The following is a 69112-nucleotide window of genomic DNA, read 5'->3' as shown; positions in this document are numbered from 1 at the left end:
GAATATAAATATTAAAAATTATCATTTTCTAGCAGTCTCATATTGTAAAGAAAAATAATAATTTTACAGTTAACATGGGGTTTAAGTCTACATTTTGAGCTCATGCTAAGTGAAATTTGCCATCCTTTCAAATTATAGACATTAAAATTTAGGAATAGACAAAAAAAATCAAACTCCTTACTTATAGTGCAATCTATTAAAAAATTCCTATATGAAAGAAATTATTTTTAAATAATTTGTTATAGTCAAACAGAATCTATTTTGATATTAGAACCGACTTTTAAAAGGCGGTTCGATTTGCTTCCGTGTAGGGATGTAATGTGGGCCTTGCCGGGCTGGTACGGCCCATAATATATGGGCCGATTTGGGCCAAGAGGTGGCCCAGCCCGAGCCGGTTATTAATTCAGGCTGGGCAGTGTCGGCCCGTTTACTCAGAGTAGTAGGCCCGGCCCGGCCCCGCCCCTGGCCCGCCCAGCATGGGCCGAGCCTGGCCGGGCCAGACTTCGTGCCAGCCCAGATTCTTTCAGTTTGTTTTTCAGAAATTTATTTTTTAGCCAGAAAAAAAATAATTTCTTTTTAAATTATAAATTTAACTTATAATTTTTACTTTACACAATTATACTTAACTTTTTGAAAACTGAAGAAAGAAAAAAAAAAATGAATGAAGAATTGCTGCGATGAATTAGAGCTTTATAGATATAAAAATCCGACCCGACCCGACCCAACAAAGGAGCTGTGGCTGTGCGCTTCTTCTCTCTTCCCGTTTACCCCTTCCCTCTGTATTACCATGTCGGCTCTGCGGTGGTGGACGTGGGTTCTGCGACTGCGGCGCCTCCACGCCTCCGCATCCGACCCTCCTCCCCGCCTCACCAACTTCTCCCTCCACCCTCCCAACCTCGTAACCACCCTTTCTCCCTCTCTCTCTCTCTCTCTCTCTCTCTCTCTCTCTCTCTCTCCTCCCTCTATTTCTTTATTACACTCTTAATTTGATGGGTTGATCTTCTTCTTTTTCTATTTGGTCTTTTTTTTTTTTTTTTTTTCCTTTGTCGAAACATATTAGTTGAAAAAATTCATGAAAATATTAAGACCAATTCGAGATGTTTAAGTTATGTTCAACTTTTGAAGATAGAGGAGACAATCCCGAATTGGAACATCCTAACTTTATTTAATACCTTCATCTCCGGACATGAGAGAAAGAGTTGAATATGAAATAGTTTATCTGACGGTATTTATTATTGGAGATAAACAATCATTTCACATTTATTTAACATTGAGAACAGCCGGCATTATGCAAATCTGCTTTTCGCAGGTAGAGGTTGAATTTTCTGACGGCCGCGCATTTCGGCTGTCTGCCGAATTTCTTAGAGTCTACAGCCCTGCTGCCGACAGCAAAATAAGATCAATCGGTGGCGAGAAGGTAATTTCTCCTCCACTCTGTTGCCTAATGTTTGTTACAAAATTGCTCTAATTTATTTAGTCAAATGTTCTTTCTTCATCCGCGGTATTAATTTATCGCGCGCCGAATGCAGGGGCCACTCTTTGCTTTGTGGTAAATGCATACGGATTCTGCTAATACGGTATTATAAAAACTGTTTTCTTGTAGTCTGCTACAGCAGTAATGTTGTTGAGAAAACTGTGAGAGTTGATTCGGATTGAAACTCATGCAAAGACTGATTTCAATGAAGTGAAATGATCTATGTACTCAATGCTGAATAGTTAGAACTTGAGGATCTTTTTTCTTCTGTGTGTCGTCGGCATTATTCGGAAATGTACGGTTAATTGTAATATTCTTGTAAATATATTGTGTCCATAATGTGTGCCTATCATGTAGGGTTAATTGTAATATTCTTGTAAATATATTGTGTCCATAATGTGTGCCGATAGGCCCGACAGAGTAAAAACTTTTCCCCTTTATTTATTGGTTTCATGATCTCTGAGCACGGCTGCTATTCTCCTAGAAGATTGATTTTACTAGATAGCCGTAGTTTGAAATGGTTGTTATTCAGTAGCTATGCAAAACATAATAATGGCAAATACTCTTTCCTGAACAAGGTAATATCTGGACGACGACACGTCGGTATAATGTCCGCGGAACCTGTAGGAAATTACGGAATCAAGTAAGAGCTATGTATATAATTGTCAGATCTTATTTATATTCTATCACGCGTTTTTGGTCGTGTAAAGGAAGTTTGTCTTTTCGTTTTCAGGATTGCCTTCGACGACTTGCATAAGACCGGGATCTACACATGGGATTACTTTTACCACTTGGGTACCAACAAGTTCGGTCTCATGAGAAACTATATCAAAACCTTGAAGAGACACGGCCTTACCCGGGATCCACAACTGCGGAAGTGATCGAGAAGAACTTCAATCAGAAGTTGGCAGGATTGCTAATGTTTTTGTTTTAGTGCAAGTGCGGCCTAGCTTCTAAAAGAGCTTGTCCGTTCCACTAAACAGCAATCGAGCAATTCATCAAATGAAGATTTTGGTGTCTTCGCGGCGGAAGAAGGTTGAAATGAACTTCTAGTGTGAAAAAAGTTGCGCTCCAATTTGAAGCAGACAGACGACTGTTGGGAATTTGATGAAAAAGTAGTTAGTGGTTTTTTTAACAGCCCTATCCAAATGGCATTTCTGTATGGCTTCAACTCTGTATAATCAATGCACTTTTGGAAGGTCGCTATTGGAGAGAGGGCGATGGCCTGACACGGCTGGTTCTCTTCATGCATTGTCTTCTCTTACTGAACTAATTTTGTACATGAGTGAATGGTGTATTGTCTTCCGACGGTACAATAGTATTCATCGATAAGTTATATACCATTTTTATGCTTTTGGATCTATCTGCGATTTGATTATGAAACATGTGACTATTTTTTGCTGGTATTTGCTTAATGCAGTTCAAGTGCAAAACTGAGAATTGGAGAGGTAGAAAGTTATCAACTGAAACTGCAGTGTTAATTCCAATTTTTTTAGGTTTTTTTATGATATTCTCTATACATGGCATTTAAATTAATTTGACTGGTATTTTGAGTTGATGGCTTTTGTCAGCTTTCCTCTGGAACTGACCATTTTTTAATAAAAGTTATCGTTCGATCTGCAGTTAATCCAAACTTATAACGATATCTCGTCAACTTTTAATGACTGTTATCAACTGATAGCCAATGGAGTTGCCCATTTTTAAACAAATTCTTAAATTAATTGCAAAAATTAATCCAAATCAGAATAATTAAAAGTCGAACAGAGGATGTCCACGAGAGAAAATAACGTCAGTAAACTAGAAAGTTATGAAATTTAGCAATAACCAAAGAAATAGCTTTGGAATTAATTTTCAACGTACGTAATAATATTAACTAGCACGATCACGCTCTGCTTTGATCAGCTCAATATTTTCAAAAACATCAGTCTGATTCATGTGCCAGTTTTTGAGTGTCAGACTTAGGGGGCGTTGATCTTGCATAAAATACATCAATCACGGCAACAGAAAGACAAGCAGCGAAAAAAAAATCCCACCTGATCTGCTTCTTAGATCTCTTTTCTTTGGCAAGAGTGGAAGAAAGAGCACTTCGAGCCCGCCCATCAACTCAGATATGTAGTCAGATGATTTACTTTGATAATCTCAAATTTTCCTATTCCTTAGTATCTGCAAATTTCTGCTTCAGCCTCAACAGTTGCTCGGTCAGAAGATAAGAACAGTAGCAATAGCAGTAAGTGCTTGAGAAAAACTACTACTAGTTGGATTACATACAAATTCAATCCGCTTGCACACATTACCAAACCGCATAAATCCGAAAGTACTTTATGAACATAATATATCATGTGCTCAAACATACTGTGTCGATAGTTATTTATATATCACATGTGACAGTTATCAGAGAGAGCGAAAAGAGCACTTTAATAGCTCTTCAATAAGAGTCCTCCGTTGCGCGAGAATTGTAGGCTCTCCTCCTCAACTGGGACTCCCCCGTCGGCTGCTGCAGAAAGATCTTTGTCGGGTCGTTCGGATCCACATATCTGCATGCAATGCATCAAAACAATCACTAAAACAATACAAACAGCTAAATCTATCAAACTGTCTTTATACGTGAATAAAGAAAAATCATGCAGTCGGTGAAACTCACGCGCGGCGCATCATGTCCTCCACGGGGGTCTGAGCAGCTTGGAGGGGGTCCACACGCGGTGCCGTCGGGGGAGCAGGATAAGCCGCCGTGTGCTGATTGAACTGCCTCACGGATTGGATCAGGTTCAAGAAGAGAGGGACAAAAGTTCCGCACCCGCCCTCCTTGAACAAAATCTTGAAGGAATGCGTGGAGTAGAGCGCCCTCTGCTGCTCATCCGCAACAACCTGTTATTATTGTTTAATATGTCACCTCAAACTCATCAGCCACAGGGTTCTCTTGAAGGTCAAAAAACACTGAATAGGGTTCAATAAAAGGAACTTGCTTGCTTGACTTACGGGCTCGACGTATCCAGTGATGTTGTTGCAGAAGAATATTGGCTGGTTAAACTTCTCACCGTGCACGTATAACTGCATAGCTAAATCACGTCAGCTTGGGCTTAAGAACCAACAAGAGGATAAAACTGGAAAAGCTAGAGAGAGAGAGAGAGAAAGAGAGAGCATATTTTGCAATGTATTACCACATTAAAAAAGTGAACTAGCATTAGTCATTGGAATAAAAACAAGAAAAAAACAAAGAAGAGGAGAAGATCATCTTACATCTTATTGGTACATAGGAAGAGAGTATATTGTACGGAAAACGGAACAAGTAACAAAAATAAGGAAAAAAAAAATTAAAAGGGAATCCTAGGCAACATAATTGAAGTTCACATAATTTGCATGACTAAAATCAAAAGAGAGTATATGACTAATATCCGTGCAAATATTTGCATGTTTTTCACCTTGATGCAAGCTCTACATAAAGAGCAAATCAGCATATACCAGCGGTGGAATTATTTACTCCATAAGCGTTGCCCATCTTAAAGATAATTAGGTGGGTAATGCATTTTCAAACTCCTAACCTTCTTTTTTAATTCCACCCTTATTAATCTCCACCTTAAATTTCCATTCCTTCACCTTAGGACGGCAAATTATAATAACATTAGACATAATGAAACGCTCTCTTCACAAAGTTTGCTGCATCGCAACTCCTCCTTTTGCTGAAACTTTAAGGTGCAACAAGTTTGACAAAATACAACATGATAGAATAACAAAACAGATGTATAATCTAAGATCATAATATCATAAGACTTCAAACAAAATCAAGCTTATAACAAGACGGATACATTCGAAAAATACTCCAAACAAGCACATGAAATACAAGAGCCCCTTGCATATGCATAAAAAATATAGCCGACAAAGTAAAGCACTTGTGCACCGTCAGAGAGTTTACAAGCTTGTCGGACAGGATTAAGAAAACACCGCTAAACGAACCAACCAATCATTTTTTTTTTAAACAATTAAACCCATTGCAAATAGATAGACATAAGAATAAATCAAAAGCAGCAGATGTTCATCTACCAAGATCAAGTCACATACCAGGGGCATATCAAAAGCCACGAAGTTGCCAACGGGTTTCTTCGCAACAAAAACTATACGAATGTTAGACAGGTAGATCGTTCCCTTCGCTTTAACATGACCGCCGGGAGCACTGACAACATCGAAAAGCCGGACCCACGTCAGGAAAAATTAGCAAACGACGACAAATAATCAAATGCAGATTACAAACTCTGTTCGAAAATAATGTCTAAAATGAAACAAGGTTGCTTCACATAAAATGAATTTACTTTGTTAGATAACTAAATATTCGTTTGTGCATTAAACTAATATACACCAAAACTAGCAAAATCAGGTAGAGCCTCTATCTCACCAATCATATTTCTTTCTCACGTCAGAAAATCGACGCATAATGACGCTGAACAACCAAGTGTAACAGAGTTTTTTTTTTTTTTTTTTTTTAAAAGTGCTTCTGGATGCGGAACTCAGAATTTTTGCCAAAAAGAAAGTTGCATGAATTAGGTTCCCCTAATGAATATTGGAAGGTTGATGATCGGAAACAGATAAAATTGAGGTCCTACCCTATTTGGTGCACTATCTATGCGCGACACGCCCTAAATCTCCACTTCGAATTATTACAATTAGTACCAAATCGAAGCGAAATTTCGCGCAACAAGAGCTAATCAGATTCGGTGGGAATTTGAATTCTTCTAGGTTCAATCGTAAGAAGAAATAAAAAGAGCTATTTACAAAGATCTAGAGATGAAGCATTTGATCAAAGAGGGGATGGACGAGGGGGTGGGGAGAGATTGATTTACTCCGGGATCTTGTCGATCTCGAACTCGACGCCGTCCCTGGCGAGGACGAAGATCTCGCCGACGAAGGGCACCGGCATGCCGTTCGGGAACAGCGGCGGATTCAGAGCCATCGCTCCTGCTTCTTCTTCTTCCTCTTCCTCTTCCTCTTCCTCTTCCTCTTGTTTGGGGAAAAATAGGAAAATAAAAAACAAAGAGGAGGAAAATGAGAGAGAGAGAGAGAGAGAGAGATTTGTATTTGTAGAAGAGAGAGGGTTCGAGAGGGTTCTCACAAGCCCTAATCAAAAGCTGCTGCTTCTTCGTCGTCGATTGTGGGGGACTTATATTGTGTTTTGAGCCGAACAAATTCTGATGCCTTCTCGTATGTTGTAACCGCGTCGACGAAAGAAGGCTTTTATAAGTAACCGACCGTAGAAGGACTTTTTTTTTTTTTTTTTTTTTTTTTTTTTTTTTTGTAGTTGAGTATTTATTTGCCTGCACAGGGTCCTCCACATCGTACGATGTGGACCATCCACTAGACTCTTCTTTAAAATTCTCAGCCATTTTACAAAGAGGATAAAAACATAATAATAATAAGGTAGTTTTTGATTCTTTAATTATGTAACAAAAGTGGATGTAAATTTTTACACCCTTCTAATTCATCATACTAGTTTTTTATTTTTTCTAAAAGCAATCTTAATTTTTGAATGAATTGAATTTAGTTCAGTTGATCACAAGCTTCAGCTTCACATCTAGTTAAGATCATGTGCCGTATACGAAGTCCGGACCGGATCTCATGACTCGAACGCCTCCAATCGCTCTCAACATTTGATCTCTTGCCTCCAAATGCCAGCACTTGTCGGATTGGCGAGATGAGCAAATTTCGCAACAAAAAAAAATTCCGCAGAAGAAACACGCCCTTTAGATCTCTTTAGATCTAAAGACTAAGGCTTAGTTTGATATTGAAGTACATCAAACGTTAGTAAATAAAATTGAATTAGAATAAAAGTATATAAGAATATATTTCTACGTTCTCCGATGGGACTGCGAAAAATATATCGTAACCGCCTCATTGCGATATGCAGAACGCAATATTTACATACGAAAACAAGCATAATATTTTCATATCATATTTTTTTTACCGCACGTAACGTACTTTTCTCCGTAATCCCAATCGAAACCTAAATCTCTTGCTTCCAGCAGAATATGTGAGTGCGGGAGCACGAGAATAGCTTATCCAACCTAAACAATAATAATAATAATTTTACCTAAGAAGGTGAAATATCCCAAAGGAAGGGCATTCAAATCAGACAACCTCACAGACTCCTACTGTTATTTGCAAGTAGAACCTCTTGGATGCTTCAAGAAGCCAAAAATCAAGAAGAATATCATTCCTGTAGCATTTCACAATGTCTACTCTAGATACTCTTTCTATGTTGCACTAACCACACAATATATCTAAGCTACAGCGGCTTCAACTTATATAAGATGACAACAAAAATGTTGAGAGAAAAAAAAAAAAAAAAAAAAAAAAAAAAAAAAAAAACCAGCTTCTATTTTTTAGCACATTTTAACTTTCTCATCTTATGATTTGAAATATAGCGCTTTCCCATTCTATGTTTTAACTTTGATTTCAACGCAAGAACCTGCCTTTTACATAGAATAGCAAAATAATATAATTTACAGCCATACCTGTTGTTTGTAAATTGTATTATATTTAACAAAAGACCTTTATGGTGAGACAAAAATGAAATAACAGATAACATGACACATTTCAAATTTTATGGTGACAAACCAAACTACAGGAGATCAATTGAAGTTTTGCCACAAATTAACACTGCTGCTTCAACTCAGAAAGTTAAGCATTTACAGCTACAGATTTGTTTTCTGGTAATAGGGGCCGGAACCAATCATTTCTTTACCATAATAAAAATATTATGGTAAAACTTATTATAATAATTCAAGTAGCTAATGCATTACACATCATTATTCGAAATCATAGTATATTAATAGAACCTAATCATTACAGTAGAAACATCTCCAAATTGCAAAACCTAGATGACGAGCCGAGTTTAATAATACATCATCATAGAAACAGTAACAACAGTTCAGAGGGTTTTTGTTGGTTTTCAAGTAAAAAGCTACCCATAATGGCATATTACTTAACAGCAAAAATAAGCGCAATCCAAACCAGGTGACTACCTCTATATACATCAGGAAGATGCATTGTCCTAATCGTTTTTCTTGAAAATTTCATCTGCATAATTAACATCACAAGGGCGGTCAAACCCAACAGAACAACATTACCGTCTTGAACTTGGCGAGTAGAGAAGGGGAGAACCACATTCACTCCCTCCAAGGGATCTCATCTTTATGATACAGATACAAGCCGAAGCCAAACCGAGCACAGGCTTTGCAAAAGGCCGCCTCTTCTGCGGCTGCAACAGCGTCCTCAAACCGCCCATCTTGTAGAGACACTGTTCCTGTGGCCTCCCTGTGTGCCTGCATTTATTGTAGAATGAAAGAATATCGGTACAGGAAGGATAGCTGACAACCTCATGCTTTAGCTAAAATGAGCGAAATATATATTTTTTAGTATTAATGATCTTATTTTAGCTCATGCTCCACAATTCTGACTGAGAGTTCGACAGCATTAGTATTCATCCATATGGTCATACAGTACATGGCACACGGCACATCGCAACTAGATAAAAAACAAATAAATTGTCAACCAAAAAATAAAGAAGAAAGAAACATTGGTTGCAAATAATATAACCCAAAAACAATATGAAGTGTACTTTCTCAAGGAATTAACTTGATCTGTTTATCTAGCATTAAGGGCGCGTTTGGTTCACACTATGAAAGATTACGAGTAGAAAGATATCCGAGAATCTTATTCCTATTCATTCTATTACTAAGAATGTAGTATTTCGGTATTTGGTTCGTACGGTCATATTATTTAGTCATGTTATTTAAAATTACAAAAAATATACAATTAATTTATTTATTTATTTATTTAATTTTAAATAATACTATAAAAAATTTCAACATATTTTTAAAAAAAAGAAAGAGAGAATATATGTTAGAAAGAGAGATCATAATTAAAGAAATAGAAAGAGAAATAGAGTCGAGGTTAGAGAGAATAAGAGGGTTGAGATTTTAGGAAAAGAGAGGGAGAAATAGCTTAATTTAGAGATAGAAAAAGAGTTGAAATTTAGAGAGAGAAAAAAATAAGTTTAGAGAGAGATATGAGGTTAGAGTGTAAAGAAAATAATACCAACTAGCTGGCAAGTAGGGAGAAAAAAAGAGATTAGACATATTATAATTACTCCAATCCATTAATATAAGGATACTCACCCTCTCTCAAAGGAATGAGATTAGTACTTTGGGATGCATCTCATTCCCAAATAAATCCAGTATTACCAACTAGATTACTTAGTGCGTTTAGCGAAACGCTGTCATATTTTTTTATTCCTATTGGATTACTAGGAATCTTAAAAAGATAGCGCGAACCAAACGCATCCTAAAGTTAATAACAGAAGCTTTCGAATCAACTTTCGCAATCAACTTTCGCACTCGTGTAAAAATTCCTAATGAAGATACTAACCTCTCCATCAGTTCCTCGTATTGTCACACGATACACCACAGTCACACTTCCACTGTCACAATATTTCACATCACGAACTTCACCACACCAACCTGAATAAAGTTGCAATTTAGGAGTGAGGTGTGCACTTTCTTCATCTTGTAATGATTTGTAGCTTAATTTGCAAAAATAAAGCTAGAAACTAAAACTAAAGGATATAGCAATACCGACAAAAGGCATTTTATAGAATTAAAGGAGTTTATCTTATATGTGACCGTCAATTGAACTATAGACGAAGTAATTTCATCAACCCTGTAAATGAGAGCTAGCAAAATATTCAAAAAATTATATATAATACAGTGAAATAAAGTTGCCTCTTCACTTGAGGGAAAAGGACTAGTCTAAGACAAAATATTCAGCATCAGCAAAGTAACTGAATATCGAGAAATAGCAGTAAAACCACATAGCTTGCAGAGGACTCTGTGATCATTCTTTCATAAATATAAAAAAAATAAAAAAGAGTTTAACAGGTGACAAGTAAAGATGATGATTTAGACATGCGTCTAGGATAGGGTTCACAGGTCTTAAATTTCTCAGAATTAAATGGCTTGAAAGTAGGAAACATTAATGACGACAGATTTTACTCTTTCAATTTCATTCTAAACTGAAAATCGCTGTAATGTCAAAAAGAAAAACCACTATAACTAACAATGCAAATAGAAACAACCATTGTGCTACCCTGCACATTTCCTAATTCAGAAGATCAGTTGAAAAACAAACTCAACACAATAACAAAGAAACATTCCAAGAACATAAATAAAAGTGATCAAAAGGGTCAATTAAATAAGCACGAAAACCAAGACTGTTAGGACTATGCTTCTAGTTCTCTTGTAATCTTCATCAAATGCTTGAAAAACGTTATAATCACAAGATTCATATTATTAGAGAAGGAGATTACCTGGGGCGTAAAAGCTCAGCATTCTATTGGCATGATACCTGCAGACATCAACCAAATAGGCAGTAAGAGGAAAGATAAAAATGTCAAAAAACAGAATTACATAAGCCGCATGCTGTGATTACATGCTAAAACTTGATATGACTACAATATTATCAGATCGTCTAGCACAAAAGATAAATGATTTGTGAGCAATATGAAGGAAGCTAGTTTCTACGACTAAAATTTTATCTTTCATCTAATTCCTGCTTAGTCAGCGACAAATCTAACAAGGTTGATAGATGCCTACCCACCTATTACCCTCCCCAACCATCTCTACCCCCAGCCCAGGTCCTTTTTCCTATTAATCACATAATAAGAGCAATATATGATAAAAACGAGGGCAAGACATCAAGCCTTAGAAATTTTGACAGCATAAGTTGGGAAATGTTCTCTTCAAAATGCATTTCATAGTAAATAGTTTATTAATACAAATTACATTAATATAAAAAACAAACCTCTGATGGAGACCATATTGTGCACCAGCAAGCAGTGATCTGATTTAAGTGAAAGGTTTTAACAAAAAGAGGAGGACCAGCAAATTACAATAACTTGCTTCACTTAGCTATATAGGGACTAGTTGCAACTTGCAAAGATTAATAAGTATTATTAAGCATTTCCAAACCATCAATTTGGACGGCATCAAACCTTAGGTCATGTTCCTTACAAAGTAGATAATGGATCTTCAATAATCTTCCATAGCCCTATAGCATCAAGTATTGCCGTCGCATTTCCAGACTTGGTTAGTGTTCTCACTTAAAACATCTTTCTGTAATACACTATCATGTGTCTGTGTAGCATTTCAAGAATTGATTAGTGATTGATAAGTTTTTGCAATGGAAGCTACACAACTTCAACATGTTTAATATAAATAGCATTAGAGGAAAAACAAGGCTTGATCTTTGTTTTGTAGCAAACTGATAAGATGAGCAAGTTGGGCATAAGGACTCTCGTACAGTGGTTAACTAGCACCAGCAGGTCCTTAATTGAAGATAGATTGCTCACCTTGATTAGGTAAGACAGATCTTGTCACTAAAGCATAAGACTAGGTATAACTTAATTCATGACATTAAATTGAAGATTGTCCTAAAAAGCAGATCCACTTTAAAGTTTACCATCTGCATAAGAAGCGACTTTCCACAAACAAGAGTGACAAGTATAGAAGTCAGCAAGTGTAAATAGGCTGGTTCCATAGCAACATAATATCCCAATATAAACCAGAGAGTTTCTAATCCTGAGAGCATGCATCTATCATACAGCAACACCTTTCTATATTTGTAGGACTTGAAACAACATGAAAACAAGTACACGAGCTGCTCAAAACCTAACTAACTGCAATGGGATTAAACTGTCTGACTAGCAAAAAGGCTTACCAAAGATTTGAAATTGTTAGACCGCTACAAAAGTCAGTGCAAATACATTCTTGGCCTAAGCTTCATTGAACAAAAGCTGTATCTCTAACAATTCTGTTGATTATTAGAACAAAATCATAAAAATTTTAGGGTGATTAGTTTCTAATATCCTCCCTTTCTCTTCCAATAAGGAAACTGTCTAACACATGTTTGAGAGGGGTTGACCTCAAATGTATCTTACCATCAGACTTTCTACATTTTATAGCATTTCCTTGCTCCAGCAACTACTTTCATGTCATGATGAATGTCAAAGTAAATATTTTCAAATGCTTCTTCTCCATCAACTCCTTCCCTGTTTTTTTCCCCCTCAACTAAGTCTAATGTCTTCAAGCTAATCTAGGATGAGACATCATCAAGATCCAAGACTGAAAGTAATAAGCCATTTTAGTCCTCATCCTGCAGCAAGAAAGTCCCTTGTCCCTTCAACAGGAAGAGAAAGAATAATCAGAGACAACTTTAGTCATCTTCTGTAAACACCACATGCATATCCACATTCAGCTCTCTCCATTCCCAATTTTCAATGCGCAATTATTATCCAAATACTCACAACCTAGTAGAAAGAAGATGATCCGAAAATTCCAGTCCAAACAGAGAGATCGCACGATCATTCCATCAGAAAGGAAGTAATTATAGACACAGTAGAGCAGGAGGCTATAGATGACAGATAGTAAAATCTGTTAAAACCATTCATTTTCCATTTTCTATCAGATCGATCCTTTTGGTAACACGCTATCAAAACCAGTATCTGCGCAAAATCGCCCATTGAACTGCTTCGGATCGGCAATCAGCCTATTCGCTATACATGTTTAGTAAATTTGGACAATTAAAGCAGAGGTAAAACCATGATCCGCTAATCGAAGAGAAGCACAATAACACTAATCATAGCCAAAAGGAAAAAAAGTCGACACGATGAGACAACAAGTAGAAGGTGCCAATCGGGAGAGATGAAACAGGGCGAAGCAAGCGTGATAATACCAAGGGATGGTGTTGTGGTCGGGGTTGATGATCTTGTCGGGGACGCGCTTGTTGAGGTCCCTGAGGATCTCCACCAGGGGCCGGGTGATCCCCGACATCTTGTCGAGCGGCACCACGTAGTTCGTCGTCGGCACTCCGCCGCCCTTCTTCGCCCCTCCCCCCTCCGCCGCCGCGGCCGCCACCGCCGCCCTCCGCCGCAGCGCCGCGCCGCCGCCGCTCCAGCTCCAGCTCAGCCGCGCCTTCCGGAGCCCCGCCCGGTCCCCCCTCGCCGCAGCGGCGGCACCGGCGGAGGAGGAGGAAGCGAAGAGGGCGGAGGGCGCCGCCGCGGAGAACGCGGCGTCCATGGATGTGGGAGTAGGGTTTTGGGGAGAGGAGATGAAGAGGACGAAGAGGAAGAGGACGGAGAAGGAGAGGGGAGACGCAACTCACTGAGAGAGAGAGACAGAGAGATTAGTTTAGTTCGGTAATTAGGGATCCCATTCTTTAAATATTATTATTATATTCCTTGGTCTACTACTAGTTTAGCATTAACTAAGCTCCGCATGTTATTAGTAGGCTTAATTTAAATCTTACTTGGGTAAATTGCACTGTTAGTCCCTGAATTTTTTAGCAACTTTCACTTCCGTCCCCAATATCTTAACTTTGATATACGGAGATATGATTTTCTTTTTTTTAATTTAGTTGCTATTTTAGTAGAAAAATTACTGTCTCTATTTGCTTCGTATGCATGTGTATACACTGTCAATTTGATCATTTGTTATATAGATTTAATTTAACTATTTAATTTTTTAATGTAGAAATTAATATACGACGAAATTGAAATATGAGAAATTGGTAAATTTATAAGGTACTGATGTAGAACCAGGTTGAACCACTTTAAATATCAAAGATAATTTTTCTTTATTAATAAAAAAAAAGGAAAGAATCTTAAAATTTAACAATGTTAATTTTTTAGATCTTCAATTATAATTATTTTAAAGGCAAAAATAAACTTTGGCCAAAAATTTGAAACTAGTTGTGCAATTAAATTATCTTAATTACACACAACCCGAAAAAAGCTTATTAAGTAATTAGGCTAAAATGCGCTACCTACCTACCAACTCTTCTTTCTAAACAGGGAAAAAAATTAAAAAAATATTCACTACATGCACCTGGTGCACCACGCATACGTGGACCGATCCTGTAAACAACGATAAAATCCGCAGCGGATGCATAGATAATCGGAAAGTTCACAGCTGACATGGTGAACGAGGTCCACATCACAACTACCACGTGTTCTTTCGTTTTATTGGGCCGTGGCCCAAATTAGTTGTGCGACAAAATTGGGCCTAAATTAGGCCGAAAACAGGCTCTCGGGTTTGACTCCGATTTTCGGGGCCCACTTGGAGCTGCATTATAAACATCTACCGTACACGTGGCCAAATTCTGAGGGAAACACGGTTGGCGTTGTAAGTGCAGTTTTGGTACTCAAATTATGGGCATAAATATGAGATATTTAAATTTATTATAATTTTTAACTTAAACTTTAACTCAATTTAACAATGTTTAAGTGATATAGAATTTTAATTATAGCTATGCCATCAACCACAAAAATTACTATATTATTTTCGCATGAACAATACAGTAATATTTAATTAGCTAAATTAGTAATAAATGTTACTGAATCGCGCAAATTAAATTTTTAGAACACAAATGTTACTTGCCTCATAATTTGTGGATAGAAAGCATAATTTAGCTAAAAAACAAAACAAAAAAAAATCTTTTTTCATTCAAGCTATTAATTTGTAAATTTTTTCATATGAAAAAATTCCCTAAATTTAGTGACTACTATTTAGATACATCTAATCATTTGGACAAAAAAAAATTACAATTTGTCTTCTATAAAATTAAAATAAAAATAAAATTAAAAGTTGGAGACCCCTGGAACATGGGCGAGATTATTAAATTTAATTAAATAAACTAAATTAAACGAGCCAGGAACGCGTGATGCACGACCTTATCTGTCCTCTCTCCTTAATTATTAGTACTACTTCTATTTTTATTATTATTATTGTAAATCTGCATAATATTCTGAAGTGTGCATATAATAAACTAATTAAAAGTATGTGCACCAAAATATTAATATATATAGATTAGGACTACTATATTTTTATGAGTATAGATCTTTTCATACTTATAAATTTTTAACTGTTGAATGAAGAGATGCGAGGTTAGGATAATAGTGGTCCCCTAAGGTTGAGTGGATAGTTAGTTGAATAGTATGATCAAACGGATAGAAATGGTCAAATGAATAGATCTAACGGTCGAAAATTTATAAGTACAAAAAAATCTATACTCATAAGAGTATAGATGCCACACTCAATATATATATATATAGAATTGAACTCCTATGCTTTTAAAAGTACTAAGTTATTGGTGCTTATAGATTTTTTACCGCTGGATTACGGGATGTATGGTTAGGATGATGTGGGCCTTCTAGGGTTGAGTGGGTGGTTGGTTGAATAGTAAAATCTAACGGTTAAAAATAATCAAAGACGTAGATCTAATGGTAAAAAATTTACAAGCACCAAGTGCTTGGTGCTTTTACAAGCACCATAGCCGGACTCATATAGAGTCCGACTGCCATGCTATCGAGAACACCAAGTACTTGGTGCTATCAAATTTTCTGCCGTTAGATTAATCCCTTTGATTATTTTTATCCGTTAGATTATACTATTCAACAACTGCCCGGAGCCCCTCCGCCCTCACTTCAACCCTGGGAGCCATGTCCAACATCATTCCAACCGCACATTTCTCAATCCAAATAAAAACTAATAGCACCAAGAATTTGGTGCTATTGATAGTATTCCAGCTAGTTTATAATATATATATATATATATATATATATATATATATATATATATAGTATATAAAACATGTAGAGAGATATAAGAAAGGATTCATAGATGTTACTATAATTGCTAATAAAAGCTTAAACTGAAAGAGAATGATATTTTAATATTTTAATATTTAACACTATTAAAATAAGCTTAAACTAAAAGAAAAAACGACTACGATGACACATTGTAAGATTAAATGGAGAGGCGGTTACCGAAGTTTTTTTTTTTTTTTGTTTGAGAGATAGATAGCATACTACCCGTTTTATTTATGTCATTGAGAAATAAACTTAGCTGAAAATATGAATCAATTAGGATTCGAATTTGGGATCTCGGATACCAACCACCAAGTCCTTTGCCTCTTGCTCTAGGGACGGTCGGTAAATCGAAGATAGTAACTAATCTCAATTCTCAGATTCGTTCTTTTCTAGCAGTATAGATGTAGAAAAGCTCCAAGCAATTCTTTTTTTTTTCCCTTTTTTTTTTTTTTTTTTTGAGAAATAGGTAGCACGCTACCCGCTTCGTTTATTTCATTTCGAAATAAACTTAGCTAGAAATGTGAATCAACTATGATTCGAATTTGGGTCTCGAATACCAAACACCAATTCTTATTCCAATAAATTTGATATTCGAGTACAAACCTAAGATAATATAACATATGCAAATTCAGATCCGAATCTGAAAAATTTAAACTTATAACCCAACTTCTATCCTAAGATGAATTATGAAATTCCGACCTATATTGGGTTTATCCTGGACTTGGATTCACGTTCGATCGAATATGATCCGACCCGTTTTCATAACAATTTGGTTTCCCTCTCTTCCCTCTCCTAATGCTTCTTCTTTTTGAGCGTAATTTAAACTTTTGTTTTTTTAACAAATGATTTGCCATGCTTCTAATTACATTTTTTTGGTGGGCATATAAAATAAGCGAACAAGTCTAAGGTGAGAGGAAGGGTGTAATGTGGGCTATGCCGTCCCAAAACGATTCACATTTACATGGGCCCGAACCGTACCGGAATCGCTTTTCCATGCAACATGGTCCATAGCCCGAATAGGTCTGGGTTAGGTAATGCTGCGTTGAGCCACAAACCAGTCCCTTTTTTTTATTTTCTTAACTTTTTTAAAAACAATTTTGAAATTTTTAATAAATAAGTAAGTTTTAGATAAATTTTAAAAGAAAGTATTTAAATTTAAATAGTTTAAATTATATTTAAGATTAAAAAAAAATTAAAAGAATATCAAAGGAAAAAAATTTGTCAGTCACACTGGCCTAGCTTTTTAAATATGGGCTGTGCTAGGTCGGATTGGGCCAGATTACCCGGCACTATCCATGACCATGCCGGTTCAGATCGGTTGGCAAGCTGCAGCAAAGAACACATTTTGATGCGGTGCCTTTTTCATTTTCTTTTTTTCTTTTGAGAGATAGGTAGCACGTTACCCGCTTCGTTTATTTCATTTGGAAATAAATTTAATTAGAAATGTAAATCAACTAGGATTCGAATTTGGGACCTCGGGTACCAACCACCAAGCCTTTTGCCACTTGCTCTAGAGTAGGGGTGGCAATCCAGCTCGCTGTTTGCTAGCCAGCTCGTGTTCGGCTCGAAATGAGCTCGAGATCGAATCGCTCGTTTAGTAAATGAGCCGAACACGAGTTGAATTTTTTGGCTCGTTTAATAAACGAGCTGAACACGAGCTGGGGTCAGCTCGCTCGTGTTCGGCTCGATAACAGCTCGAATACATATATTTTATATTTATATAATTTATTTAATTTATATTTTTATATATAAATAAATAGTTATATATAATATATATTTTTATTATTTAACTTTTAGCAAAATAAAAATATAAATGCAACCTTAATTATAAAAAAATTTATTTATATATAAAGTTTCAACTATTAGATCAAAGCCTAATGAATAAAATTTTATAAATATTAAACCTTTCAATTGTTCCACAAGAAGTTGAAGTCGTAGAAATTCAATCCGAATTGTTTAAATAAACCAAAAAATATTGAATAAAAATTGTTTACTCATCCAGATTTTGACAACTGGAACAAAATTGTTTGTTTCATAATAAAAATAAAAAAATGATGGGTTCTTCTTCATGTAATTTTATTTTTGCTTGGTAGCTTAGGATTGGGAACGAGGAAGTTAATTGGATCTATACATCCATGATTTTTATACAAATATAATTCGTCTCTAAGAACACCTCACCACCATCCAAATTACGTGTACAATGCGACAAAATACAACAATATATATATATAACAACAAATAAAATAAATGAATTGTAAGGTTTGAAGATAATTAAAAAATTATACATATTTCAAGGAGCGAAATCTATGAACACTGAAGCTATGTTTAGAACATTGTAATAATAATATTCTCCTTTAATAAATCATTCTCATATACGTCGCACTCCATTGTATACTAAAAAAAGTACATGAAATTGACATTTCAATTGTTTTATTTATTTATTTGTCACTGCAACCTCAGCTTTCATGCTGGCGATTGTATACTAAAAAAAGTACATCAAATTGATATTTTAATTGTTTTATTTATTTATTTGTCACCGCAACCTCAGCTTTCATGCTGGCGATGTGAATCATAAATTGTATATGAAAGCGAAATACTTTGTGTTCGATCATTCCAAAGTGACAAATTAAGCAAAAGTTTATTAAAAAAGTTAATTATTGAAACAAAATTAATAACTTATGTTTCTGCAACTTTCCTCCGTTTTTTTTTTCCCCTTGGAAGCTACGGAATTGTAGGACTCAATTAAAATTTTGTTAAATCAGCTTAAACTGCTCTTCATCTTATATGATTGTCCAATTTCTACTTAATTAATTTATACTAAGTTGTTTTTTTCCAACCAAAGAATTTTATTAAATTGTACCGACAATATATGTCCTGATGCATCAATTTCTACATTGCACTTTGTAGTAAGTTGTTTTTCCAACTAATTAAAGAATTTTATGAGAAAGGTTGTAGTTAAATTCTGTGAAGACTTTTAAGAATATTGATTTTGCTAAAAATTATTAACTATTAAAGATAAGAAGAGGGAGCGTCTGATGTGAGATTAGCATTGACTCCAATATTTATCTATCTAATAGGAACCGCCTCGAAACTATATATTTTTTTTTTAAGTTTTAAGTTATTTTTTTTTTTTTTTATCGTCTTGTCCGGCGCTTCATCCTTTAGAGTCTAATTGTCTCACCCATCTTAGCTAATTTCATATACTTGAAATGAATAAATCGATAGCGCATTTTCACAAAAAAAAATATCTGAGACACTAACACGGACAAAATTAGCTGGCAGACGTACCCAAACTAATTATTTGGCACGCTGGCGGATGGTCGCCGCATAGTTCGCGACGCCATCGCCAGCCGCTCCTCCACAACCCTCTCTTCCTCTTCTAAAAGGCCCTAATTTATTTTTTTTCAATGTCGCGATGGCGCCCGCGACACAACTGGCGCCCATCGCAGCATGCCCAAACTCAATTAGTTTTGGCACGCCCGCTCGAGCAAATTATTTGGTCCCTAACACTGACCGAAGCTAATGAGTGAAAAAGAACTTGATGGGCTATATTTTAAACTCAAATTTGAAATGAATTTTATCATTTCCAGTTTGTCATTCATAGCTTCTATCTTTCTCTGAAAAAAAAAATGGATGTTAGGCATCATTTTGGTAGGGCGAAACGAGCCGAAACCGAGAGTAAGCCGGGGTCGCTTGTGTTCCGCTGTTAACAAGCAGCCGAACACGAGACTGAGCATCATTGAGGGGTAACGAGCCGAACACCGCGACGGAGCTGGGCGGCTCATGTTCGGGGCTCGTTAAAGTATCGAGCTAATAAAAACTTCACCGGTTCGGCTCGTTTATTAAGGGCCGAATACAGCTACTCACAGCTGGCCAATCGAACAATAAATAAAATAAATTAATTAAATATATAGTATAAATATATAATATATAAAATAAATATAAAACTATCCATATAGGTTTGATCTAATATTGAAACTTACCCTCTTTTTATAATTAAGCTCGCATTTATATTTTTATTTTGCTAAAAATTAAATAATAAAAATATATACTATATATAATTATTTATTTATATATAAAAATATAAATTAAATAAATTATATAAATATAAAATATATGTATTCGAGCTGTTATCGAGCTAAACACAAGCGAGCTGACCCGAGCCCGTGTTCGACTCGTTTATTAAACGAGCTGGAAAATTTAGCTCGTATTCAGCTCGTTTACTAAACGAGCGATTCGATCTCGAGCTCATTTCGAGTCGAACACGAGCTGGCTCGCGAACATCGAGCTGGATTGCCACCCCTATTATTTGGTATCATTGTTTTTTTTTTTTTACCTTTTTTAAACACTAATTCTATATAATAGGTATATTACAAGAAAGATTATTATTTTATTGTTATAGTTAGTTAGCTTACAATACATATGACTAAGTAATAGATAACAACTAGTGAAATACCCGCGCGATGCTGCGGATATAAAATTATTTTTATAATAAATTTTATTTTTTTTAATATTTTTATTATAGTTTTATAACTCTTATTATTAATTAAATAAAAGTTATATAAAAATAATTTAATAGTTAAATCTATTTAAACAAAATTTATTAAAATTAGTATATGCGCAAAGTAAAATTTATACAATAATTTATTTTATAAATTTACATGAAAAAGATTGAGATAAAATCTTTCAAAATAATTATTCATATAAATAGAAGAAAAATAAAATTGTAAAGAAAATTGTTAATAAAAAATAATTTATATATATACACATATATACATTTATAATTTTTAAAATTTTACTCCTGAAATTAAATTCTGTATTTTTATACAGGCATATTTTTGTGATTTAAATTGCATCTATTAGGTTAATTATATTACGCGATTTATTACGCGTATTATTAATAAAATAAATTAAATATAATATATTAATTAATTATTAATAAAATTAATAATAATTTATAAGTTTAAGATTTAAAATTAAAATTTTGAGTTTAAAATTTCGGAAATAAATGTTATAAGTTAAAATTAAAATTAGAATTTAAAAGATAAAATTTAAAATTTGAAAACTTGTCAAAATTGAAAGTATCAAATTTAAAATTTGGAAATAAATGTTATAAGTTAAAATTAAAATTTAGAATTTGAAATATAAAATTTAAAATTTAAAACTTTAAAATTTGAAAGTATCAAAATTTTAAATTTTGATATCAAAATTTAAAATTTTATATTATATATATATATATATAGAGAGAGAGAGAGAGAGAGAGAATAAAGGAGGGTTTTGTGGGGACACGTGTCAACCTTTTGTCCCCTCAAATCCTCCTTTAATGTAGTAGAAAATAGATTTGTTTAAAAAAAATTTTGAAAGTATAAAAAATATTTTTAAGTATTTTTTTTTGTTGTCAAATAAGGATCTTGAATAAAATAAATAGCTCCTTCACTTCTTTTAGTATATAAAATTTTATTTAAAAAATAAAAAATAAATACGATACCAAAAAAATCTAACAAAATAATTGAAACGTTACCAAGTCTAATAAAAATTCAAATTCCTAAAAAAAATTACTTTTCTTTGAAAAGGCCTTATAATTTAATGAGATTTTTACTTATTTATCCCTCACTACTATTCAAAATTTTTAAATTTATTCTGAAATTACCGAAAATCCTTTTAAATCTTAAATTTTATTAGTAAATTTTAGGAGTTTGAAAATATTTGAAAAAAAAATAAAATTAATGAAAATATTTTGATCAATAAAAAAGTGGCCAATTTGCATAAAAATTTCACTAGTTTTTCGATTTTATAAAAATGGGCCACTATTTTGAATTTTATATATTCGAACCGAATTTTTAAAAACTGACGAAAATACTATTATTCCCTTTTCTCTCTTTTTTTCTCTGATTTTTTTTTTTTTCTCTCCTACCCTCATCGCCTCCGCTGCCCTCTGTGATGGTAACGACACTGGCACTATCCTTCTTCCTCCGTCTCCACCTCCGCCAGTGTTGGCACCATCGCCAGCGCCCGGGAAGGAGAATCAAAGTGGGTGCAGGTGAGGGCGGAATGGTTGAAAGTGATGAAGTCATGGTCGAGGAGGTACTTGCCACACATGACGGTGAGGGCGAAGATGCGGCCATCTCCAAGAAGCGAAAAAAGATGCAAAAAGTAGAAAAAAAGAAGAAAAAAAGTAAAAAAATAAAGAAAAAGAAGAAAGAAGAAGATGAAAATGAATGTTGAACTGTTAAAATAAAATTGTACTATTACAATATTTGAGATAAATATTGTATTTTTTGAGATAAAAATTATACTCTTCGAAATAAAAGTTGCACTTTTTCGATAAAAGTTATACTGTTTCAGAAAAATTGCACTCTATCTTCCTTGGTGACCACCCTCGTCAGCACAAACCACTCCATTTCGCACGCCGCATCAGAGAGCCGAAACCCAGAGACGACCCACCTCTCCCGCGCAAGGCTCATCCTACTCCCACGTAGTGGTGGTGTCGGTGTCTGAGGAGAGGACATAGCAGAGGAGACGATGTAGAGGAGGAGGAGCTCATCCTACTCCAACGGAAACAATTACTAACAATAGTAATTTATTAAACTCAAACCATCAGCTTAAAATATTTAATTTTAATTATTATTACTAAAAGTTATGATTTTATATATTTTTTATAAGAATTTTTTTACCGTTCGATGTGACAGGTTACATTAATAACATTCCATACCTAGGAATATAAATGAGACAGATCCGAGGACGGAAGGGTTTCCCACCCCCGCTTAATTTTTTATTGAGACGGGACAAATTCGAAGCGAATTATTTTTTATTTTATTTTTGGCTCTCACTTACTGTCCTATTCAGAGCTGATAAGGACGGAAGCGAATTTTTAGTATATTTTTTTACCAATTAAAGTGGATTAAAATAAGAAAAGAATCTTTCATCTTCTGCTTTATTTAATCCGCGATTCAGACCGGAGCTTCACTAATCCGGATCCATTTGCGTCTCTACCCATGCTGCGAATGTCGGACATGTAGAAGGCCACAGATACTACGGAACCTTTCTATTACGTCATTATATACGTGGCACTTCTAGAAACTATAATAAGTGGTCCATGACGCAAGCACAACTCCTCTAAGAACCCTACAAACATACTATGTTTTTTTTAAAAAAAAATGCTTTAAAGTAATATATAAGCCATATATATATATATATATATGCTTAGCACATAGTAAAACAAGAGGCCTGCAAAGGGAGGAAATGGAGGCAAAGATGAAGAAGCTGTGTATTACTTCCCTGCTTCTGGTTGTAGTGCTTCTGCATGTGTCATCTGTAAAAACAGAAGCAGAAGCAGAAGCAGAAGCAGTTGGGGGCAGAGCCCTCAGCAGAGATGACTTCCCCCCTGGCTTTATTTTTGGTGCTGGAAGCTCTGCTTACCAGGTTGAGTAAAGCACTTAATTTTTTTTTTTTTTTTTGCTTAATTACAAAATTATATTACATATAGATGTATATATTTTCCTGGAAATTTATTTTTTTTTTTTTTTTTTTGAGTATTTTATCAGTTTTAGTTCTGCATACAGATGTAGATTTTCTTTCTCTGTCTTATGAAGAGTATGATGTTTTGGGAGTGTTTACTCTTTCAATTTTTATTCATTTATTACATTTGGTTATTTTTGGCGTGTTGGATTTTTTTTTTTTTTTTTTTTTTTTTTGAGAGTGAAATGTTTATCTTGGGGTTTACGGTCACCCTTATATTTATAATTTGTTATCTAGATTTTTTAGCTGCTTGTGATATTTAATTGTTGGTTTATAAAGTTCGGCTATTATACTCTTATGGGTATGATACTACGATCATCCTCGTACTCATAAATTGTTTTCGATGATAGAGCTTTCGAATCGACGATCCATACCGTTAAACATTATCTAGAGCATTTAAAACGTCTAAAAATCAAATTTTATAATTTTTTGACATCATTTACCTTATAATCAAAAGTTTACAAAATTAACAATTTTTAACGGCCGGTGTGGGATATTTGCTAGTTTAACGGTGTAAAAGAATCAAAATCGGTTGAATTTTTGATAGAAATTTCTATTCACTATATAGATAAAGATCAATAACTCCGATCTTAAATTAAATGGTCTGATCATCCATTTTTAAGACGTCGTTCGATTTTGACCGTTCATTTTATACCCGCTTGATGAACTTTATTATGATTTCGAAAAATTACGAAATTTATTTTTTTAGAAGTTTCAAATACTCTAGATTATATTTAACGGAGTGAATCGTCGATTCGGAAGCTCCATCATTGAAAACAACTTATAAGTATGAAGGGCTTTATACTCATAAGAGTATACTAGCCCTAGCCTGATTTATATATGATTATGGTAAAACTCTTTCACCTCGGAGAATTAATTGCTTATTTAGTTAAGAATAATTAATGTTTCTCTTATATCTTTTGCTTTATGTCTAGTTTGACACTAGTGATAAAATTTGACAGCTTAAAGCCCTAAAATTGCATTCATGGGTCGAACTTTTAGAATTGCTGCAATCAAATCGTGCCGTCAGTTTTTGTCAGACAGAGCTGCTGTGGCAGTGTAGTGGTAGTGACTTAAATAAAAAAAATTAAGATACAGTTCTCTAAAGCGACTAAGAATTTGATTTTGTAGATAATGAATGAGCTATTTATATATATCATAGGTGCCTGCATGATTTGTTCCATGATTAAGAGGGAGGGGACTCTGCAAAAATGTGCTATTTATAGCACAGGTTTGATATAACAAATTGCTTTCAAAGTTTGAGCTGCCAGAAAGCGGTGTTTTGATTTATTCAATGCTTCTTATCATGTCTGATTTCGAGACTTTTTTATAAATTTTAAGGCAAGATAGGAGCCAGACGGGCGATTATACCATTTGAAACATCTATTTGTATTTAAAAGTGTTACGATGAGCGCACAACAACTAGAAACAAAGACAACGATCTTGAAGTAGACAAACCACAAAACAGTAAAAGAAAATAGAACATAAGGATCTACTTGGGAAACCCTTTGCAGGAAAAATCCAGCGAGCGAAGAAGGAGAAAACTTCAGTGTACAAAAAAAGGGGTACAATTTCTGGAGATTACAATACGCCGTGACGCCTCTAGGGCAAAAGGAAAGAAAATGACCTGTTTCACAAATTGTTTTCCAAAATTTGTCGCACCGCGAAGCTGTCGGCAAATCGGGGCACAAAAATTGAACTCGATAACCAAATTATTTCGAGACACATTTAACAAAGAGCTTGAACTGTCAAAACAATGGTGTTGCAATATAATGCATTCAAAATGGCTTCTGTAGGTGGAAGGAGCAGCTGCAGAGGATGGCAGGAAACCCTCTATCTGGGATCCTTTCACTCATGCTGGTTAGTTGGTGATATTTATCCTAGCACATACAGTTACTTCAAAACCAGGAAAAGCACTTAAAATAATATATCGCATCTTAAAGTATTTCTAAGCTTAGTGTTTTTGCTACCAGGAAAATCATTTGATGGAAGCAATGGAGACATAGCAGCAGACCAATACCATAAGTACAAGGCAGGTTCATTTACTTTTGTTTAAGAAACACGGCCGACTCTCGCAACTATATAATATGTCTATTTGATTTAAGTGATTCACATCCAAGTATTTGGGATTTTGTTAAGTAAATCTAATGGCGGTTTCCTTGAATTCGATGACAAATAGAAATGCTTATTTCAAGGCCATGCCCAATAGCAAATAAGTCATTAATTTTGATAAAATTTCTAATGAAATGATTTAAATAATTTGATTTAGAACTATTGAAAGTTAAAGGAAATGCCAATCTAAAAAATTATGCTAATGTACTATACATATATGAATAACAAGAGAAGAGAGAACTTATCACATTTCTCTTTGTTCGTAGGAAGATGTAAAGCTGATGCATGAGATTGGTCTCGATGCCTACAGATTTTCGATCGCTTGGCCTCGACTAATCCCTGGTACAAATTTTATTCATGTTAATTCCAATACCGCATCGATTTAATGCAAATAAATCCAAGGGATATACATTTAGATCGATGAATTATGAATATTCACACGCAGATGGACGAGGAGCCGTCAATCCAAAAGGCCTAGAATACTACAACAATCTAATCGACGAGCTCTTAAGCTACGGTAATAGGCCGAGAGTAAACCAATTGATATAACTCTTTCAATTGCAATGAATAAATCAAGTTCCGCGAAGTAGTCGGATACTGACACAGCAAATGCTTTGTTTTGTAGGAATACAGCCTCATGTGACAATCTACCATTTCGACCTTCCCCTAATTCTTTACGAGGAATACGGTGGAATTTTGAGCCCCAGATTTATGTAACATCTTGCATCTTTCTCAATTCAGAAAGTAGTACTAAGATCTCACAGTACTGACTGAGGTACTTACAACATTGCCGATCATAATGCAGCGAAGATTTCACTGCTTACGCCGACGTGTGCTTTAGAGAATTCGGCGACAGAGTGAAACACTGGGTCACCGTAAACGAACCCAACATAGAACCCATAGGTGGCTACGACTCGGGTATCCTCCCCCCGGAACGATGCTCTGAACCCTTCGGTTCACATTGCACCGTAGGAAACTCGACTACGGAGCCTTACATAGTTGCCCATCACCTCCTACTTGCTCATGCCTCAGCTGTGTCCCTTTACAGAGAAAAATATCAGGTTTTACTACCCCTCTGACCTTTTTTTTCATTTTTTTCTTCTTAGAATTCACAATGTTTTGTTTTCATTTGTTAATTACGTTCCGCATTTGCTCATAGGCCAAGCAAGGTGGATCTATAGGAATCACACTGTTAGGTTGGTGGTATGAGCCTTACTCGCAATCCTCAGATGATAAAGCTGCAGCAAAAAGGATGGTCGATTTTCATATCGGGTGGTCGGTGATTCATTATTTCGTATTTTCGTCTTCTCCTTTCCAAAAGAAGATAATTTTTAATCACTGTATCATGACACACTTCTAATTCAATCAGGTTGATGGATCCGCTGGTATACGGAGACTACCCTGCTGTGATGAGGGAGAATGTAGGATCAAGATTACCATCTTTTAGCAAAGAAGAGTCGAAAAGATTACGAGGGTCCTTCGATTTCATCGGCTTCAATCATTACATAGTGTTTTATGTGCAAGCAGATCTCAGCACGCTGAATTTGAAAGAGAGAGACTACTATGCTGACGCAGCTGTAAAACTTTCACGTAAGTTATCGACTATATTCGAATCGCAATCTATAATGCTATATCATCATTTAAATTTGCAATCAGACGGACTAATTTTGTATGCATTTGCTTTTTTCTTTTTATGCAGTTTTGAACGGAAACTCAGTGAAGGTATTATGTTATGCTGTACCTAATATTTGAATACTCAATTACAAATAAATGCATAAGTAGGCAGATTCGATTGTGTGGTAATTTTCTAATGCGAAAAACTTGTACAGAAGCAGGATATTCTCAGGATGAAGAAGACACCTGAAATGGCTTCGACTCCTTGGGCTTTGCGGAAAATGTTGGAACATCTTAAAGTGAATTATCGCAATCCTCCAGTCGTAATACACGAAAATGGTAAGCGCAGAAATTAATCATTTGAAAAATTGCTACTGATATTTGTTTACTTTTCCTCCCGCAAAATAAAGAAGGCAGGCTTTGTTTTGACTGTTTCCTTGTGCATGGTTGGTTCAGGTGCTGGCTCTCTAGTCGACCCTAAAACCATCGCAAATGAAAAACCGGATTATTTTAGAGTGGAATTCCTACAAGATTACTTAGAAAGTGTACTTCTTTCTATAAGGTAACTCTTTTTCTTTAACAGAAAAAGTTTTCTGATTCAAAAGGATAGTGTTATAACTAAATAGTCTGAACCTAACTAAGATTCCGAAAGTTGCTTTTAGAATTAGTAGTTTGATTCTCATTTGTTGATTCATTTGCTCGAGCGACAAAACTGGCATTGCAGGAATGGATCAAATACACAAGGCTATTTCATATGGTCACTTCTAGATGTTTTCGAGTTCCAATTCGGCTGCGCCGTCCGCTTTGGTCTTGTCGGTGTCGATCTCAACAACGAAAATACGACAAGGTATCCGAGATATTCATCTCACTGGTACTCCAACTTTTTGCGAGGTAGCGGACTGAGAAGGGCAGATGCCTCAATATTTACTCCGCATAAACTCGGTTTCGGGAGAAGAGAATTAAGCTCTAAAGCAAAGTTTACTTGAACCGAACAATCCCCTAATGCTGGTCTCAGAGTTTTGTTGCATACAAAAGTTAAAAAATAAAAAGGCACACATATAGTGAATAAAATTGTAATAGCTACATGGTCATTTTGTGTTCAAAAGTTTCATGTATAGCTTTTATGGCGTGATGATCTTTGTCTTTTAATTGAATTATGTGTCTTCAGCAAGAACTGCTTATGGTACTCCAAGAGATTCTTGTTTATTCTGAAGCAGTTGTGATGTGCATGAAAATGCTTGTACTATTTTGATTTTCAGCTTTGTGATGCCGCAGAAGTGAAAACAAACCAACCAACTTAACTGAAACACATACTCTGCATGCTTTGCATTTCAGTATATATATGAATGTAGTTATGATAAATTATGTAAAATCCTTAAGTTTGACTTAACTGTCTCTTGTTCAAGCATTTTCTGTTTAAGATAAACTAACTAATTTAGCTTGAGCTGAGATTTGTTTTGGTTTTGCTTTTGTCAGAATTTGCTTGAAACAGTCCAGCACCTAGTTTCAAAGCTGGAGTTTGGCTCAGTTCACAACTAGAATCATACAGAATTGAATGAGTACAAACTGTGTGAGATAATGATCTTACATCTCAATTTTAAACTTAAAAATTTATTTCAAAACCAAATTACCATACCAAGGCTTAAGCAAGCTATCCATATTGGTCAATTCCAGTTCCATTTCCCAAATCGGGCTCCTATGGGCAGAGTCAGTAGCTTACGGAAAAAATATTTTATTTGTTTCTGTAAATATCAGCGAGCTCACAACTAAGCAAGAAATTATCTTCTACACCCGATGCACCGCATAGGGGCCACGCACCCATGTATCATCTTGGAAATGCAGGTGCACCATGTGCACCAATATATCAACAACATATGAGGGCAATATTTTCGTAGAACCCTGAATATGATTCAGGTACTTTGTTCATCATTCGCTATCCAATTTGCATAAGTCAACTTTTTCGACAAATGCTTTTGACAAGTATTAGATTCCAGTACTCTCACGTTGTCTTTTTCAATTAGTTGTGTACTTTTTCAATTTTTGAAAAAAAAAACGAAGGAAACTTTGATGTGCTGTGTTTGCTAGGGGCCACATTGATCCCATTGTTTTGACACTTCGCTTCACATCGTTGAGTAAATTGTTGTCGAGTGCGACGCCACTAAGGAGCTCCACACTAAGATCTTGTTAAGACAGTTTGGTAAAACACATGATTCACTCCGTCTTCAAATCTTAAAGCTCTGTTCCAAGTTCCATCACAGAAAATCTGTCTGAATCTCAGCGTGTTAGACGGTAAATTTAGGAAAGGCACAATAAAAAGAGTTAATGTTACACATAAAAGAAAAACCAAATCTTGATCAGTTGGTAAGCAGCTAGATCTCAACAAATTTCTCGACATGGTATTAATCAGCGGATTCGGAAAAATTCTTTATGTCATACCCACTTCTAATGCGATTGGGAATTACACTCCAGCAATTTTTCTGCAGAATAAAAGGGAAAAAAAGGACAAAAAATAGACACGACGAAAAAGGTTTTCGTAAACGGAACGCATAATTAAAAAAAATCTTTTCTGCAGACCAGTACAAAATCAAGAAGCAAAATGTGAACTGCTAAAAGGATCCCCTTGGCATTTCTAGTTAGCTAACAAGCTTCTATCAACCCGCAGGCTTGTGTGAGTCGTCGGCCAGAACCAAGCCAGCAAAAACTCGAGTCATAAGGTCAGGTCAATGAGGAAATGTTTTATGTGTCGGCCCTCTACGAAGATCGGGTCTCATTAGCAGCCGCTTCAAATGTCTCGCCTGCAACAAGCTCGGGGACGTCATCTTCGTCTTCCTGATTGATTTTAGCTCCAGCAGTAGATGCCTGATTCTGGAACTCCTCCGCAATCCTCCTCAGATGGACTAAGTTATCAGGACCTGCATGGAAATAAAAACATCAATAAAGTATAGATGACTTTAAATCTTGTCATGTAGTGTGCTCGATGACGGGCTTCTCCATCCATGCTGTTGTTGGTTAGCTAGCGATGTGCATCCAAGTGGGGTACAGAGCAGCACATACACATTCTTTTTTCCCCCCCCCAAAAAAATAGTGGAAAAAAATTTGCTATGCAAGTTTTTGTTTTCGTTGGCAAAAGAAATCTTAGATGTATAAACTGCAAACAATGCATGAAACAGTGCATAAATTGAAACTGCATAAATTGAAACGGTGCATAAATTGTCTATTCAATTGCAATAATTTGATTCCAACTGTTTGAAGATGTTTCAGCTGTGATTATTGATCAGTATGGCTATGCAGAAATGCGTTACGACATGAGTTGGACTTGTGTAAGTTCAATTTGAGACTAGTTTACACCAAGCAGTGTTATAAATTTCGTAGGGCACAACAACAAGCCCTACCACAAAACATTATTCGAGTTGTATCAACTAAATGCTTGTTTTATCTATAATCAGCGAAGCAGAAAGTATATAGCATGACAAAATACAAAACATCAGACTGAGCACAAGATGGATAACATGAAAATGTACGTTGAGTATTAATCTCAAGAGGTAATGCGAACTGCAACTTCAAATGCACAAACAAAACATTATATATTAGATAAAACAGATTTCTCAGCAGTATTACATAAAAAAGAAAAACATACCCAGTTGGTTAATTAACCCAGGAAGTAAATCCTGAAGCTCTGTCAACAAGAAATTTCAAACATAAGTCAATTCAGAGAAAGGAAAGTAAGGGCAAGAAAATAAACCTCTCTCAACAACCCCAGAACCTTGCAACTAGGAAAATCAGAATCAATTCAAACAAAGGAAAGTGACCATAAAAAATAAACATGCCTTTAGTGCCCATCAACCTTGCAACTAAGAGAGAGAAAAAAAAACAAAAAGAGACACAAAAAAAAAAGAAATAGGGAACTCCACACTTTGGTCAAAACTTCATGCCTGAAGAATATATGATTCATCGCTATCGTACAATCCCAAAAAAGCACAAATATTTTCCCTTTCAGACCAGCTAAACTAACATACTTTCACTTCCGTAAAGCAACAGATTCATTTATTTATATATCTTCAATATTTTCAGTAGGGAAATAAGTTAGGAAAGTACTTTTTGTCTGTGGAGAACCACTGACCGCCCATGTGTTGGCCGCTATTGAAGCTTGCACTGAAAGAGGTGGGAAATAACAAGAGTAAAACAACTGAGTGTTAAAAATCACCGATAAAGGTAAGGAATCTACTTTATCAATTATTTTACCTTTAGGATTCAGAAACTGAATAACATGATCATCCTTAAAAATGTTGACTTCTTCAATAGCAGGTATAGTATTCACCCCTATTTTTTTCAGAGTACTCTGAAGTCTTTTATCATCAGTAGTTGTGGTCTTATGTACTGCCTTCTTTTTCCTGTTAAAAATATATGATGAAGACTAAAACATGAATAACGAAAATAAACCAAAAAGTTTTTCCTTGTCTACAATGAAAACCTCCTAAATTTGTAATATCAACTCAAGGACCTGTTTGTCCTGGTTCTTAGAGTCAAGCCTCTACTCGAGAAACAACTACGACAACAACAATCACCACAAAAAGAAAAGAAAAAAAAAAGAAGTTTGACAAGAAAGTTGTGAAGCTTTTAGCTTTCACCAGCAAGCCAAAATGAGCTTTTAGACAACCAAATTTTAAGAGAAACAGTGAGAAGGTTCTTCTCTGGCTCCAACAAGAAGATACGCACATTTTGATGCAAAAACAGTTCCACATCTTTGACATTTGAAGAGCTTTACTACCAAAGAAGTTCACGAGAAGCACTGACAGAGCTAAACAGGTACTTAATACCATCCACACTAAAAGCTAATCCAAAAGGAAATGACAAGGTTTAAACAGCTTCGCCAAATAACAAGACAGAAGAATACAATCAGAAAAGGGAAAAGAGAGAACTTCTCTACAGTGCCATTGTATTTTGCATCAACAAAATAATGGGTAAATTACAACATTGGTCACCAAACTTTCGAAGAAATTTCATTTAGGGCCTTGAACTTTAATTTATTTCACCGAATTTTCAATGAAATCCCACTTGAAGTTCTGTGAACAATGTCGTGATTTACTCTCTAACAGTTTCAAATAACTTTCTCCTCTCCAGAAGACTGATATCCAATATATTTTCAATTTATGTTCTATCAAGCATTTAAACCTTTTCAGAACTTGGAAAGAAGTGAGCTGCCAACTGCAGGTAAAAATATTTTCATGATACTTGATAACAAAAATAACTCATATCCCAAAGAGTACACGAATGTTTCGTTAAAAAAGGACAGCATTCACAACCTGCGCATGCTGCCTTTTCCACCTGTGCGAACTGCGCCAGCCATCCTCATGAGTTTTCCTCTATCCATCTGCATGAACCAAAACAAGAACTTGGAGATAGTGCTAGACATCCCAGATTAAATCAAGTTTTAATGATCAATTACAGAACTACAATAAGTAAAGTGCCTGAATTTTCTCTCTCCGAGAGAGAATTGAGTGGCACATATGAAGGATCTAAGCAAACAATAGTGGAAACAAAAGATAATGAAAATAATGAAGCAATTATCTTTATAAACCCTAGACCCCGAGCCCAAAGCCACTCTTTTTTCTTTTTTTTTTGAGAAAATGTAGCATGCTATCACTTCATTCAATTAGAAAATGAACTCGACTACAGCTTGAGGCAGCCTAGGCCTTGGGAAAAAAGAAAAAAGAAAAAAGACAAAGGAAAAGAAGTTTAAATGCAAAAACGTTCCCACGAATCTCTGAGTGCTCGGATCTCCGTCAACAGACAACCCAACGCACGTTTTGATTTCTAAAAGATTCTTCTATTCCGCTCTAACCAGATTACCCACCATGTGGTAGCGATGGTTGCCAGCTCTTTACCCCCCTGTGCACTCGTTTTGAGACTACACACTTTTCAAATCTCTGTCGATGATGAACGATTATTAAGAAAAAGTTTATTAGGGAGCAATCCTTTTAGCATAGCCGTAGTGTGAGGGCGGTCAGAAAATAGGTGGTCCACAGTCTCCTTCTCATCCAGACATAAAACACAATTCTCGTCCCCACTCCAACCTCTTTTTAGAAGGTTGTCGACAGTGAGCACCTTTTTTCCAACACTAGCCAAACGAGAATCTTGACTTTGAGAAGGGATCTGATCTTCCACAAGCGTACAATGCTCTCAACACTAACTCCACCATCCATAAAAAAATTGTAGACCGATTTGACAGAAAATTTTTCTGAACGGGTCCACCTCCATCTTACGTCGTCCTGTGTATTACATAGAGAAAATGTAGAAATTGACTCCTTTAGAGTCAAAAGTGTTGGATCATTGGCGCTAACCATTAATCCCAAAAGCTCGAGCTGTTAGAAATACGCAACCAATTCACTTAAAGCGTACAGATACAGCGCCCACGGGTCTTGATTGTGACTCGGCCCAACCAGCCTCACGCAACTTCGAATATGACTCGGCCCAACTCAGCCTCACGCCATTTCGAACGTGACTCGGCCCACATGGCCTCCCCCCACATGCAGGATGCTAACCTATTTAAACCAACAATCCCCCCTTTAGTACCTGCACACATTTGCAGCATGCGAAAATCAAATCCGTGACCTCTGGCTCTGAAACCACGTGTCGGATCTTTGGCGCTAACCTTTAATCCCAAAAGCTCGAGCTGTTAGAAATACGGAGCCAATTCACTTAAAGCGTATAGATACAGCGCCCACGGGTCTCGATTGTGACTCGACCCAACCAGCCTAACGCCATTTCGAACATGGCTCGGCCCAACCCAGCCTCACGCCATTTCAAACATGACTCGGCCCAAATGGCCTCCCACCACAGGGCAGGATGCTGGTCCATTTAAGCCAACAAAAAGTTGATCGCTTTCAAGTTGAGAAGTGGGGGTGAACCTGGATAGAATCTTATGCCAGTTCCACCCATTCCTTCCCCAACACTCTACAGTATTCTAGATGTTAATTTGACTCCATTAGATTCAGCATGTAGGTATTCACATTACCTCACTGGAGCAATGATGATCATCTAGGTTATAGTTAGTCAACAGCAACCACTAGTCACACTGTAAACCATAGTTTTTTTAGGATTGGCACCTCATTAAGTTAAAATTAATTTCATTCGAGTTATTTTCAGCCATTTGAATTGAGAATTTCATCAAAATGAATGATTTGATTACTTATAGTTGTTGAATCAACATTTATGTTAGATAAACAACTAATAAAACTATAAATTTAGCGAAATTAACATTAAATTTAATGAAATCCTTTATTAATTTAATGTGAATCACTTAAATCAAAACAATTGAGAATCGAATGTATGTGAATCAGGGGGAGAAAAAAACGAAAAAAAGAAAGAAAGCTCCCGTCACAGAAACCAAAGCCTTCAAGAACCTACTCAAAATCCCGATAAAAACATGAAATAAAGCATGAGAAAGATCAGCAGATCCCAACATACAGAGCAAGTATTCGCCAATTTTATAGAAAAAAAATCGGGGAGAGGTAACAATGAGAAATATTACCTCAGGATAATGGAAAAGGTTGAGAGAGAGAGAGAGCCAGAGGGTTTGGGGTAGAGCGAACTAGGGTTTCTACGTTCCGAGGAGGGAGACGAAGGGAGAGGGAATGAGGGAAAATATATATATATTTTATCATTTTCGCTCGAATTTCCACGTGGCAGCATGTGATTGACCGGCGTGGACGCCGGGCGGTTCCGTGCTTTAAGATTCGTGCGGGGAGCCGTAGAGCTGAGAAATGCAGAGACGGAGAATATTACCTACACCGGGTGCATCCGTTCACACGTAAGCCTCCCCATCTACCAACAGTCCATCTCACCTTAGACTCGGCACATATTTTGAATTATACTCTTTGTTTTTGTTCCAAGGTTGAACGGTAGAGATTTAAGGCTGAGGCGTGATGGAGGGTGGATAGATGCGATGTCTACAGATACGAAGGTGCACCGAGTGCACGCACTTTCTCCGAATATGGTCTGTTTGTTTCTGGCTGAGCAAAATACGGGATAGACCGGATTGGACCGGACCAGACCGGGCCTTGTTTGGGCTGAGTTAAAACCCAACTCAAACACTTTGGAGCTATTCTAAGTCCAAACACGGTCCAAAATAATCAACCTGAAAAAAAAAATTTATACAATTCTCTTATATTATGTATCAAATTCTAACTTATCTCGGGTTCGAATCCCCGCGTGTTCTGGAAGGTGGAAAAATAAATAAATAAATAAATAAAATCTCTAACTTGTGATACTCATCTAAGATTTTTATTCTTGAAGGGAAAAAAAAAGAAAAAGAAAAAAGAGAAGAAGGTAATTTTGCAGGAAAAAAAAACTCAAAAACCTTAAATTAAGCGGGAAAGAGGGTCCAATCAGAGCAACCACTATGTAACACAACCGTTGTACTCTAAAAACTTAAGCTGTTACAAAATGGTGTTTATATATTTTTATATTTAATACTCCCCTTCACGTCTGGACTCTAGACTTTTTGAAAGGCCATGACGTGAATTTGAATTAAATGGAAGGAAATTAATAATGCTATGAGCTTAGCGTGACTCGAATTCAAGATCTCTTGCTCTGATACCATATAAAACAATCGTCGGTGTTTATATATTTTTATATTTAATACCCCCCTCCCCCTCACGTTTGGGCTCAAGACTTTTTTTTCGCAAGGCTTATGACGTGAACTTAAATTAAATAAGGGAAAATTAATAATTCTATAAGCCTGACGTAACTCAAATTCAGAACCTCCTGCTCTGATATCGTGTGAAACAATCGTTATATTCTAGAAGCTTCACAAACTGCTATACCTCTCTGCCACATTTGTCTCCCTATGAAAACATTTCACATGGTAGCACAGAAATCAGGACCTACTTTTTTTTCCCCTGTTCATCACATGCTCCTGCTACACTTTGCAGCAGCTTTGCTTACACAGATTGACACCCAATACAATATAAGGACACTTTGATTCAAAACCCATGTTAATACATGGGACATGGGTCTCTGAGACTTTTTTCCTTTACACACAGAAGGAAGATTCTAAGGAACTATCATTCTTGTAGATGATTTCACTTGTCTTATTGGCTTTTGAAAATTTTTATAACTCATTTCCTCACTGTTCAAAGCAAGCAATTGGCCAACCTAAATTAGTCTTATGAACATGCCGATATCTCTATCCAAATAACACTTCTGCAGAAGCAGAAGTTCTAATTGAACTAAATAAACTTTTATTAGATGAAGATACCGCAACAGGGACTTGATTTTTGGTAAATTAATGAGTCAATTAGCAGCTTAATCAGCTTTCCTACATATTATTATTATTAAAATTAAAAAACTTGATACATTGCAGAATAGGAACTTATGATGCTATCCAAAGAGAGTTCATCAATCACAAATCATTCTAATTAAAGCTAACCATATCCACACTTACATTCCTTTTTTCCTTTTTCTCTTTGATTGATCATGAGAGTAAGTAGACAGTTAGGCCCATTTTGGAAACACAAAGTGAAAAATATATTACTCACCATTGCTTGTAAATTGATTTAAACACATTGCAGAGCACATGCTCAGCAACAGAAAGAAGAGATCCAGTACAAATAACCCACATCCCTCAAAGAAGATGCACTGCTTTCACGGTCATTCAGATGATCAGATCCAGCATCTGTTTAAAAAAGGATTAAAAAAAAATGCATAATATTCTAAAGCACATGCACCACACTAAGAATCCCAAGTTTTATATACTCCTAAATCCCCATAAGTGATACATTCATTTAATCAAAATAGATAGATATCCCATCTGATACAACAGCAGTAGCAGCAATATCTGCCAGTGACAAATAACAGTTCAACAGAGTGCAGGGAGAGATATAAGTCACTGCAGCAAAACAAGAATATCCTTTTTTATTCACTGATTAGTTCACCTCACACATCTCTATCCCTCTTGCACTCGGGCGGCATCGTGGAGTACCTCGACCGGTCGGTGCAGTAGTTGTAGATGGTGTACTTTCCGCGCACCCACATCAGCCGCCGGTACTGCCAGCCGTCGAGGTCCTGGAACTCCTTCTGGTCCCACCAGCGCAAGCCCTGGGTCGCGCAGAACTTGGCCTCTGTGGAGGCCTCGCAGCCGTCGATGTGGAAGCCACGGTAGGCCGCCACGAAAGGGGCCTTGCTCCAGTCCGTCTTCTCCAGCCCGCCCCGCGTGGCCCAGTCGTCTGCGTTCCAGAGGCTCGAGTAGAGCTTCATGGGCTGGTTGAATGGGTACCTCACCCCCAAGTCCTTGCTGTTCTTGAACACTCGAATCGGCACATCATCCACGAAGAATCTGGTGTTTGTTTTTGGTTTGGGAAGCACACAATTGGACATTACATCAGCCAACAAGTTGTAGACACATTCACACTATCCAAAAAATAAGTGATATTTACCACAGCAAGAATTGTTATTTACAGGGCATATGCATTCAACCTAAACTAGTGGTCACATGGTAAAGCTGATCAGATTCAATATTTCTGGTATCTTAAATTTATGATGAAATTCCGATCTGATGGTAATAATAGAATGTTTAAGGAATTTGGTTGTTCTCCTGTTGAAATGTTATAGTTAGTTCTACAATTTGTTTAACTGATCACAACAGTTATAGCACGCATATAGTGCATGGAAACTGTTTTCGGTACACCAAGGGGCACAATTTATTGATTGGACTCGCTCTAATGTCACACAACTAGATTACATAATGTTAGACGGTGATTAAAAGCACACAGTAAAAATATCCTCGAGTACGAGATCCACATGCACATGCAAGATTAGTAAACAATTCATTTGATTAGTTTAAACTTTAATAGTTGACATAGACATCTACAGATGCTACTTCCACCGTATTTCCTGATATCGGCAATGGCATAAAGAAGAATCTAAGAAGTGTTTCAGCAAAATGACTAACATGAAATACTTTAACCAGAAACAAAGACCACATGATCTTTGGCTCCTTGCTATATGGAAGCACTTGAATAAATGTGTAAAGCCATTCTTTTTAACTCAATTCAATTCAATTCAATAAATACTATCATCTCACATGACCCACCTAATGATGGGATGGGTGCAATAGTTGCAATGGCGCTCTTTGCATGTGATATGTCTCTAAAGGTGCAGTACATAAAACTCTAAAAAGGACTAGTAATAATATGCAACTATTACCGACCGTCCCTAGAGCAAGTGGCAAAGGGCTTGGTGGTTGGTATCTGAAGTCCCAAGTTCGAATCCAAGTTGATTCACATTTCCAGCTAAGTTTATTTCTAAATAAAATAAACGAAGCGGGTAGCATGCTACCTATCTCTCAAAAAAATAAAAAAAATAATCTGCAACTATTCAAATTTTGCCAGTTTATGCCAACTTCTAGCAGGGATTTTTAGGCTCAATACAAACCCACATGAGCACATAACATCCAACCCGAAAGCTTAAGCCTGTACATCTGGGCCCAGTAGTATATATCAACTCTTTATACTGGACTGTTCTCTCATGTGAATTTCCAACAACTTCACTGTTAAACTGCCTCAAATTAAAAAGGAAAGGTAAATTAAGTATATAGCAAAATAAAACAAAGAAGAACAAAAGGAAATCAACCCATCCTCCTATGAACAGCATTAATCACACATAAAAATGGACTAGCAAGAGAAAAAAGATGGAGAGTTAAAAGGGCATGGAAAAACCTACACAATCTGGTACATGTTCCATAGCACAGAGTAGGAGTGGTAGTCCTTTGTTGGGTCAAACCAGAGATAGATCCTCTGCTCCCTGTCTCCCTTCCCACCAGTGAACACATTGGTTTGCAATATGTAAGGCTGGCCTGTCCTGTTCCCCAAGAACTCAAAGTCTATCTCATCATGCTCTGAGTTTTGAGATGACAACTGTTTCAACATCAACAACACATTGAACTGTTAAAACTTAAGTGAAACAACTGTTTTTTTCTCTAAAAGGTTACGTTGTTACTTCTCACGTCCGGATTCGAGGCTTCTTATCAAATAGAAAGAAATTAAATAACGCTAAGAACTTGTCATAACTCGAATCCAGAACCTCTAATATCATGCGAAATAAATTAAGTAAAACAATCGTTTTTCTCCAAAACCTTAAACTATCAAAGAACGATATTTTTAATATTTATATTCAATATATACAAATATATTCAACACTGTATACATCAATGACCATTCTATAAAATTGTAACAGTGATAAAAGTTTATTATCTCACATAGAAAGCAGTCACAGTTCCAGCAGAGTCCCCTGGAACCAGCTTTATTTGCATACTGAAGTGGCCAAACAAGTAAGAACCCTTGGATTGAAACCCAGTACCTTAGATACAAGAACAAAATAATAATAATAATAAAAATAATAAAAAGGAAAAGAATAAGTGGGTACATTTGGATTTGAAGCAAAGAAGAGCAAACTTAGATGATCTTCAACCAGTTCTACCTGTGTATTTGTCCAAGTAGAGTTGGATCTCATTGCCACCATTGAAGTACTTGATGTGGTCAAAAGCCCAAGTGGGCACATAGTTCTTCTGGAAGGGCACATCAATGGGTTTCCTAGGTGGAGTAGCCATGGCCAAGCCAAAGAAGCATAGCCATAGGACCACAATGAAAGAGAAAGGAGGAAGAGAAGAAGAGACCATTTTTTTTCCTTTTTCTTCTTCCCAAGGAAAGAATGGGAAAGTGATTGGAGTGAGATAGGGCATATATATATATAAATAGGCTACATGACTACTTCACAGGTGAGAGTGAAGGTATGTCCATTTTTTTTTTTTATAGGTTTTTTGCATTTTAATATGTAGCAAATTGGACACAGGGTTCCTGGGTGTTTTTGTTGTTGTTTGCTTTGCTACTTCCCAGGGGAGGAATAGGATAATATAATAGGGTGGTACAGCTATTGAGGTGTGACTGTGACTATGATTTCTAGTTACTGTTGGAGGAGATAGTGTAATCTTTGGAGGTGGTTGTTTTATTCTAGGAGAAGTGCTAATTGTAAATTTTACTTATTTTTTATTTTTTTGAATGAACATTATAAGATTTATTTTTTTTTTTGTTTTTGTGTATAAATAGCATCACTCTTTACTGCAAAGGGACAGTAAATAGATCACCTGACAAGCAGCTTGATTAATATTCCACCAGTCAATTCATGGCTTGGTGATGATAGTCATCAAATGAGGAGCTGGAATGATACAGATGGAGTAAATGTAAAGGGTAACAATTATATTATTACACCTACCGTCCCCGAAGTAAGTGGCAAAGTGCTTAATGATTGGTACCCGAAATCTAAATTCGAATTCTAATTGATTCACATTTCCAACTAAGTTTATTTCTAAATAAAATAAACGAAGCCGGTAGCGTGCTATCTATCTCTCTCTCAAAAAAAAAAAAAAACAATTATATTATTACAAGATACACTAAAATTGATGAATGTAGGTCTAATATGATAAATTTTTTAGTGTAAAATAAGAAAAAAATTAAATACATATCAAAATTCAGGATCAAAATAAAATAAGATAACTTACAGAGCGTCATAGAGAAAAATTTTTTGATCAATCTGCGGAAGCAAGAAGTTCGACTATGATCTGGAAGTGACAAACTAAATTTAGATAGTTTGGCTTCTCCTTCTATTTCAGGCACTCTACTGTATGGTGTGGAACCGATAATAATTCTTCACCAGAATGCGTATGGCAGGACCAATACCCCTTTATCTAGAGTCCACATCAACTTACATCAACTTCCCGTCAAAGTCTGATTAGTATTCTATTTAATTAAATATATAGAATAAGAATAAAATATATCATATCAAATAGTTCTATATCTATTAGGATCGACCTTTATCCGTAGTAAATCCAGATTTGATATGATTAATTGGGTCACATTTATAAAAATCCTAACATAATATACTATTTATGCACTATGGATCATTTATTTCTAGGATGCATATTTAATAAAATTCCGATGTTCAACTTACTTAACGGTAGACATATCCCAGGATCTATAGTAGAGATCAGGGGTGTCTGTGAGTTTCTATCTAAGAACTGCTCACAAAGGGCATCAGCGAAAGATTTGACCAAGGTCGCAATCTGTTGATGGATAATCTGATGGAAAAGAAATAACGTGATTTTTAGAAACCAATCTTCTGATCCCCTAATCATGGTTAGACGAGCTCGTGACTTGAAAAGCGAGTGGACTGAGTTTTGCAGCTCTAAAAGTGAACTCTTTTTTAGTTTTACTTTTTAATTTTATTTACTTTCTTTATTTTATTTTTTAAAGTTTTCTTTTTTATTATTTATTTTATTTTATTTTTCGGTATAGTGGCTTGCATCTTATTCGAGGACGAGTTGCCTCAACTTCTGTAGCTAAATTTATTTTCTATATGAATGAAGCGGGCGAATAGCGTGCTACCTTTCTCTCAAATGAAAAAAAAGAATAAAAAAAAAAAAACACTTGAGCCTACTCACATCTACAGATCTACTATCACATTGTGTGAGTGACTACTTGGCCGCTTCTACTCAATGCCTATCATCTTTGGTTCAATCATTAGTAAGCAAGAAATTAAAATGCTTGAGACTCAACTACCGTAAGAAATGTAAATGAGATTCCACGCCTTATTAGTAAAACCTTTAATTCAACGCTTTTTGTATCTGTTACAAAAGAAAATTATTTTTCAAAAGAGTTCTCCTTAAAGTGCGATTCAAACAGCTTTTCATTTAATAGACACCTACAGCCTATAAGGACCAAATGCACCCCAGAATCCATTTTTGAGGCCTTTTTTTTTTTTGTGTTGTGGTGTGGCATCATATACTAAATATTGTTTCCAAATTAGAACTTTTGTTCAAACGTACTGATGAATCAAATACGCCCTTAAAGCCTGTTTTATTCTTCATGTTCTTCTTCTTTTTCTTTATTTGCCTCTACTCCTTAGCAAAACATGCTAATGGTATTCTTTGCTTGTCTAAATGCTTGTTCTGTTGGTCAGAACTTGCACAAATTTTTTTTACTAATGTTTTTATTGTTTAAGCCACATTTAATGAAAAATTTTAAATTAGAGCTTTTTTCCTAAACTGTTAAAGAAGTGATTTAAATATTATGTTATTATAGCAAGAACTTCAATATTTTTTTGTATTTTTATGTGTTAAATAGCAGTAATGCAAAAAATAAAGATCTATTGGACACCTAAAAAGTCATCAAATAGCTTTAGTATTTCATTAAACTCGAATTTAGAATTGCTACAATTAGAAACTAAACTATAATTTTGTAGGAAGTGCTTTGAATAGGCTGGTTTGAAAAGCAGCACTGCAGCACAGTCGAAAGCTATCAAGAAAAAAGGAGCCACTTTTGGTGCCTAAACAACGTTTTATGAGAAATTTAGTCTCATAAAATCAAGGAAATATATATATATATATATATATAAAGACTCGCTGAATTTTAGCTCTTTTGTAAGCAGGCTTCTGAATTTTCGATTTGATAATCAATCCTTTTAAACTTTATTAGATATTTCAATAGACTCTTCTCTTCAATTAAAATTATTGATTATATATATGCTTGTTTTTTGTTGTATGTATTATATATAGTTTTCTGAACCTTCAAAACACAAAAAAAAAAAATATTCTAACATGTTAAAAAAAAAAAAAATTAAAGTTTGGTACAACCATTTCTTCCGTCGTTAAATTTTATTATCAAAACTAGAAAAAAAAATATATATATATTTTTTATATTTAAAGTCTTAAAGGATTATGTGAACGACATGCAATTAAAACGACAAAATAATTAATAAGTTCACTTAAAGAAAAAATACTTATTGAACTATTTGATAAAGTTTAGAAAATATAATTATCAAAATTAATGTCCAAATGTGTTTTTACTCATAAAATAATATAAAAAATATGCATTTTTCCGGGAGTGAGGGCGTTGGTTCTGCAATAAGCGGGGGGACCGTGCGATTGGTAGCAATTTAAAATTTATTTTTATTTATGCAGGGGGAACGGCACTTTAATAAACACGTTAGATTATGTCAAATCCCCACATCCAACAATTGTACTCTATTCTATAATTGCACTATTAATTTCTCTTTTCACCGACCGTCTCTAGAGCAAGTGGCAAAGAGCTTGGTGGTTAGTATCCGAGACCCAAGCTCGAATCCTAGTTGATTCACATTTCTAGATAAATTTATTTCTAAATAAAATAAACGAAGCGGGGAGCATAATATCTATCTCTAAAAAAAAAAAAAAAAAAAAAAAAAATCTCTGTCCTAACTGCCAACTATTTCTGTGAATTTTTGCATGAGCACTAACAAAAAAATGTAATGAAAATATTTAACTACAAAATAATAGGAATGACTCTGAAATCGTGTTATCAAAAAAGTTAATTCGAGCTGGAAAAATAAAAATTAAACTCTATAAACAATTTACACGCTTTAGCTTTGAAGCCTATATGTACAGATAAAATTAAAAGGAGATACAGGCTACAGCCGGCAGTACTATCACATCACTGGTAAGATATCTAGGCATCGACGCGTAAACAGTTAAATTCTCAAAAAAAAAAAAGAAAAAAGAAAAAAGAAAAAAGAAAAAAGAAAAAAAAGAAAAAAAAAAGAAAAACTAAACTTCTAACTTAATTTTTCATAGATTTTGGAGGATGTAAAATAGCACGGATTTAATTCAAGAATTTGAAACACATCATGTATATGAACAAAACAAAGATATTAATATATTTTTTAAATAAACCATTAATTTTCATCATGCTACAACTTTGATCCTTTCCTTAAAAAAAAAAAAAAACAAATTGATCCTTTTATTTCTTTTTCTAAAATTTCTTTTTTCTCCAATAGTTTAGTAGGCCATGGTTTTGATTATCCGAATTTTTTCTAGTTTAGGATGTGGTTGGTTCCTTGTAAAATTACCTTAAAAAAAATTCAATGAAAAAATAAGAATCTGACGTTTGTTTCGTTGTAAAAAGATTTTCTCAAAAATTTCTATAATACTAATATATGTAATATGATAATAATTATATATCAATAATATAAAATATATAGAATAAGAAAAAATATATAACTTTTCTCTTTTTTTTTCTTTCAACCAAACAACCGTAACGAAAATTTATTTTTTTTCCTGCAAACCAAACACTAGATGACGTAAAATTTATTTTCCTCCGAAATTCTTTTTTTCCACCGAAATTTCTTTTTCACAGTTTTACGTTGAACCAAACACTGCGGCTGAAAAACATTAAGCATCTCATCAAGGAGAGAACACACGAGATTACAGCTATTTCATGTGAGGATGCTCACAATTGCTTTTTTTCTTTTCTTTTCTTTTTTTTGAGAGATGATAGCACGTTATCCGCTTCGTTTATTTCATTTAGAAATAAACTTAGCTAGAAATATGAATCAACTAGGATTCGAACTTGGGATCTCGGGTACCAACCATCAAGCCCTTTGTCATTTGTTCTAGAGACGGTTGGCCACAATCGTTAATTATGGAGTGCATCTACATTGAAGGTTCTTCATTTTGGTGCTATTCCCCCTCCCATCTGGAAATTGTACGTGATTTATATCCTGCTCTTAGGACCTTAGGTCACGTTTGGTTCGGCAAGTTTAAATTTAGAATGAGAACAAAAATGATTATCTCTCGCACCAACCATTTGGTCGGAGGGAATCACATGATTTCAAGTTGTAGACTTCGATTACAAGAGGCGGATGGTAACCGTTTATTCTATTTATTTCTTCTGTTGGGAACTGAACAAAGTAAAAGTCTATTTGAAATTGAGGGTCACACATAAAGTTATTACAGAGATATGCTCATTATTTTTTTGATACAACTACATAAAATTGTATCACAACGGACTTACTGGGGTTGCATAATATAATATCGTTTATGAAAATAAACATAATATTTTTTTTATCGTATTTTTTGCTATTCACAATGTAATCTGGCCACAATTCCAAATAACGCCTGATATAATTTGCAATTCCAATCTACTCAGGATCGCTTTTCGATAATCCAAATTACCAAACATGCCCTAATGTGGAAAGCAGAGTGTGCATGCCTTGAAACCTGAACATCCTCAGAGCATTTCTTGGGGGAAAAGTACTCCTCCTGAGCAATTTGCCCAAAAATAGTAATTTTAGGAGTTATTTAGGCAACCAAATTTATCAAAAATTGCTATTATAACAAACATTCAGGCAACTATGTGTTAACTTTTTCTTCTTTGTTTCTTTTAAGAGAAAGGCCGAAAAGGCCGAAAGCTATATGTTTTGCTTATTTTTTAAAAAAATATATTTAGTTTGAAATATAAGGCATCAGAATTTCTAATTTGATATATCGGGCACTATCATTAAGCCCTTAACCAACTGTGCCAGATATAGTCGATAACCATGTGCACTCTTGCTCACCAATTTAATGTGCATTTTGCATCCGTGCAAAGATACGCCATTTTGAAATGGACCCTCCAACCTTTTAGGGCATGTTTGGCTCATGATTAGAATAGAAATGAGAAATGAAATTGAATTGCTTTGAAATGGAAAATGGAGTGACAAATCATTCTAAAATGTTTGGTTCATTATTGAATGAAAATCGAAATGAAATTTTAAAATTTTTTAGAGATGGTTTTGATTAAGAGAGAGAAAAGTGATAAAGGGAGAGGAGGTAGATGCTTATGAAAGAGAATTTTGAATAATTTATTTTGGAATGAGTCAATCCGGGATTCAAAACTGAATTGGAACATAAATGGATTTATTCATTTCCATTCCGGAGTGAAATGAGAATCAGAATCTGATTCCTATAAAACAAACAGCAACTATCGGAATCAATAAATTCCATTCCGATTCCATAGTCTAAAATAGTTCCCTTATTCTAATTTTACACCTTTTCGCCTTTTCATGCTTTGAAACGTAAGCTTAATTGTTACCAAATTAAACTAATAATTCAAAAACAAAAGCGCCCATTTGCTATGAGCGATTCGATAGTAAAAAAAACTCGATAAGCTAAAATAATTTCAAAATAGTTAAATATAGCAAACTATTGATAATTTTTAGAAAGTATATAGCAGCTCATGATTAATATTATGCTCACCAAACCGTTTTACAAACTTGATCACAGAGGTAAAAAAAATAAAAATAAAAATCAATTATGAAAACCTATGAATTGTTTTGAATGAATTTGTAGAAAGTTAGGTAGTAAATTGTTTGTAGAGCAACGTTCAACAAACTTACCGTGGCCGACTGTTCCTAACGTAAGTGACAAAAGATTTAGTGATTGATATCTGAGGTCTCGAGTTCGAATCTTAGTTGATTTATATTTTCAACTAAATTCATTTCTAAATAAAATAAACGAAGCGAGTAGTATGCTACTATCTCTCAAAAAAAATAAAAAAATAAAAATAAAAGGCTTTTCGGAGAAGCAGTTTTTGTGCAATGGGTTAAACTCTCCATCGCAGTGGACTCCCATTTCCAGGATAGGTGACGCACATGGCTTTTACAGTAAAAGCTACAACATCTAGACGCACCTCACATGCACCTTCACATTGCTTTTTTTTTTTTTTTTTAATAATATCTAATATACTTTTCAAAAATTTTGAAATATTCTATGTATGATCAATTCTTTTTTGTTTTAAATTTAGTCTTTTTATATCTCTTAGTTATTCAAAAATAATTTTACTGTTAGTATCCGTTAAATAATTTTAGTTTAAATCTGAATTACATTTCTATCAGAATTAAAAAGAAGTCAGAAAATTTATTTTATCCCTAACATAAGGATAAATAAAAAAATTAATAATAATAAAAAAATATATTTGAAAAAGTAAAATGTTAAACTATTTATTTTGTTCCTAACTTATGGACGGATAAGAAAAGTTGATGGCGAAAGAACTAAAAGAGCATTTATAATTATTTTTGATAAATTGTCACACCATATTTCCTTGTCACGAAATTTAAGGAAAGGGCACCCAACTTGCCATGAGCACATGTTTTTGGAACTTGAGTTTGGGCCTCTCTTGTGTAACGTCAATTAGCTGGAACTATATCAGAAGATCTCCGTTTCGCATTTGTCATTTATTATGAAGGGTCATTTTCTTATTGTCTCATCCCCGTTTGGTTCGGGGTTAAGAAAAAGTAGCTATTCCAGGGATAGGGTTAAAATAGTGTTAAAATTTTTTTTTGTTTGGTTGGAGGTTGGAATTAGTCTAGGATAGTGAAAAAAAAGTGTTTGGTTGGATTAGGTGGGATAAGAAGATAGTGATTGATAAAGAAGAAAAAGGTGAGAGCTCGTGATGCATACGGGGTTAAAATTGGGAGGGAGAGTGGGGTTAATGATTGATAAAGAAGAAAAAGGTGAGGACTCGGAATGCGTACGGGGTTAAAGTTAGGAGGGGGAGTGGGGTTAGTAAACCCCACTAACCCGGTTTGGGGTGAGGTTTACTAACCCCACCCCAAAAGAGTGGTGTTTGGGTATAAATTAGGGGTTAAGGAGTTATTCCACCCCTTAACCCCCAACCAAACGGTGGCTTATTGTCTCAGGAAGTTTGTGGACCGGAACGAAATCAGAAATTAAAGTTCAGAGAGATCAAAATTTAGATTTGACAAAAAAAATTCAACCTCAAATAATAGAAAAAAAAGTTCGTCGAATTCATTAGTCATCTATTGCTAGCAACGACAGCAACAATATATTCAAAGAGGAGTCCAAACGGTGGCTTATTGTCTCAGGAAGTTTGTGGACCGGAACGAAATCAGAAATTAAAGTTCAGAGAGATCAAAATTTAGATTTGGCAAAAAAAATTCAACCTCAAATAATAGAAAAAAAAGTTCGTCGAATTCATTAGTCATCTATTGCTAGCAACGACAGCAACAATATATTCAAAGAGGAGAAAGACGATAAGAGCTGAAAGAAAATAACCAAAATATTCTGAAAAAAATTGAAACCCAAGTTTTATTAAAAAAATTAATTTGGGCTCCCTAAAATTAAAATGTATAATATTTTAATTTTCACTATAAAAAATTTCTATATAGGGGGACATGGCCACTGTGGACCTCATAATGGCTTTCGTCCTGTCTGTAGGATATAAAAAATAATTAAAAAATTAAAAATTTATTGTTTAGAGGTTTTATCATGCCATTTTTTTTTCCAAAGGATCGTCTATTATAGAGCTACTCTAGTTTTAGACTCGCTTAATTATTTTATATTTTTATACCTAGCCACCATTTTTTTTTTTTTTTTCAAAGAAAAAAATAGGCTTGCTATCTACTTTCTTCATAGCGAATATGAACTGAATTATAAAAGTGAAGCAACTACCTCCCGAGAACTAACATTCAAAATATTATAATCAGATTAAAAGGTCGAAATCATATTTTTCTTCAACTTATAGTCATGTTTTTCTCCGAAAGAAAAATCCCAAATAGGTTAAAGCTGATGTACTAAAATGTTAAAATTATTAATATTTTAAAATAGCTAAAAACGGATATGTTAGTTCTTATTATCAGTTAACTTATTCGCGCACACAAATAAGCTCCAGTACAATAGTAAACTGTTAATGTACAAAATGCATAATTGTAGAGGAACTTTCTAGCTAGAGTAGGTATATGAAAGATTAGCAAATATGGAAAAGTGGCTTGTGATTTCACACTTTTTTTTTTTTAATAAAGATAGATAGGATGCTAATCGCTTTATTTATTTTATTTAAAAATAAACTTAGTTAGAAATATGAATCAACTAATATTCGAATTTGAAACCTCGCCAAGTCCTTTCCCACTTGCGCTAGAGACGGTCGGTAATTTCACACTTTAATTTGTTGCTTAATTATTTAATGGACTATTAAGTCAATTTGAGTGGCCGACACTGAAGCTTCATGAGAATAAATCTCCACTTAGCATGTGCTTGATCTATCTAACAATGCCCTACTTGTAGATGATGGTTTCTTTCATAATCTTATCATCCAAATCTTGAATTGTCACTTTCCCAATTCCAAGTAAAATTTTTATCCTTTAAATGCACTTTCATATCCTTGAAGTTGTTTAGACAAATATTAGAAACTTTGGAATATATAACATGGTATCAGAGCTGATCCTAAACTTTCTCAGTTCCGCGAGGTCGTGAGTTTGATTTTGTATTTATATATTCATGCATGTTATTCTACTTATCTTTTTTATTACTTTAGAGTTTATTTAATGTGTTTAATATCCATCGTACACGTGAACAGAAGTGTTAAAATAAATTTTAGATCGTTTTCTACGAGATCGGTCTTTTTTGGGAAACAGAAGTAACTAAGGGCCTGTTTGGCCTAGCTTCTGAAAAAGTAATTTCTAAACAAGTGATTTTGATTTGGAGAAGTAATTTTGGTTAAAAGCTGTAAAATATTTGGCGGAGTTTAGATAAAAGTGATTTTTCTGAAGTGATTTTAAAAAGTTGTTTGTCAAATTTTTTTTGATGTTTGCATAAATTAATATTTCTATTAAATTTTATTTTAAAATAATTTAAAATCTAAATTAAATTTGAATTAAAATTAAAATTTTTAAATTTCAAAATTGTACAAAATTTAAAATTTGATATTTTAATTAAAAAATAATTTAAAATTTTAAAATTTTAAATTTTAAAATAATTATGAAATTTAAAATTTAAAAATATATATAATTATAAATTTAAAATATAAAATTTTAATATATAAAAATAAATTAAAATTAAAATTTTGAACTTTAAATTTAGATTTAAAATTTAAAATTTAAAATCTAAATTTAAAATTTGAAATTTAAAATTTAAATATAAAAATATAAATAATTATGAAATATAAAATATAAATTATTAATATTTAAAAATATATTTAAATTTGAAATTTGAAATTTTAAATTTTAATTTTAAATTTAAAATGTTAAATTTTAATTTTAAATTTTAAAATTTTAAATTTTAAATTTTAAAATTAAATTTTAAAATTTAAAATTTAAATTAAATTTAAATATTGAAATTAAAATAAAAATAAAAATTTGAAGTTTAAATCCAAAATCAGAATCAGATTTCAAAAAACAGCTTTTTTTCTGCTTCTGATTTTGGGGCCTTCAAAATCAGTTTTCTGATTCTAAAAAGCAGAATCAGATTTTAAAATAAGTTACCAAACACTCTATTGAGCCGAAAATCACTTTTCAGCCCAAAAGCGCTTTTTGAAAGCTAGGCCAAACACCCCCTAACTAGTTAGTAGTAAATGTTATAAAAAATTGAAAAATCTAAATAATATTTGCATTATCATTTCCATTGTATATAAACACATTATGTATCAATCACTTTCTCCATCTAAATGAACCATTTCCATGGCAATTACTCAAAACTTATCCTATTGTTAGAACCCTAAAATGCTGCCACTAACATACTTCATAATCTATGGTAGGCCCTAACATTGTTGTCCAAAGCATGTGAGTGTTTCCAAGTGGTGCACAAAGATATATAAGAATAAGATAGGGAAGAATAATATTGATATGGCTAAGGCTAATAAGAGAAGAGAAGAATATTCATCTAGTTTTATTGAGGAGTACATCTCTCCTCTCGAGCACCTCTATAAATTCACCAATGTGCATGGTCTAGGACTGCAACAAAGTTTGAGTAGTGTTTGCTTATATCAAGAGCACACTTCCTCAAAGCAGTTTTGTAAGTGTTTCTGAGAGGAGAGAATGCTTAGCGTACACTCGAGAACTCGAGGAGTCTGCTCTCCATCTCCCTCAAAGGCCTCCAAAGGGAGGGCTTTGGCGGAGCTGAAGAGCATCCTCCTCGTCATCACCGTCTGCGTCTACGTGCCATTTTGTAGTAAACTTAAACTCAGAGCATCTTTGCGCCATTCTGTCAAATGCGTACGAAGTCGGAGCTCTGAGAGGAGCCCGTGGCTATCTGCAACATCGGTCGGGGTGCGACCACGCGCACTCACAGATCAAAACTACCAAACAGGCTCTTCTTTCAAGTGCTTCCTGGCTTGTGATTCTTCATGTGAGATTTGCACCATGAACTCCACATTTTACAGAAAGTTAGTCTTGAGGCATGCAGTAGCTTGAACTCTAGCTCTTCTGTTAGATATGTCTTCAATTCTGTAATCGCAAGGTTTCTTAATCCTATTCTGATGTAATTATTCTATTAAATTAAATGTAGATTATGCCTAATATATTTTTAATCTTAGTAGATTTGTATTCCTAATCGTATTAGGATTTAGCCACTATTATAAATATACTCATTTTTCCATTAATTTGGTGCGGCGGATGAGAGAGGGTGTATGTGTATTTTTGAGGATTAGGATTTTGTGAAAGAATCATATTTTGCACGCACTACCTTGACTATAATAAAGATCTCCACTGCACCTTTGTCTGTGAATGTAGGCCAATGGTCGAGCCACATAAATATTTGTGTGTTTTTTTCCCTCTCTTTTTCAATTCTTTTTTAATATTTTCACATCCGACGAACTAAACTTTTTTCTCTTTTATTATAACAAATTGATATCGGAGAAAATCAACTTTTTTTCGCTTTTATTATAACAAATTGATATCGGAGAAAATCTGGTATCAGTATAAAGTCGCAAATTTCTAACAACTTTAGTCTATTGTTATCTAAAACAAAACCACAACTACTTGCAAATTATACTTATTTTGAGCTGCTCAGAGGGAGAAAACTCCTTCAGCAGCTTAGGCGCGAGGATTTCAGAGAGAAATTACCAGTGCTCATTAATAATCTTTTTACCAGCGGAAAAATCTACAAAATTGCCTGTTAAACTAATGAGGGAAAAAAATAAAAAATAAAAAAAAGAAATTTGTAAATGGTATTAATATTGGATCTTTTAATGATGATCAAAGATCAAATAATGCTTTTGTAATAATAAGTAACTTTGATCTGGGATTGATTAAAAGCAAAAATTTGATTGCAATTGACAGAGGAAAACACTGGGCAACTTTGGATCAATTGAATACCAGTTTCGTGACAATGTCGAGAACACGTGATTAGTTTGCGAAATTTCATAGAGCTATATATAAGAACTCCTCCAAACTGGACTCCATTGCATCTATCAAACCTGGAATTACATGTAATGCTCATTTCTCAGTAACTGTTACTCTGATAGAGCACAACAGAGTAACAAGGCTCTGCAACATTATCGCGATCTGCGGGGTACACAAATTAAGGATCTCGATAAGGAGTCCTTAAAAAAGAAAAAACAAGATGTCAAAAACTATCTTTGTAACCATGATTATACGACCAATCGTAGATCTCGACAACAACGAAGTACTCAGCAGTTCCTACATCTGCTTCTTTTCCAGGAGTATATATACGCATTTGCTCCACTACTGTAAAAACGCGAAAAGGTGCACAAACTTAGTGCTACCTCGTTGTAATATGTTAATAAAGCTATAAATGTCACTGCTGATTTAAATAAACTCGCAACTAGGTAGAAGATTAGTAGCGTGCGAGCGCAAGCTCTGCTTTTGCCACCATTACAAGGGATATGCAGGCTTGCAGCTGCTGCAAAGTAATAAATCAAATGATACTGACAAATTCAAATTTTGCTTCAGCTGAAAACATGAGAAAAGAGAGATAGAGAGTCAGTTCTCCGAAATATGCTTCAGCAGAGCTGTCATTTGCTCTGCAGAAGACACTGAAAACAATTTGGCAGAAAGGCGCATCCGCAAAATCCTAGCAGTCTTCTGCACTATTTTGTGCAGCACTTCGGGCTATTTGGATGTCAGAACAAGTTACATGCTGACAAAAGAATTTGAGTTTATGGGTGATACTACATTTCTACATGATTTAGTGGCCGCCATATATATTATGCGGTTGTAGTTGTAGACAACTATTCGTACCCTCCGTCGACAAATTATCATTTGCCTTTATAGTAAACATAAGAGATGTGTTGAACAACATATTTATTCATCGAAACAAGCTCGTAAGTTTCGCGCAACTTACCATCTTCATTTTTCCCCTCTTCTAGTTAGAGATTTGAATTTATTGAGTTCATCAGTTCTATTATTGGAGAGAGCATTACAAGTTGTAGCCCAAGAGACTAAACAAGATTATTATATTCCCGCAAACGATATCCAAAAAGTAATTTAGCCAAATCTCTGGGTGTGGATAAACATATCAGAGAATCAGGTGTTGTCTAATATTCCTTTAGGAAGGCATTATCAAGTATTATTGTTATTTGCTCCACTACAAGTCTCTTTTGTACCCGCAAATTCCTCAATATCAAGTATGCCTTAGTCTACTTGCACCAATGCATTAAGTCAACCAATCAATTGGAAAGAGATGCATATAAGTCAACTATAAAATCCCACTTTACAATTATAGGATGAGGAGAATCAAATCCACCTGCCACTTGTTCTGATCTTAAATTTTCGAATTAGTTTACAATCGCTTTGCTTACTACACCATCCTTACAAACTTTTCTTTGGTATCTTATAATGCCATTAAACTTGCATTCTCACCATCTTTTAATCTAAGGATTTGGTCTATTTGAAAAGTTATATGGCTTGTGATTTTTCTTTTTTCTGGTTCACTTTGCATGGAGAAAAATGATCGATATGATTCTAATGGCTTCAATTTAAAGATATAATTTGTGTATTAAAAACCCACTTCATAAAAAGAACGCCATAATTCCTTTTTAAAGTTTTATAATGTTCAATTTGTACACTACTAGTTTCCTTGTGTACTGACTACTAGAAAAGATAGACCCATTAACCAACATCTACAGAACACTACAAAAGGAAAACACATTAACCAATATAAATTTGAGCAGTTTCTGTGCACAAGAACCAATTCTAGTTATTCACAATTCACAGAAAGATATCGCTAAACGTGTACTCAGGAAAAAAAAAAAAAAAAAATCTGTAAGATAGTAGAAGTTCAGCTACAAGATATCTGAAATAAGAGCCATGAAATCATAAATTCAATTTTGAGAACTAACTTAAAAATCAAATCCTATCAGAAGCATTGGTGGTGCAATAATGATAAATGCACAAAGACATTAATTATAAAGAAAGTGACGGCTAATTATGTGATGCAAGTGGACCTGAGGATAAGAAGAATCTAATCTAAATCTTAATATCCCCGCGACATCTGATACCTTCAACTTCACCATATCAGTTAGGTAAAATCAGGTCTATATAAGTTCATTCGGTGAGCGAATTGTTTAGTGTGGCAGCAGCAGACTCAAGTAAGTATAACCACTAAGCAAAGTTTTAGTATCTTTCATGAAATGTTGCGATCGCCAAAGCTTTAGAAGAGTTTCAAGCATCGTGAGGCGTTTGCTCTTCATCTCCCTCAAAGGCCTCCTGACGGAGGATTGGCGGAGATGATGAGCATATCCCCTCAATCCTAACGATGGAAACTACAGAAAAAGCAATCACTATTTGCTTGAGATGCCTTTTGTTCATCAAGGTATGAAAAGAACCATATGAAGTATTTGTAGATTTATGGTAGCATTCATTTATTATTTTATTTGGACTAATGTGTAGAATCTATCATACATACCAAATTTATATAAAAAAAAGAAAGATAATTTCCATCCATCTCTTTTGTAGAATGATGCACCATCAACTCTTACATTCAGATGATTTTACTAACAGAGTTTTCCATTTGCATTCCTTAAAAGCAACATGCTTCTATTAATGCTTTTAATTATCAATTAACTTCGATTCGTATATTAAGCATCTTCCTGAATTACGTACATCGGCTGTTCAAAGTTCAAGAGACATATAGTTAATTAATATAGTCTCATAGTTACTGAAACGAAAGTGTTCTTATATTCTTCCGAATAATATATAGTTTCACATTATGATTTAAGTTTGTTTGAAGAACCAGGAGTCATTTCTAAGAAGCGCAATAACGATTATACTGCGATAAGTAAAACATCTCTTTCTACATAATAATCACCATGCATAACTATGAAAGCGCGTTCAATAGCCGGAAATGCTATGATATCAGAGAAAAAACATCAAACTATACAAACAAAATCCAGCATAAGGTACAAAGAATGAGCTCTCAAAAGTAGTAGAGAAACCAAGCCTACATGAAATCAGAATCAGAGGACGATGAGGACAAGGAGTAGGATGACCAACACCATCACAAAGATTATCAACGCCCAGAAACACTGTCAAATATTAGTCAGCAAAACACATAAATGTCACGACAAAAATAAATCCAAATGCGAAAGAACTAATGTCAATATATAAAAGATAGACCAATAAATTTCTCAAACACGCCTGGAACATTGGTTTTATATTTCCAAAGGCCACGCAATCTGATATTTCGTTTCAGCGAACATCAATTAAAAGTTTGAAGCAACTTAGACATTTTTTTCCAGATAGATTAAAGAAGGTTTTTTTATATTTTTATGATCTATATTTCTGCTTCTTTGGATAATTATTCACTGCTTTGCAACCCTAATTTGTGAACCAATCTGTTATCTCTTTTTCTTAAGAAAGGTACAGTTCAAAGCTATACATGTTGATGCGTTCGAGGCTAACTTAACAAGCAACACATAGTTGTATACTTGCCAAAATCTCGCCAAAGAGGAAAAACTTTATTCTCTCTTCTTAACTTTGGGATCACGGCTAAATGAGATTTTCTTTAAAAAAAAATCCTTCATTGAACTACGCAAATATGCGTTAACCGAGCTGCTATTTACATAATTTTATAATGATTTAATGATCTTAATAGTGGATACAGGGTTCACTAAAAGTTAAAATGCAATTGACACTATCTATCATTGTATTCTTGTTCGGTTAGCGAGGTTCCAAAACTTACCCATCTAGACTTGCTACTTTCGGAAGCTGTGCGGACTTGAGTTTTAGCTGAGGCGTTTGAAACATATGCTGCCTCGACATGCTTATCTATGCTGTCTGCCAAATTTCACCCAACTTTGAGAAACAAATAAGAAAACACAACCGGCACTCGGAAATAGAAAATGATTTAGTAAGAGATTCTTATCATACCGATTGTAGCTTGCTGGTCAAGTAGTAGTATGGCGAGATCCTTGTAGATCTCGTTCACTTGTTCGACGTCGTAGTTTATTTCTCTTATTCCCTGATCTCTTTCCTCTATCACGACATCATTGGAAGCTATCTCATTGTCCAAAGTAAGCACTTCTTGCCTGTAACATGGAGCGATTAGCCCCAAAAAACAAAACATATTTTCTCGCCGCAAAAACCAGAACATCAAATTTAACACCTAAGTTTTGATACAAAGCTAGCTATTAGAAGAAGCCTATCTGGAATAAGCAATTCTTACTATCTCATTGATTGCCAATTATTAATGTTCACCTCCCTCTTCTAAACTCTCGATTACTATATAGCATATCACATTCACAATTCACGCAAAGATCGGGATGCTTACCTTTTCTGCCCCCACGGATGCGTGCGGTCGTCTTCATCTTGCTCTTCTTGTTGGCGCTCTTCTGCAACCGATCTATCGAAAATAAAATGCATAAGTAACCAATCATTAATTTACATAATAAATGTGACAAACTACACGAGGATTCATCCTTCATTATCCTCAATTGTCCTAAACAAATGTGACTCAAACGCCCCTAAACTCATCGAGAACACCGCGAGAGTAGGGGGAAGGAGACCTAAGTACCGAGTGTCGCATGACGGTCACATGCTGACGACATTTACAAAAGCTAGCTAGAGTTGGTCCCGGATGGTTGATTGAAACAAACAGATTGCAGTCTCTTTTATGTCTGAAAATTCTGATTTTGATCTGCACTCCTGCTGATGTTTTACGAGGTCTAGCGCAAAGCCTAATACCTTTCGTGCGTGGCGGATGAAGAAGATGAAGAAGGATTGGGGGCATAAGCCGCCTCCTGCTCTGCCGCGAGCTTCTGAATCTTCTGGAATTCCTGCAGCACTGCCTGCAAGTCCTTCGCCAGCTTCGATTCCTCCTTCTTCTTGCTCAACTTTAAATAAGAAAAACAAATAGAAAAATTAGAAACAAGCAACAATTTCATTAATTTCACCGACAAATCAACAAATTGTGAAGTAGTTTATGCGTGTATGCGTGCATACGTCTCCACCGCGATTAGCATCACTTAAGGCTTTTAGCTTCTCCGACGTCTCCTTCGCAAGCTCCCCGATTCGCTTCCTCGCATTTTGCCTATAAAGTACGAACTATTAGAGAGTAGGAAATAACTCAGGAACTCTCAACTTACAGGACAGAGATCAGATGAATCATATCACGTAGAGCGACAGAAGAAAACATTCTACCGAATAGTATAAAACAAGAGAGCGATGATAACAGTTTACAAGGCTCGACGGTGGTCAGGGGTGTCCTTGACGGTGCCGACGGCGTCGACGAGGCGGCGGAACCCGGCGACGGCGGTGTTGAGCTGGAAGATCCCGGCGGAGACGCCGGACTTGGGCCCTCCCGTGGCGGCGGCGACGGCGACGGTCGAGCCCCGCTCGATGTCTTGGAAGCTCATGGCTGCGTCTTCCTCCCTTTCGCCGCGAGCGGACAAGGAAAATGGAGAAGGCGGATCGAAAATCAGTTTAGAAGAAGGCCAGTGGGGGTCCGCCACCGCCACCGACCTCGTTCCTGCGCTGTAAAGACGCGATAACGACTTTTTTTTTAAAAAAGGGTTGATTGATAATATACTCGTAAAATAATCGGTATTTTATAAAATTACTTTTTTATGTTTTTTAAAAATATATTTTTTACTGCCACTAATTTTTTTTATTTATTTTTTCATCCTTCTAAATATGTTTTTTTATTACCACTCATTTTTCTTATTTGTGCTTAAATTAGAAATTAAAAAAATATTTTAATTTCTCCGATAGAAATTTAATTTGATATTAATCTAAAATGACTTAACAGATACTAACGGTAAAGTTAATTTTTAATAACGAAAAACTACGCGAGAGATATATTTAAAAATTATAGAAATATATAAGATAATTTAAAATTTTTTGAGAAATATATAGATAATAATTATTATTATTCCTGTTAAAAGAGATCCAAGAAATAATGCTGGAATAAAATGTCCAAAAATATTGATACTAATAGAAATGTAAATACTATCTTTTTATTTTATTTTATTAAAACAAATACTATCCGTAAACATCTTAAATTTTATGGTTTTGAAATTTTAATTTTTAATTTTTTTTTAACTTTTTTAGTATTACAAGTAAATAATTCTTGAACCGTAAAAAGTTTACAACATCAAATTTGTATCTATACATTATATGTGCATAGATAATGTTAGATTTTTAGTCAACTCAATTCAAAGTGTCGAACGGTCCAAAAAGCTCCTTCTTGCTAATTCTACTGAGTACGTACGTGTCGCGTTGGTTGGGATTTTTTTCATTTATTTATTTACATTTATATTTATTTTTTTTTTGACATGATGTTGTTTCTCCAGGCAACGTGTCAAATTAATGTTAGCGATCACGTCTAGATGTCTATCTAATGATCTGTGCTCTTATGCGGATTTTCGGAGCTCCAACCGAGTGGCCACCTCAACCCATTTAAAAATATGATTATTTTTTTTAAAAAAAAATATACTAGTCTAATTCACCTACGTACGCGCAATGTATTAATATATACATATATCAGAGTTTAGAATATAATAATAATGCTCAGGATTAAATAATAGTGTTTGAAATTTAGTAATCTACATATATCTTGTAATAATAATATTATCATGCCATCAATATCTAATGTTTAGTAATTAAAGTTTATGTTGTAATGATAATATTATCATATCATCAATAATATTATAGGAGACATTTAAATGTCACTCTGTAATTGTTATTGGGATTATTGTCTCTCATATTTTCATCAAAAAAGGATTGTGTCGCCTACACTTTAGATTAGAAAATACGTGCTTATACATTTATCAAATGAAGTTCGTGTCACAGGCTTTTTGAAGTAAAAAAAACAAATAGTAATTATATATTAGAAGAGTTTGGGAGCACAATTCTATAGATTAATTTTTTAAAAAAAACTATAATTCTCCTCAAATGACTTCTAATGACAAATAACACTTGTCTATATACCAATTATGGATGCCCACAATATTTTTGAGGAGTCGGCAATATTATTTTTAAACACTTTATATATATAGATGTCAACACATCAATAATATAGTTAAATATAAATTATAAAAGATTCGAAACATTATTGAAGGATAAATGATTAGGGCCGAGCATCAACTATTGTCTATTTTGTAATGACCATCACTTTTTTAAAATTTTTAAAGTTTTATTTTTTATTTAAAATATTTAAATTTAAAATATCATAACTTTTATAGTCTATTGATGACAAATTATTACGGCCTCCTCTACTAGAGAATAGTTTTACTATAAAATTTAATAAAATTTTTAATTTATTTGACTAAATTGTTTAAATAGATTTTTAAAAAAATCAATAAAAACATAAAATATAAAGTTTCACTTTCGCATCAAAATGACCAAGTTAAAACCACAAATCTCAGCTGTTTCCCGCCACCACTAACCCCCACGCTATAAGTTACCTTTCCCCGCCACATTTGCTTTCTTCTTCATCCTCGTCGCACCTTTTCATGCGCCTCCTCTCTCTCCCCCGACCCCTCCTCCTCTTTCGACCTTTCTCCACCACCACCCCGACCTCAAACCCTAACCCTAACCCTAATGCCACCCCCAAATGGCCCCTGCTCCTCCTCCCCCGCCCCATCTCCACCATCGTGCACCTCCACCAGCTCCTCTCCCGCGCCGTCGTCTCCGGCCTCCTCCGACCCCCCCACCTCGCCCTCTGGAACTCCCTCCTCCACTCCCTCACCCGCGGCCCCTCTCCCTCGCTCGCCCTCTCCCTCTTCCTCCTCGTCCGCGCCGTCGGCATCAGCGCCGACAGCTACACATTCACCTCCGCACTCAAAGCCTCCTCCCACCTCTCCCTCCTCACAACAGGGGAGGAGATCCATGCCTTAAGCATCAAACTCGGGTTCAATTCCGACACCTTCGTGCTCAACTCCCTTATCAACATGTACTCCGTCTGTGGCTCCCTGGGTGCGGCAAGAAAGGTTTTTGATTTGGCTATGGAGAGCTCCCGCGATGTTGTTTCCTGGAATAGTATGATATCTGGGTATTTACAGAGAAATCTGTGTGACGAAGCTTTGCGGGTTTTTGTTAAAATGGTTAGAGAGTCAGTTGTGATGGATGAGGTCACCCCGGTGAACGCATTGATTGCATGTGGGAGAACTGGGGCGATCGATCTCGGTAGGAGGATTCATGCGCTGGTCGTGGTGAATGGGTTTGAGTTGAATCACTACTTAGGTTCTTCTCTAGTTAGTATGTACGCAAAGTGTGGGCTCGTTGAGGATGCTCGTAATGTGTTTGATGAAATGCCTGATAGGAATGTGGTATGTTGGACTTCGATGATTGCCGGGCATGCTCAATCGGGGAGGTTTAAAGAGGCAGTTGAGCTTTTTAGGGAAATGCAAATTATGGGAGTAAAAGCAGATGACGCCACTATTGCTTCTGTCGTTTCTTCGTGTGCCCAAATGGGCGCTCTTGATCTAGGAAAGTATGTCCATGCTTATTGTGACATCCATGGCATAGGTAAAGAACTCTCAGTGAAAAATGCATTCATTGACATGTACTCAAAGTGCGGGGACATTGAGAGAGCCTATGAGATATTCAATGGATTGGCTAAGCGGGATGTCTTCTCATGGACAGCGATGATATCAGGCCTGGCCATGAATGGGTATTGCAAAGATGCATTGGATTTCTTCGAACAAATGGAAACAAAGTGTGAGGTTAGGCCAAATGAGGTAACTTTTCTGGGTGTCTTATCTGCTTGTAGCCACGGGGGATTTGTTGGAAAAGGTTACTATTACTTTGACCGCATGAATAAAGTCTACAAGCTTACTCCTAAAATAGAGCATTATGGGTGTATGGTCGATCTTTTGGGCCGTGCAAAGCTTTTGGCTGAGGCAGATAGATTTATCAAGGCAATGCCGGTCGTTCCTGATGTGGTTATTTGGCGATCACTGCTTTTTGCATGTAGAACTGTTGGGGAGGTTAAATTAGCAGAACGCGCAGCAGAGAGAATTATGAATTTGGAGCCGGATAAATGCGGAGGGCATGTTTTACTTTCTAATGTATATGCCACAACCTCAAGGTGGAGTGAAGTGAACAGGGTGAGGAGAGTGATGAACAAATGGAGAATAAACAAACAGCCTGGCTGTTCCTTCATAGAAGTGAATGGTATTGTATGTGAATTCCTTGCAGCAGACACATCACATCATGAATTGGAAGCTATATATAAGCTTCTTTGGGGAATTAATAAACTGATTATATAGGGTTCAATGCTATCAATGTTACAAATGAGAAACATGCATTAAATTAAGCACCAAGGCTACTGATCGCATTTCAATAATTTATGCATTCTTTACAGCAAAAAAATTCAGCTTCACACTGAACGTCAGGTTAAAGTTTTCCCTTACATTCTTTTGAGACTTTTGCAATGCTCGCTTACTTAACAGCCTCCATTATTTGTTGTCCTAATAAGTTGAATGATTCGGGAGCTTCGGATTGAAATCTGGCTTCATAAACATTTTCTGTGTCTGCATTTACTAGGTTGAGACGAACATTTTAAGCTTAAGATGAGAAATGACAGGAAGATGTAAAATTTTATTAAGAAATATAAATTAAGAATCTCAATATAGTTAAGTGGTTGCCCTAATGATTGTTGAAAATTTGTGAGAGGATATCACCAATTTTATATGCTCAGAAATGCTTATTAATTTTGGTGTTGTTTATTACCTTAAGAGCCAAGAGAACCTATCATACACTGTTTGTACATGAACTCATCATCTTGTAGTCAGTCCTATTTGGTCTTTCAACCTTCAGTAAACCAGCAAAAGAATGAAGCTGCATTCATTTCTTCAACTTGACACGTGTGCTAGAGGAACTTATTATTTAGTATATGACAAGCCCGCTAATTGAACGAAGGACAGTGTATAAACATTTTAGATTATTGATTTAGTGCTAACATTATGCATTATTTCCGAATCATCGTATATTCCATGGTGATAGCATCCTTCAAGTTCAATTTTTAGTATATGCATTACCAATCGTACTCGATGTTCTAATATAGCCATTACTCCATCACAGGCAATCATCAGTGCATATATAGTTACTTCCAATATTATGGACACTAGAGAATAAGGACCTGTTCGGATGTTGGTAGAAGTTATCCTGTGATATTGTGTAGTATAAAGATTTTCTCTTGTGATTACAACCTAGGACATTGATTTCGTCTATTGCAAGATCTTAAAACCATGATTTCCTAGGATATTGCATTTCGCCAACATATGACATGATTATCATATTCTGAGAATTTAATGCTCTGTATATACCATGCATTATTAGACACATTCTCATCCTCTCTGTTTACCAATTAACTCTTGCTTCTTGAGTAAACAAGAAAGATATGCTGAGTAAGAATTTCATTCATAAAAATGGGCCTTAAACATGTTGCAGGTAGTTGATTAAATCTGTTGTAGTACATTAATATCTTGAGAACTGTTGGCAGTCATTCTTTCTGTCTTGTTTTCTACCTTTCTTCATTTCCTGATGTTCTTGGTCTAGTTGGACTAGCTTTATAGGTACTAGATCTTGTATTGAAATGATGATCATCTCCACTGTACCTAAAATCTTCTAAATGTTCTGTAGGTTGCTTCAGATGCTATACATATATGCATGCAGATCAAAATGTCACTACTGAAAACAAAATTATTCCAATGCTACACATGCAAGGAAGTGAGAACTGAGAACTTAATCGACTACAGTCAAGCAGATGGAACAACACTAGACCTCTTAGAACAACCAAAGAGGTTCTAAATAAGCGCTATTACTAGTTATCCCAATATTCACAGGGATGTTGATTGGTTGAGGTTAGATGTGTTTAACTCCACTTTGGTTTTGATGCATCTGGATTCAATAGTTCGAACAAATAATAGTCATTTTTAAATCGTTTGCTTATTATGTTAGTACGTAACTTTACCTTTAGCATGTCAACACCTCACATATCCTGAAATGGACATAGTAGCTATTACTCGTTTATTCCCTATCCTCCTCCTACTCATTCTTACTTGATAAGAATACAATGTATCTGAGTAAATACGTACATTTATATGTTGTTACTAACATAGCCTTGACGAGTTACATTTTGATTCATTTGGACACTACAGAAGACAACTAGGGAAGCGGGCAAAAAAAGAAACATGGAACAGCTCTCTCCTCCTTTCACACCTGCAATAGGAGGGGCGGATATCTCACGGGAGCCAAAAAAGAGGAAAAAAAAAAAGAACTAGAAACACAGAGACATGTTTCTGGAGATCGAATAGTGTGGGAAGATGCTTCAATGGCCGCGAGGATTCACTCCGACCGATTCAAGGGTCTCGACACTGTGACGGCTGCATAAGATGCTTGCATGATTAGAGAGAGAGAAAAAAGTGATCATAAGAAAGTGAGGAAGAGTGAAGGAATAAGTACCGGTTGTAGGGGTTTGCTCTGGTTGGGTCGGAGATGCCAGACCGCACTGCGTCGAAGTCCTGGAGGTGGGCCACCTTGCGGAGGAAGGACTTGTGGACAAAGGGATCATCCACCTCGGGCAGTGTCTCCCGCCTCTTCTTGTTCACCCTCACGTTCGGCGAGTGCACCAGCTGCTGCTTCGCGGTGTGTGCCCCCATCAACACCGCCGCCGTTATCATCCCCAGCACCACATACACCGGCATGAACTCCCCCTTCAACGCCGCCCTGCACACCATACACCATTAAAGGTTTTTCTCTCTTTTCTTTTTCATATATATACCACTATGCATTTGAAAGAATTGCGGTAAGATCTCTGCAACGTCTAAATGTATCTGTTTGTGCTCATTAAAACTGTATTTACTTGCATACATGCCTATCTAGGTTTTATGCATTCAAAAAGTACAAACTAATTTTTGCATGGATTTCTCTAGTGCAAACAAACGTGTGAATAAGTTTTCGAAGGCTGACATGTATATCAAAGTTTTGCTAAGGTATTTTTTATACAATTTTTGATATTAACATATGTATATATATGTAGAAGTTTTAGTTTTCGGAGCCAAATGCTTCCATACGCTACAAAAATAGTCGTCATATTGTTACCAGTAGAATGCTGTGATGATTCTTTTATAGTTATCTCCTATTGCAGCTCTTTTTCAAATGAAAGGTGACAATTCTTCTGTTGTGCAGAAAAAATCGTAGATAAGAGATCGCGTAGAATATATTTGGCTAGAGAGAAATAACATTTTTAATCACAGGAAGTTCTTTAGGTAGATTTTAGATGAGATTATAAACGTGCACAGTTCTCGGGTTAAGTATTGCATGAGGTGATAGAGTGAGGAGTCTTTTTTTCCTTTCCCCTTAGCTTTTTGCCTTGGCTTTTGTTTTGTTGGTTCCGTCGCGCTCTCTGCTTTTGTACTGACTCTTTTCCTCTTTCTTTTGTGAATTTGTTGTCTCATTTGTGTAACATAATTCATTTAACTTACTTAATAAAACAGGTCGCATGATACCTTTTTGTCTCAAAAAAACAAAAAAAGAGATCGCGTAGAGGATCCCTTTACCTGAACCTGGCACTGTGTGAGTCGTCTCCAAAATCGCCTGCGGTGGGCGGCGCCACGGGCTTCATCTTGGGCGCTGTCGCAGTTGTGAGGCTCCGTGTCAACGCGCTCTGGTTCGCCGCCACCATTGATCTGCAGTAATTCATCACACTCTTTGAAGCCATGGCGAAATTAATGTGTATTCTTTCCCTCCTCCACTGCAGAACTTAACTGATCTTCTGAAGAAACAAGCAAAAAAATGGGTCGTCCATAAATAGTGGTGAGACGTACACGCGGCAAGCGATCCTACGTTGTCTCGTGCGGCACTTTTGTAGGCATGAACTAATGATATTGGGGACAGATGGGTATACGCCGTGTGAGGAGTGTTACAAGTGGTTGTGCCAACCATTTTTCACTGCAATTGTATTTTTCATATATATATATATATATATATATAAAGTGGAAGGCTACTATGCTATCGGAAGCACGGAGCCTTCCGTGCTTCAGCTCGTTTTCGATGTTGCGACTTTCGAATCGTCGATCGGTTCCGTTAAACTTGATCTAGAGTATTTGGAGTACTAGAAAATAAAATTTATTATTTTTCGATATCATTTGCCTAGTGATCAAATTGAGCTCCAAAATCAACAAATTTCAATGGTCGTAGTGAGCCGTTTGCAAGTTTAACGGTGTAGAAATATTCAAATCACGTGAAATTTTGATAAAAAATTCTTTATACTATATAAAACAAGATTAATATCTTTGATTTAAAATTTTAATGTCATATTATTATATTTTGTAAGATTTTTATTTTCAGCCGTTGATTTTGAGTCCCTTCGTTCATTAGGCAAATGATATTGTAAAATCATAAAATTTATTTTCTAGGTACTTCAAATACTCTAGATCAAGTTTAACGGAGCCGATCGACGATTCGAAAGCCGCAGCATCGAAAACGAGCTGGAAGCACGGATGGCTCTATGCTTCCGATAGCATAATAGCCTCACTCTCTCTCTCTCTCTATATATATATATATATATATANACCAGCCCACTCTATATATATATATATATATATATATATATATATATATATATATATATATATATATATAGACTGTGGCTACTATATTATTATGAGTATTGGAGTTCTCATACTCATAAGTTGTTTTCGATGATGGAGCTTCCGAATCGATGATCCACTCGGTTAAATATGATCTAGAGTATTTGAAACTTCTAGAATATAAACTGCGTTAGTTGCAAGGATAGTGGACGAATCAGAAGTAGTCTCGGTTGGTTCGTTTCGAGGCGCTGGAGTTAAAGTCGTTGACCGAGTATTCAATTGAGCTTCAAATCACTTTAAATATGAGTTAATAAAATTTTTGGATAAAAATGTGAGCTTCTTGTGAATTCAGAAGGAAATGACATTGGTTCTTTTATTTTGTGCCATCTGTCCATCATGGAAGTGATGGGTATTAAATAAGGCATCCCAAATTAAATTCCTCCCATTATTTTTTTAAAATGAACCCTTCTATATATCATGTCATTATCAATATATTTTCCTTTTGAAAAAAAATATTATACTACCCGTTTTATTTATTTTTTTAAAAACTAAATTTAGTTAGAAATGTTTAACGGTTCGAATTTCGGACCTCAGATATCAATCATTAAATTTTTTATCACTTACATTAGAGACAGTCGATGTGTCGTATGAATGTTAACGCTACTAACCAGTAGAGTTGTTGATTGGTCGCTTGCTCGAAGCATTAGGGCCCGTGGGGAAATGAAAAGCCAGTAAACAGGAAACTTAACTTCACCTGAAATGGAAAGGGGATCTCCATACCACTATGAGTGGGGATTCTTGTGATTTTATAATTTAGGTGTTGAAACAAAAGTGTACTTGAAGTTACAAACTCAACCAAAGGCTCTCTGACTCGAGTCACACATGAAAGTGCGGATGTGTGCTCTGCAAGCCAAAGTGGACCGACGGTTCAGATCGCATCATTCAGGGACGTAACCTTATCCGGTTATCCTCTACTCCATCGCCACCGTACGTTGTTTCCGTCCCATGTTTGGACGGTGCAGATACCAAACATCATTCACATGAGGAACCGGACCTCTTCAGCCTCACTAACCGACTAGACACGCTCAGGATTCGTTTGGGGTCCCACTCAAACATAACAAAATTGCGGACTACATTACGGGGTCCAAACCGGGGTCAGCTCCTTGGGTGCGTTTCCTCCGTGCATTAATTGAATACCAAGGCCTGAGAACAACACGTGTACCGATGTGCGACCGAGTTGCTTGTCAAGTGGGACCCACTCTTTTCCAATTAAAAATCGACCACAGCTAAATTAGCCTATTATAATCATCGGTTATCTCTACTCTTGTCGCGTGGCGCTATTTCATTGGTTGGATTCTGTGCGCGGTGTTGGCCGTGGTACGTACGATACATGGCGCGCCTCCATTTTCCCGCGCGAAAACGGAGCGGTACGCACTGCTGTGTCTGTGTATATAGTAGGCGACGAAAAAAGGGAGGGAAAGGGAGGGAAAAAAAAAAAAGATAGGGTTTTTGCGAGGTCTCCTTCGATCGATCCCCTTCCAAACCCTAGGCCCCTTCGTCTCCGATCCGCGCGTCTTCGGCTTCCTCCGGCCAATCTGCGCCCATCTCCGCCGCCTCCGGCCGCCGCGGCGCTGTTCTCCGCCGCAGATCGCGCGAATCGAGGGGCGGTGGGGCGACTTGGGGCGAGATCCGAGGGTTCTTGAGATACTCCTCGGATCATCTCACGATCCCTCGCTTCCGTGGGGAAAAGGATGCTCGATCGAGTCGGATTTGAGCGGAGAGCGATTTGAATCCATCGCACGCAGCCGCGGACGCGATGGAGGATGCGAAGCCGTCGATTTCTTCGCGATCTGGCGACGGAGGCGCTATGGAGGCCCGATTCGCGGATCTCTGCAAGGTTTTTCCCTAGTCGCTTACGATCTTTGGATTCTGTTGCCTTGTAGATGCCATTTCTTAATGAATGATCGCTTGATGCTGTATAGAGCAAGTTTGAACTTGATGAGAGCACGATGAGGCAGGCGATAATGCTGTTCAGCGAGACCAAGCATATTCTCATCGCAAGCTTGTCGAACATCGGAAGCGGATCGGTAGAATACATTCGTGATCACTTGTCATCTTAAGCTCTCTTTGGATCTTGCAGTTCGTTTTGTTAAATTGTTATCCGTTTTGTTGTAATTTTAGCCTGAGGAGATTGAGAGGTTTTGGTCTGCATCTGTTCTATACTGTGTGTCGAGGCTGAACAAGGGGAGAGCCAAGCAGGATAACCAAGATCGGAGTATTACACTCTGTCAGATCCTCAGGGTCTTTAAGTTGAAGTAAGCCATCTTTATATCCTCATTTCTGTTTCGCCCTTTTTGTTCCTGGTGAACCAGGGGTTGTCCAGACTAATCAATTGTCTATGTATTGTTTTGATTCGTAGGATGGTCGATTTCTTCAAGGAGATGCCACAATTCTGTCTCAAGGTCGGACATATTCTGCGCGGCATATTTGGTTCAGATTGGGAGAAGAGGCTTGAGGTATTGGGCAAGTTCAAGTGATGATAGCTTCTATCCTCTAAATCTGATATAAAGAAACTGGAATGCTAACTTCTTTCGTCTTCAATTTCTATCTTGTCATCAGCTGAAGGAGTTACAGGCAAATTTTGTCCACCTAAGTCTCCTAAGCAGGTCACATTTTTTAGGCCGATTTTTTCCCCTGTTGTTTAACAGCTTCTTTACGTTGTTATGGTTGGTTGTAAACTTGAGAATCAGAATTGCATGTTATTCACAACAATAGGCTAAGCATATGTTAGCATAATGACAGGAAATTCTGTGATTCCCAGTGGTTGGCATGCTGTGATTGTAGTTAATAGTTTCCAATTTTGTCAAGAGTGTTGCAAGATGCCCATGCTATTCTTATAAACACTTATTATCAGTGGACCGCCTCAGCTATAAACCAATAACCAACTAGGCACAGAATACTAGCAAGGAATGGCCAACTAGGCATAGATTTAAAGGGGTGACCAGTTTTCTTACATTTGATGCTTCTTAGGTTTATCATTCTAATATGGCTTGGGCAGTAGTTAGCTGTTTG

General features: G+C 35.6%; 10 protein-coding genes across 16 annotated transcripts in view; 4 read left to right on the top strand and 6 right to left on the bottom strand.

Moving 5' to 3' along the window:
- Positions 742 to 2837, top strand: LOC109709890. The gene is made up of 4 exons (XM_020232260.1): positions 742 to 898; positions 1310 to 1417; positions 2053 to 2117; positions 2208 to 2837. The coding sequence occupies exons 1-4, from the start codon at positions 788 to 790 to the stop codon at positions 2353 to 2355; spliced, it is 432 nt and encodes a 143-aa protein (XP_020087849.1). The 5' UTR covers positions 742 to 787; the 3' UTR covers positions 2356 to 2837.
- Positions 3684 to 6712, bottom strand: LOC109711040 (postacrosomal sheath WW domain-binding protein). Its single transcript, XM_020233918.1, has 6 exons — positions 6576 to 6712; positions 6307 to 6461; positions 5531 to 5642; positions 4451 to 4522; positions 4116 to 4339; positions 3684 to 4008 (listed from the first exon to the last, which is right to left on the bottom strand). Exons 2-6 carry the CDS (start codon positions 6414 to 6416, stop codon positions 3900 to 3902), a joined length of 627 nt encoding a protein of 208 aa, XP_020089507.1. The 5' UTR covers positions 6417 to 6461; positions 6576 to 6712; the 3' UTR covers positions 3684 to 3899.
- LOC109710832 (DNA repair RAD52-like protein 2, chloroplastic) lies at positions 8269 to 13710 on the bottom strand. Its single transcript, XM_020233614.1, has 4 exons — positions 13250 to 13710; positions 10827 to 10864; positions 9890 to 9981; positions 8269 to 8784 (listed from the first exon to the last, which is right to left on the bottom strand). Exons 1-4 carry the CDS (start codon positions 13591 to 13593, stop codon positions 8629 to 8631), a joined length of 630 nt encoding a protein of 209 aa, XP_020089203.1. The 5' UTR covers positions 13594 to 13710; the 3' UTR covers positions 8269 to 8628.
- Positions 23361 to 28642, top strand: LOC109710903 (beta-glucosidase 31-like). The gene is made up of 13 exons (XM_020233709.1): positions 23361 to 23585; positions 25478 to 25541; positions 25655 to 25713; positions 26060 to 26135; positions 26239 to 26310; positions 26419 to 26506; positions 26599 to 26854; positions 26953 to 27068; positions 27163 to 27383; positions 27493 to 27515; positions 27623 to 27746; positions 27864 to 27969; positions 28132 to 28642. The coding sequence occupies exons 1-13, from the start codon at positions 23406 to 23408 to the stop codon at positions 28391 to 28393; spliced, it is 1647 nt and encodes a 548-aa protein (XP_020089298.1). The 5' UTR covers positions 23361 to 23405; the 3' UTR covers positions 28394 to 28642.
- Positions 29778 to 35086, bottom strand: LOC109710950 (basic transcription factor 3-like). Of its 3 annotated transcripts, none has more exons than XM_020233774.1 (6): positions 34939 to 35086; positions 32711 to 32778; positions 31650 to 31798; positions 31503 to 31559; positions 31045 to 31083; positions 29778 to 30319 (listed from the first exon to the last, which is right to left on the bottom strand). In XM_020233774.1, the coding sequence occupies exons 2-6, from the start codon at positions 32776 to 32778 to the stop codon at positions 30159 to 30161; spliced, it is 474 nt and encodes a 157-aa protein (XP_020089363.1). In that variant the 5' UTR covers positions 34939 to 35086; the 3' UTR covers positions 29778 to 30158. The 3 variants fall into 3 exon arrangements, with proteins under 3 accessions (XP_020089363.1, XP_020089361.1, XP_020089362.1); XM_020233772.1 differs by lacking the exon at positions 34939 to 35086 and adding an exon at positions 33749 to 33772; XM_020233773.1 differs by lacking the exon at positions 34939 to 35086 and adding an exon at positions 33262 to 33730.
- On the bottom strand, positions 37131 to 40263 carry LOC109709904 (probable xyloglucan endotransglucosylase/hydrolase). The gene is made up of 4 exons (XM_020232275.1): positions 39885 to 40263; positions 39664 to 39764; positions 39129 to 39322; positions 37131 to 37743 (listed from the first exon to the last, which is right to left on the bottom strand). Exons 1-4 carry the CDS (start codon positions 40144 to 40146, stop codon positions 37344 to 37346), a joined length of 957 nt encoding a protein of 318 aa, XP_020087864.1. The 5' UTR covers positions 40147 to 40263; the 3' UTR covers positions 37131 to 37343.
- LOC109709942 (syntaxin-22-like) lies at positions 52420 to 57883 on the bottom strand. Of its 3 annotated transcripts, XM_020232326.1 has the most exons (8): positions 57684 to 57883; positions 57447 to 57534; positions 57189 to 57337; positions 56776 to 56847; positions 56376 to 56533; positions 56188 to 56282; positions 55451 to 55531; positions 52633 to 52733 (listed from the first exon to the last, which is right to left on the bottom strand). In XM_020232326.1, exons 1-7 carry the CDS (start codon positions 57857 to 57859, stop codon positions 55463 to 55465), a joined length of 807 nt encoding a protein of 268 aa, XP_020087915.1. In that variant the 5' UTR covers positions 57860 to 57883; the 3' UTR covers positions 52633 to 52733; positions 55451 to 55462. The 3 variants fall into 3 exon arrangements, with proteins under 3 accessions (XP_020087916.1, XP_020087915.1, XP_020087914.1); XM_020232325.1 differs by lacking the exon at positions 52633 to 52733 and having other exon boundaries at positions 55297 to 55531; XM_020232327.1 differs by lacking the exons at positions 55451 to 55531; positions 56188 to 56282 and having other exon boundaries at positions 52420 to 52733.
- LOC109710319 (pentatricopeptide repeat-containing protein At4g14820-like) lies at positions 59899 to 63708 on the top strand. 3 transcript variants are annotated; one of them, XM_020232829.1, is made up of 3 exons: positions 59899 to 61619; positions 63090 to 63310; positions 63608 to 63708. In XM_020232829.1, the coding sequence occupies exons 1-2, from the start codon at positions 59957 to 59959 to the stop codon at positions 63185 to 63187; spliced, it is 1761 nt and encodes a 586-aa protein (XP_020088418.1). In that variant the 5' UTR covers positions 59899 to 59956; the 3' UTR covers positions 63188 to 63310; positions 63608 to 63708. The 3 variants fall into 3 exon arrangements, with proteins under 3 accessions (XP_020088418.1, XP_020088420.1, XP_020088419.1); XM_020232831.1 differs by lacking the exon at positions 63090 to 63310; XM_020232830.1 differs by lacking the exon at positions 63090 to 63310 and having other exon boundaries at positions 59899 to 61840.
- Positions 64013 to 65188, bottom strand: LOC109710313 (the record flags this gene model as incomplete). Its single annotated transcript, XM_020232823.1, has 2 exons — positions 65009 to 65188; positions 64013 to 64175 (listed from the first exon to the last, which is right to left on the bottom strand). Coding segments are annotated over exons 1-2 (324 nt in total), but the record flags the coding sequence as incomplete, so codon positions are not given.
- Positions 67503 to 69112, top strand: part of LOC109710318 (retinoblastoma-related protein) — a 7268-nt gene continuing 5658 nt past the window's right edge. Inside the window, exons 1-5 of the mRNA XM_020232828.1 lie at positions 67503 to 67937; positions 68023 to 68127; positions 68222 to 68355; positions 68460 to 68556; positions 68660 to 68706. Of these exons, the coding sequence (XP_020088417.1) occupies positions 67857 to 67937; positions 68023 to 68127; positions 68222 to 68355; positions 68460 to 68556; positions 68660 to 68706 (464 nt within the window). The 5' untranslated portion in view covers positions 67503 to 67856. The remainder of the gene's footprint in view (positions 67938 to 68022; positions 68128 to 68221; positions 68356 to 68459; positions 68557 to 68659; positions 68707 to 69112) is intronic.

The sequence above is a fragment of the Ananas comosus genome, linkage group 5 (genome assembly GCF_001540865.1).
Source record: "Ananas comosus cultivar F153 linkage group 5, ASM154086v1, whole genome shotgun sequence".
Taxonomy (NCBI): Eukaryota; Viridiplantae; Streptophyta; class Magnoliopsida; order Poales; family Bromeliaceae; genus Ananas; species Ananas comosus.
Note: the sequence above shows the minus strand (reverse complement) of the source record. Positions and strands in the feature narration are given on the sequence as shown.

Excerpts from the sequence above, each read along its gene's own strand:
- LOC109710950 (XM_020233772.1), bottom strand. Across the intron at positions 31,560-31,649 it reads TCAGTTTCTGAATCCTAAAG|TGCAAGCTTCAATAGCGGCC; the intron begins GTAAAATAATTG and ends CACCTCTTTCAG. Across the intron at positions 31,084-31,502 it reads TGGTTCTCCACAGACAAAAA|AGCTTCAGGATTTACTTCCT; the intron begins GTACTTTCCTAA and ends TCTTGTTGACAG.
- LOC109709890 (XM_020232260.1), top strand. The coding sequence starts at position 788 with ATGTCGGCTCTGCGGTGGTGGACGTGGGTTCTGCGACTGCGGCGCCTC. Across the intron at positions 899-1,309 it reads CCCTCCACCCTCCCAACCTC|GTAGAGGTTGAATTTTCTGA; the intron begins GTAACCACCCTT and ends TGCTTTTCGCAG. Across the intron at positions 1,418-2,052 it reads GATCAATCGGTGGCGAGAAG|GTAATATCTGGACGACGACA; the intron begins GTAATTTCTCCT and ends TTCCTGAACAAG.
- LOC109709904 (XM_020232275.1), bottom strand. The coding sequence starts at position 40,146 with ATGCCCTATCTCACTCCAATCACTTTCCCATTCTTTCCTTGGGAAGAA. Across the intron at positions 39,765-39,884 it reads CTACTTGGACAAATACACAG|GTACTGGGTTTCAATCCAAG; the intron begins GTAGAACTGGTT and ends CTTGTATCTAAG. Across the intron at positions 39,323-39,663 it reads GAACTGTGACTGCTTTCTAT|TTGTCATCTCAAAACTCAGA; the intron begins GTGAGATAATAA and ends ATGTTGAAACAG.
- LOC109710319 (XM_020232829.1), top strand. The coding sequence starts at position 59,957 with ATGCGCCTCCTCTCTCTCCCCCGACCCCTCCTCCTCTTTCGACCTTTC. Across the intron at positions 61,620-63,089 it reads TTCCTTCATAGAAGTGAATG|GTTGCTTCAGATGCTATACA; the intron begins GTATTGTATGTG and ends AATGTTCTGTAG.
- LOC109710903 (XM_020233709.1), top strand. The coding sequence starts at position 23,406 with ATGGAGGCAAAGATGAAGAAGCTGTGTATTACTTCCCTGCTTCTGGTT. Across the intron at positions 25,542-25,654 it reads GGATCCTTTCACTCATGCTG|GAAAATCATTTGATGGAAGC; the intron begins GTTAGTTGGTGA and ends TTTTGCTACCAG. Across the intron at positions 27,970-28,131 it reads AGTGTACTTCTTTCTATAAG|GAATGGATCAAATACACAAG; the intron begins GTAACTCTTTTT and ends CTGGCATTGCAG.
- LOC109711040 (XM_020233918.1), bottom strand. The coding sequence starts at position 6,416 with ATGGCTCTGAATCCGCCGCTGTTCCCGAACGGCATGCCGGTGCCCTTC. Across the intron at positions 5,643-6,306 it reads GAGATCGACAAGATCCCGGA|TGCTCCCGGCGGTCATGTTA; the intron begins GTAAATCAATCT and ends CGATGTTGTCAG. Across the intron at positions 4,009-4,115 it reads GAGGACATGATGCGCCGCGC|ATATGTGGATCCGAACGACC; the intron begins GTGAGTTTCACC and ends CATTGCATGCAG.
- LOC109709942 (XM_020232326.1), bottom strand. The coding sequence starts at position 57,859 with ATGAGCTTCCAAGACATCGAGCGGGGCTCGACCGTCGCCGTCGCCGCC. Across the intron at positions 57,338-57,446 it reads ATGCTAATCGCGGTGGAGAC|TTGAGCAAGAAGAAGGAGGA; the intron begins GTATGCACGCAT and ends TCTTATTTAAAG. Across the intron at positions 56,534-56,775 it reads CATCCGTGGGGGCAGAAAAG|GCAAGAAGTGCTTACTTTGG; the intron begins GTAAGCATCCCG and ends TCCATGTTACAG.
- LOC109710832 (XM_020233614.1), bottom strand. The coding sequence starts at position 13,593 with ATGGACGCCGCGTTCTCCGCGGCGGCGCCCTCCGCCCTCTTCGCTTCC. Across the intron at positions 10,865-13,249 it reads GACCACAACACCATCCCTTG|GTATCATGCCAATAGAATGC; the intron begins GTATTATCACGC and ends TGATGTCTGCAG. Across the intron at positions 9,982-10,826 it reads GCTGAGCTTTTACGCCCCAG|GTTGGTGTGGTGAAGTTCGT; the intron begins GTAATCTCCTTC and ends AACTTTATTCAG.